The following is a 50,717-nucleotide window of genomic DNA, read 5'->3' on the forward strand; positions in this document are numbered from 1 at the left end:
GGGGGGGGTGTGGACTAGCCTGGACTGCCCTAGCTTGCTGGGAAGTCAGAGAAAAGAGAGCCTTGGGATCAGGTTCAGGGCTTGGCCTGGGAGGAGCTGTCACTGCCCACTGCCCATGGCTTCCTGGTTGCAAGCCTCTGGGGTCCTTTCGGATTTAGGACACACATGCCTGTGGGGGAAGAAGATGGGAAAGGGAGCGGCAGGGGCTGCTTCCCAGAGGGAGAGCACACCTGGGCCCTTTGTCTTGAGGCTCTATCTATTTCCCACAGGCAGGAGCCTTAGGGGAGGTCTCCAGGGAGGGTTCCAACAGAATATTCATCAGTTTTCTAGGTGTGCTCCTTCAGGATCTTGGTCAGGGTCAGGGCAGGGGGTCGATAGTCATTGCAGGTGGTCCTGGTATAGCCCACCTGTTTTTGCTGCTTTTCTGTGTCTGTAGCTGAAATTTAACTGAGGCCTAGATGTTATTTCTAAAGCGGTGACCTTCGTATCTGCTGTAATTGCTCTGTCATTTTGGTAAGCTATCTATCTCAGTTTCTCTATTTTGCTGTCCTGGCTCACTGTTCTGTCTCATTTCCATGCCTTGCTTCTTCTACCTCTGTGACTTTCTTTTATTTTTTTTAAATTTTTATTGATTTCAGAGAAAAGAAGGGAGAAGGGGAGAGAGTTAGAAACATCAATGATAAGACAGAATTACTGATCCACTGCCTCCTACATGCCCCCTACCAGGGATTGAGTAGCAACCTGTTCATGTGCCCTGACCAGGAATCAAATCGTGACCTCCTGATTCATGGGTCAATACTCTACCACTGAGCCATGCTGGCCAGGCCTACCTCTGTGACTTTCTTAATAAACTTTTGCTTGTATTTGATTCTTGGCTCTGAATTTTTTTCTGAGCGGGAGCTCAAGTACCAAGGTTTGCTACCTAGAGGTCAAATTGCCAGTAACATTCTGATACTGTTTTTGCCACCAACAGTATGAATCAAATTTCTTGCTGGTTTGTTCAATTTAAAGTTGCAGAAACCAAAATAGGAAGAATAATTTTTTCTTCATTGGAAAGAATAAATTTCAGGTATTTATGTATTGATCTTATGTATAAGACTAACACAAGTCAAAATTTCACTGTGGCCAAACCCAAAATGTTGCATTCTAGTTCTTTTAATGAGAATGTGGCAAAATGTGTATAAATAAGTTTGAACCATTCATTCACTCAGTCAACAAGTCTTTTAAAGTATCTACTCTGAATAGAGCACAGTTAAATTTTAAGTGAAGCACAAACTAAGATACAACTTTTGCTGTACTAACCACCGGCTATTTTTACCTATACTGCATCTTTTTCTTTGAGGAATTTTCTATCTCAAAGAGCACTTGAACCTGGTATATTAACTTTCACAGACTAAAGACTCTATAAATAGCTATTAAATTAAATCATTAATATTCATTCTTATAACATAATTAAAAATGGATGACAAATGTAAAAAAAATAACAAGAGTATAAGAAAGAAACTATAACTTTAAGAAAATGAGAAAGCCATGAAAATGATTACATCATAACTGATATTTAATTATTTTCTGGCTCGTAGAGAACACACAAAGTTGTTTCTATATATGTAAGCCAATAGTGAGAGTTTGTCCAGCATTCAATAAGTACTTTTTGAATTTAAGTGGCTACCATTTGGGGGATTCTCAGACAACAGGACCTCACTTCTCTCTTCTGTCTCTCCTGAGATGTATGTGCTCTACCCTTAATAATGCCTTTGAAATATGTAGATAAAGACTTTGGTGTTTTTTTTCTTTTTGATTACATAGCATCTGCCACCACTCCATATGTCTTTTCCAGATTGCCTTTGACAGAAAATGTCACAGAGATTTTATGTGTCAATATTTTTCTCAGATGCTCCCAGTTTTATCCTTTCTATAGTCTATTTATTTAAAAATTAAACACATTTTTATAAAGAGATTATGTTGTGATTTCCAACCCTATTTTTCTTAGAAGTCTGGTCTTTCCTTCTAAAATACCAAGATTTGCATGCTGTTAAAAACAACATTCAGCCCAGTAAACTTAAAAAAATCTAATTGGCTCTATTAGAAGATTCATGAATAGTGCAGTATTTCATCTAGCCACTAGAAGGGCACTTGATGGCTTGGACAAAATGGGATGCTTTTATAGGATGAAGGGTGGGACCAGGGAGTTATTAGCAAAAGAAAAGAAAGAATTACTTTGAAGTCAAGAAATCTTTTTGGGGTGAAGAGACAAGCAAAGGTTATATCATGCAGATTGCTTCTCCTTTCTGTGGGGAATGGATAGGACCCATATGACCTAATTAGTATTGACCAGAAAATTCCAACTGGTTGATTAATGTTGCATTTCTGGAGAAGTTTGAAATTGCAATTAAGATAGGTGTTAAATCTAGGTTTTGTATCATAGGTTTCCAGCATAAGTGAGGCTATTTGCCTCCCCCCTTTTTTTTCTTAAGTAATATCCATATTCAGTTTTACTTTCTTGTTTTCATTTCCCCAAAATTTTACATATCAGCAAGACTAGTTCCCTTGAAGGGTAAAGTTGGGATCATAAGAAATAAAAGAGATCATTGAGTTAGCAATAGCCCTTTGTTGGCTATTGAAGGTTACACTGCTTTGATGAGATGTCTCAAATGAGAAAAAGGAGAACTCCATCATCAGACTTAATTCATTTCATTACAAAATTACATCTTTTTATAATTATTCATCTTATTCAAACAGGACTCATAATAAATACTTTCTATCTCCAAACTCTTATTATTGTCCTGCCATCTCTTTCCCTTTTAGCTGCCAGGCTGAAAGAAATGAGTTAAAATTGCATGTAAAGTATTACTACAGATACCAAATTTAAAATACTCTGTTGGGCAGGGGGATGGGAGCATGAGTTTGTGTGTGGGGGGGAAGTTGGGGGTTAATGGGAGGGATGAGGACACATTTGTAATACCTTAACTAATAAAAAAAAAAATACTCTGTTGGGGCTGGCTGGTGTGGCTCAGAGGTTGAGCATTGACATACAAATCAGGAGGTCACAGTTCAATTCCCAGTCGTGGCATATGACCGTATTGTGGGCTTGATCCACAATAGGGGGTGTACAGGAGGCAGCTGATGGATGATTCTCTCTCTTCATTGATGTTCTTATCACTCCCTATCCCTTCCTCTTTGAAATCAATAAAATATATATAATACTCTGTTGGGAAATAATGTGACTTGATGAATACACTGATAGTAAAAGTACAAATCAAAGAATAATAAGAGCTTTCTGTAAAATTAGATTCACAAAATGATGTCAAAAGTTGGTGCTCACATGTCAGTCTGGACATTCTTAATAACAAATGTCACCACTTAGAGATTAAATATTTTAAGTATCAAGATGGTTTATAAAATTGCTTTAAAATAAAAGATTAAATCTTATTAGGTGGAAAAAAATTCAATGAGCTATCAACGTATAGAATTAACTATGCATCTCAATGTCATATATTTTGTTTTACATGCCAATCTATAATTTATTAACTGAAAGCAAGGCTCTTTTAGTTTCCATCAAAATGATGGTGTCTAGACTTAAAAGTATAATATTGAGGGGGAAAAATGTCCATAAGTAAGATAATATCATGTGCTGAAAGATCATGAGTAGAAAAGTACAAAACACTGGATTACAATCCTAGCTCAAGAATGCCATAGCCATGTGATCTTGGGTAACTACTAAACCTCTTTCTTCTTTCAAGCAACTTCACTGAAGAGTTGTTGTAAGAGTTACAGATAAAGCAGCTAGCTGAGTACCTGGCAGCCAAGATACAAAATGATAATAATATCATATTCATCATTACTATCATAAAATTACTTTAAAAGTATGTGTTATTTCTCTAGTAGAGGCCTGGTGCACAAATTCATGCATGGGCGAGGTCCCTCGGGGTGGCCTGTGGGGAATGGGCTCCAGCTCATGCCCCCAGGCTCGCAGCACTGATTCTTGATATTTAACCCATAAATGGCACCACCCCCTCACTTGCTCCACCATCCCGCCTGTGAGGCAATTCGATTGGGGCCAGGCCCCCTTCCCGTCTCCCTCAGCACCTGGGAGCCAGGCGGCAGACCCACCCCTTGCCACCACCACTGGTTGCTGTCTGTGGGGTGATGGGTTGGGAGCAGGCCATGTCACCGATGCAAGCCAGGTTCCACACCACCCCCTGGTGGTCAGCATATATCATAGCAAGTGGTTGAACTCGGTCAAACTCCTGGTCGAACAATTTGAATATTAGGCTTTTATTATATAGGACTAGTGTCCCAGTGCACAAAATTTGTACATGGGGGGGTGTCCCTCAGCTCAGCCTGCACCCATGCAGTGGCCACACCTATTCTAGCCACTGACTTGCTCTCAGGTGTGATTGGCAGATAAGCATCTTTCCACATCACCCAGACCTTACTGGGCATGTGTCTAAATTGTCTCATCTAGTCCCTTCCCTATTGATCTGGGGGAACAGAATTGGAGAATGCTAGCTGCAGCTTCCTGGAAAAGCTGTATAAATGGCATGCCTGCATCATAGTCTCCCCTTGGTTCCTTTTCTGTTAAATAATAACCAGGTTATTTAACAGTATCAAAGGGACTGCATAAAATTATGAGTATAATGTCTTTCTGTCTAGCATAAACACCTTCATCATGTTAGATGTCCCCACTGTCTATAAAGTCCCTGAAGAGGCAGTGTACATGTAACACAGGTATTAAATATAACCTACTACTCTGGTTTTTTACCTTTAGAATTAGATATAGTCATTCGCTTAAGAAGACAATAGAAGTTGTTCCTGCTTATGTGCTAGTGAGGAAAATAAAAGATAGGGGTGTATTCTAGCCTAAGTCAAGGTTAACAAGTTTTGTCTTCTATTACTCAAAGGATTGCCAAGCCTAGCTGGGAATATGACCTGTGTCATCGCCTCACATCAGCTAAATCCTGAAAATAACCCATTCTGGGTCTAATATCTGGACAAATAGCACATTCTCATGATTTATGTTTGGCATATCTGCAAGTATTCATGAACACTGCCAGAAAAATAAGTTATTCTTATAAGAATTTTTAGAATTAAAATCATTTCCTTAGTTATGGTTCTTATATACAGATATAATGTAATGAGCCAAGAAAATTTGTGGGCAAAGTAAGTTCTTAATTGGGTTGATCACATATTTGTAAAATATTAACCATCCTAAATAACAAAACCCTAATATGCAAATTGACCAAACAGTGGAACGACCAGTCGCCAGGACATGCACTGACCACCAGGGGGCAGACGCTCAATGCAGGAGCTGCCCCCTGGTGATCAGTGCGCTTCCACAGGGGGAATGCTGCTCAGCCAGAAGCCGGGCTCATGGCTGGCGAGCACAGCAGGGTGGCAGGAGCCTCTCCCACCTATGCTGCAGGCGGGCAGTAAGGAGCTAGGGGTTCCAGACTGTGAGAGGGCCCAGGCCAGGCTGAGGGACACCCCCCCACACACACCCACACACATACAATGCACAATACTTTGTACACTGGGCCTCTAGTAATTTTATAATGTGCTCTTAAAAGTCAAAAGAGAAGGAAATACCAGAATTACAACTTTAATAAGAGGCAAGAGGAAAATTTTCTCAGGTATAACTGAGTGTTATATAGAAAGTTTATCATTAATATTATAAATCAAAAGTGACTGCTTTGGTATTCTTCATTTAGATCCTGAATTTTTTAAAGGAGATTCTGGTGGCATTTTGCTAATTATGAGTCATATTATAACTAAAACATGGTTCTTACAAAGAAAAGAAGGCAGAAAAAAACCCCTCTGATTTAATCAGTTCAGTTTTTCAGATTTTAACACCAGGAATATAAAATCTCATTACATTACATGAAAAGCTGAGTAATTTACAACTAGCTGTACAAATAAAGACATATAAATGTCAGAATTATTTCTTTAAAAATCTGTCATTTGAGTACCATTTAAAAGTGAAAATTTTATAAAACTAAAATAGATTGTATAAAGCTTAAAGAAAATTTGGTTGAATTTTCCCCCTTAATTTAAATGTTGATATAATTATGCTTATATTTGAGGTAAAATTAAGATTTATATCATGATAACCCTTTCTTGAAATCAAAACATGATTTTGTTGGTTGTAAATATTGAGTAACAATAGAGCTCACCAAATATTCCAGCTACTGCCTCATATTCTGGCCCCCCCCCCCAACATTAGTGGGCATACAAGCATCTTCAGCCATTAAACTGTGAGCAAACATAATATAAGTTATTTCTTGGCCTAAGAATATCAACAAACTAATTAGCAATACTTTGACTGTTTCTTCCAAAGCCACAGTGTTTCAACAATTCACTTGTTGCAGTTAATGTGCTTAAATATTGCCTTAGTCATTTTATGTGTAATTCATTTTGTATTCTCAGCTACCTTACTGAATAGTGTTATAAATTTGGAATTTGAGGATAAAATTTATTGTCACTGGCATGATGGACATCGTGATTAAAATAATGTCTTGAGATCAAACAGAAAGCATTCTAGTCCTGTCTTTATAATTTACTTCTTATGTGATCTTGGCCAGGTTATCTAATATCTTACAATCTCAGATTGCTTTATCTATAAAAGGAGAATGATTATAGCATCTCCCTATAGGATTGTAGTGGGAGTTAACATATTATAAACACTCAATAATAGAGAGCTATTTATCTTATATTGTTAAAAACCCGAGGGCTGTTTGAAATCTTTTAATCTTTTATATCCTGTTAGTTTGGTCAAGACACAGGGGAAATCAGTTTTAAGATGGGGCATCTTTAAGTGACAGAATATCAGGTAAAATCAAGTTTCCCAGCAAGGCACAGCTAGAAATCCTTATTTGAATTACATGAATAGCATTCTTTCTTTGGTTGTTGTTGTTGTTGTTGTTGTTGTTGTTGTTGTTCTTCTTCTTCTTCTTCTTCTTCTTCTTCTTCTTCTTCTTCTTCTTCTTCTTCTTCTTCTTCTCCTTCGTTGTCTTCTTCTTCGTCTTCTTCTCCCTCTTCTTAATGTGGGCAATACACTTTACTACTCTTGTCTATAACTAAAACATTGCAGAATTATCAATTCTGGGTCTCATACGAAATTTTTAGAAAATATTTGTTTTTATCCCTTTGTCCATTAAAAAGAAAAACATTTTGAGGAAGTAAAATAGAGGTGTGATAGGAGTTTTATTCTTAATATTCCTTTGTTAAGGTGTCAGGGAGTTTTTGAACAATATTTGTACCTAAGAATAAGAAGGTGGATAAAGGTGAGCTTTCTAAAATGACTAAGACTGCCACTTGCCTACGTAAATCTTTCATTTTTTAATTTCCTCAAGAATAAGATTCCAATATTTTTAGCAATGAGTATTTTGATCTATTCTTGAAACCTAGTAGGCCTTTCATTAAATTTAGTTTTAAATCCTAGTTCTAAAACTCATTTCCCCTTCCAATGCTCCCCCCTCCCCCCAGAGACCTAACCTTTCCCCCAGAGGATCAGCAACTCCCAAGGCAACAGAAAACAGTAGCCTGAACCTAAAAATAACATCTTGACTTAAGTTATGTTTCTGCTCCTGAGTGTTAAGGTAGAACAACCTCCTGGAGATTTTCCTGTGAGACCAAACAGAGGGATGTGGGGTCAGACCTCAGAAAAATCCTCACCTCCAAGCAATCAGCTCCCAGCATGACTCAACACCCCAGGGGGTCTTGGAATTTGTCCACTACACTCTGTAACCTACATTCCCTCAGTAAGTCAGGGCTTATCTGCCAATTCGGTATTCAACAATTTTTCTTTCTATTCTGCAAATTCCTGTTCATGCATTTCTTTGGGTCAGTGCATGAATCCACACAGACTAAAATAAATAAATAAATAAATAAATAAATAAATAAATAAATAAATAAATAATAAATATCCCAGTAACAATCTCTGTTGATTCTTCAGGCCCACTCCCCATCTTTTTTTCTAGCTAGATCCATATTTACATATCTCTCCTGTCACTACACTTGCCATTGTAGACCTGGGAATTATAGCAAATAATCCAAGTATGAATGGAGCCATTTTCAGGGATGAGTAAAGAAGTTGTTCAGAAAGTAAACCTCGATAGTCTGTAGAGAGCAGTCCAGCAGAGATAAGCAGGCAGAAACCTGGAGAAAGAGCATTTAAGCGTTTGGATCTAGCCTTAAATGAAATTCATAAGTATCCCACCGGAATTTCCATATACAGAAGACAAATAGGTCCTTTCATTTGCAACTCTACCTATTGATATAGAGTTTCATTTCTCTATTCCCCTACCCCCTTATCCCCAGTGTCCTTAAGGTGGGGACTCTACACTTAGTGTGCATCAGAATCGCTACAGAAGCCTGTTAGTTACAGATTTGGGACTTTACTCTTAGAACGTATGAGTGAACCATTTTAGGAAAAAACCCAGAAACATATACTTTTTTAGCCATTATCTCATGTGTTTCTTATACATCTGAAGGTTTCCATACCTTAAGGAAAACTAGCTGTAAGGCTTAATAAATTATGTAATTTAGTAGTACTTAAAAAAAACACATCAATAATAATGCCCGATGTGAAATATTAGTTCTCCTTTTTATTCCTGAAAGTATACACTCAGTAATATTTGCTTTACTCAATTAGATTACTGGAAATATGCAATCAATGACTGTGTTTTTAGAGAGGCATACTTCTGATCAATAACCATTGGTTGTCTTTAGCTAACACTCAACACCAGTGCACACTAACAAATGGTCACTGAAATTAATGACTTCATTTTGTACCAGGTTCAGGACAGCTGTTCCAGAATCTTCTAAGGTGAACTTAGTCTTCTCACCGCTGATGGCTGTCGTGGCCTATGCCATCACACCACCTGCTCAGCAATCACTCCCAGCAGCTGTTGTTCTTGGCACCATCTGCCTGGCGATCTCTTCATCCATCTGTACTTCTCCTTGGCACTGCTCAAGTTACAGCACATTTCACTCTCTGCTCCTAAACAGAGGAATCCCCAAGTCACTCCTCCTTTTAGATTTAGGAAAGCCCTTTGTGGAAGATCCACAGGACTATCTTTCCCTTTTGTCTCCCACTTAAAAATTTCATACTATTAATGATTTCTTAAATTTGAGGGGAACTTGGTCTTGTTGGCCACAGCAGAAATACAGACCTTCACAAATGCAATTATAATGATAGTTGGTGTTCAGATGATAATAATAATAATAACACTAATGACAATAAAATTATTTTATTTACTTATTTTTTATTTCAGTAAATGTGTAGGAAATGGTAGTGTATAAAGTGCCTTCACAAATATTGTCATTATTGAAGCATAACCCATTAGAGATTTATTTCAGGATTTGCTAATGTTCATCCTAAAGGAAAGAAACCAAATACTTAAAATGAGTCACTAACAATTTATTTCTAAGTCACTCTTTTCTGGAAGTTAAAGCCCATATTGTCATGTAGGTTCTAGATTTTAAGATATCAAAGTACCAATACTAGTGCTGCATAATCCAGATAGGAAGGTCTCTCCCTTTTCCAGAGTTGAATTCAAATTCAAAAAATTACTTTCACTTTATTCTGTGCATGACAGATGTTTGGATTCCATAGGGTCTAGAGAATTCTTAGGTGGGTGAGCCCCAGTTTCCAGGCAAGTTTAGAGGTGGATAGCCTTGCAATACAGAGAACTTTGCAGCATGAACACAATTGCACTGAGCAGTATAAAGAAACAATCAGCTTCAAATGGACTGATTTGGCAAGTTAATAGGTTGAATCTTGCCCTCAAGATGTTATAGCCATGATGTATGCAACTGCTTTTATAGATGTATCGTTTTATAATTATGTTTTATATATAGATGCTGGCTTCTTCTTTTATTGTGTTTAAATATTTGTGTATTTTTTTAAGTTTTGGTAGCCAACTTCTAGTGACATAATTTTTTTAAGATTTTGTTATGGGCCATGTCAGCTCTTGGTTCTTGAGTTTGGCAAAGAAAGAATGCAGAACCAAGAACTCTAGCACAAGAGAACGTTTATTTAGCTTACAAAACAAAAGTACGCTGGAAGAGAAGATTTGAGCAGGATGTTCAGAGAGCTGCCTTGGTCTCATACAAAGTCACAGAGGCAGATAAAGTAAGCCAGCTGGGCTGGGAGGACTCAGGAAACAAATTACAGAGGCAAAATAAGGGCCCTTGGAAACAGGGTCAGGGGGTGAGCCCAGGATGAGCTACCACTGATCACTGCTCCCCTGGTTGTAATTGTCATGGGGACCCTTAAAGCTTAGAAAAAAGACAGAGAGCACAGGCATGCTCTAGCAGTGGTCAGCAAACTGCGGTTTGGCAAGCCACGGCTCACAAGCCACATGCAGCTCTTTGGCCCCTTGAGTGTGGCTCTTTCACAAAATACTGGTTCGTCCACAAAATACCGACTTCTGCGCATGGGCCACAAAGTTTCAATCGCACTGTACGTGCGTGCCCGCACATGGTATTTTATGGAAGAGCCACCCTCAAGGGGCCAAAGAGCTGCATGTGGCTCGCGAGCCGCGGTTTGCCGACCACGGCTCTAGAGAGAGAGCAGGCACTTGGTCCTTTGTCTTAAGGCTTATGATCTGTTTTCTAAAGGCAGGGATTTTAGAGGATGCCTCAGGTGAGGATTTCAATAGAATACTCATAGGCTTTCCAGGGGTGTCCTTTAATATGCTGATCCATCAACATGAGCTATAGGGTCTGAGTCCTGGTCTCTACCGATTGGTTGGTGCAAAGTAAGGGGTTATTGGTCATTGTATCTGGCCCAGATGCCAGCCGTGGCATCGCTCCACCTGGTTTTGCTGCTTCTCTGGGCCTGGAGCTGAAACACAACTGATGCCTAGATGTTATCTCTATAGTTTCCTCGAAACTCTGTCTCTGTGGTCAGCAGGCCGGAGACTTTGTTCCTAAGATTATTTGAGGCTGATGAGAGCCTCATTGTCCTGAGGGCTTAGTGCTGACAGGAGTGCTGTGCAAGGGCGAAGGAGGCAGGCGAGTCAGGGTGCTGGATGGGGCCAGTTTGAATCAGCTATTGTCTCAGTTTCCCTGTCCCACTTGCCAAGGAGTTTTCCTGGCTTCTTACTATCTTGCTTCAGTTTTTTTGTTTTTGTTTTTTTACAGGCATCTATTTTAACAAACATGATATGCTTATGAGCACATTATTCTTCAGCCATCATCCAAGGGTTTTCTGGGATAGTTCCAATCAATTCTATCATGTTGTTATATCATATGTTAAACCAATGTGTCTTGGTTTTTGGTTTTAGAAAAAAAGCCATTGCAGATTATTTCTTACTATGCTAAGAAGCTTAAACATAAAAAGAACAATGTATGAAAATAAGAGAGGTGAGCCGAAGCAGCCAACTGGCACCCATGCTTGAGGCTCACATGCCAATCAAGTGATTCTTTGCTTTCCAACACTTCCCAATTTTTAAAAAAATATGTATTTGAGGCTGGATGGCAACTCTATAAGAAGACATCGATGACATAAATACAGACAGCATTGTGTTGGGTAGAGCAATGCCAGGAATTGACAGGACCAACAGTTAAACCAAAGCAATTAGGTTTCCACAAACACTTGACTTGGTGTTGAATCAACACTCTTCTTGATAAACAGCAGTGTGGCAAGCATAACTGACAAATCATACATTTCCAATATATAAACCGCGCTGGTTTGACAAAGTAATGCAACTCTTCTCCAGCTTTCTTTTTACAGTAGGGGAGAAAGTAAGTTGCTCAGTAATTTGTGAGTTTTCCTTCAGTGATCATACAAAGTTCTCTTTCTGAAAAAATGCTTAATGATTTCTGGATGAGCTTGGCACGCTTCCAGCTCAATACCATCTTCCTCCAACAATGTGCTTACGGCTATTGGTGATTGATTTTTAAATGACATTTAGTACAGCGATGCCACAGACCGTTTTCCAGGCACTCATTAAGAGCACTTTGGCGAGGCCAGAAAACTCCCTCTCAAGAGCCTGCAACCTTTCTCTTGTTTTTTTTATTTTACACCCTCCACCTCAACACACAACACAGAATAACTCGTGAGTACACACTCTTTACCTTATTTTGTTTTGTTCTCTTGTTGATATTCAATTGGCCTTTCTCAGGAAAGATCTGAGGAAAATTTTTATTAAATAATAACAGCGTCTTTCTTCCAACGAACAAAGGCCTTATTCAAAATGGAAAAAAAAGATACAAGCAAGCCATGTAGACAGAGACATCACTATAAATGGCAATGCACTCGTAGACACAGACATTTGCCAAGTTTTCAGAATAATAAACTAAGTAAAAAAAAAACCCAAAAAACTTAATATACCTGGTTTTGAAGTGAGTTTCTACTCTCACATATGGTTTCTGTCTGGGTAATAATATCCTTTGCTTTAAAAGTCATTTATTTATCATTGTGTAGTACAAATGACATCTAGAGTATTTAGTATTTTACTATTTGGTATGATATCCTTTTAGTATTTTCGGACTCTTCAAGGCAGTTAGGTGCTTCCACATCACTTCTGGACCAATTTATATTAGAATGTTCCCATCTTGCAGGTAGATTTCCTACGGAGCAAGAAGTTCCATAGGAAAATGGACTCTTTACCTTTTAATCCCCAGATTCTCTGGTATTTATGGTACAGTTTCCATAAATGCACTGTATGCATTATGTGCCAGGTACTAGATTACAAACTGCATGAGATTGTGGCTTATATGTTCGGTTATTCTATGGATCTGCAGTAACTAGAAGAGAGCTTGGTTCATATTAATACTGCAATAAATGTTTATGGAATGAATGCATGCCTGCATGTAATAGAACTGATAAGCTGCTTCTCTCCTCTGGGCCATGGGGTCACTATCCCTTTCAGAACTTTTGCTATCTGATCATGGCTCCACTGAACCATGTAGCTAATCTTTGCAGCTTGTCCCAAATATGGGCATTTAAAAGCAATGAGGTCCTTTAAAGACATTGCCTTGATTATAAACTGTAAATGCAATGACAATCATAATTCATAATCTTCAAAAGCCCTAAAGTTGCTCTGATTATTATGCTGCTTGGGTGACCAGGCCGGCAGAGGGGGGGCAGCTGGGGGTAACCAGGTAGGCAGGGGGGCAGTAAGGGTTTTCCAGGCCAACGGGGGGGGGGGGCAGTTAGGGGCAAACAGGCCAGTGGCGGGAGGAGTGGGGGAAGTTAGGGCTGACCAGGCAGACATGCAGATTAGGAGCCAGCAGTCCAGGATTTTGAGAGGGATGTCCTATTGCCTGTTTAGGCCCGATCCTCAGGATATCCTCCAAGGGGTCCTGGATTAGACAGAGTTCAGGCTGGGTTGAGAGGACCCCCCACCCCCACCCCTGCATGAATTTCATGCACCTGGCCTCTAGTTAACCATAAAGAAAGATTAAACTGGGCACATTTAAATTAAGATCTTCGGTTTGACAAAAGATATAATTAAGAGAGTTCAAAAAGTAAACCACAGACTAAGAAAATATATTTGCAGTATATACATTGACAAATACTTCATATCAAGAACATATAGAGAATTTCTACAAATCAATAAGATCCAATCAAATTAATTACAAAAATGGGCAAAAGATTTGACAGCTATTTCACCAAAGATGGTAACCAAGTGGCTGGTAAACATATAGAAATGTATTCAATATCAGTAGTCATCATTAGACAAATACAAATTAAATATTGTGATATATACCATTACACAAACATAATGGATAAACTCTAAAATAAAATTTAAAAAAGACTGAAAATACTAAATATGGGTGAGGCTATGAAGATGGGAGAAAAAATATACAATTTTTTATAAATCATTTGGAAAAAGATTTGATGGTATCTACTGAAGGAAAACATGTATACCATATGACCCAATGATTCTACTCTTGAATATATACTCAAAAAAAGTGAATAATAATATGTACAAAGACATATGCATAACATGTCATAGAAGTTTTATTCACTAATGTTCACTAATAGAATGGGTAAGTAAATTATATTGTTAATGTACAGTAGAATACTACATAGCTATTAACAAAAATAAACTTCAGATTCAACATGGATTCAAGCAAAAGAGAGTATTTATTAAAAATATATTTTTTATTTATATGAAGTTTCAAAACTGATAAAACTAACCCATTGTTATAGAAATCAAAATGGTTTTTACTCTAGAGAGTTACTGACTGAAAGGGGAAACCAGCGATTTTCTTGGCTGCTGAAACTGTTACATATATTGTTTTGGGTGGTAGTTACATGGGAATGTACATATTTACAAAGTTATCAATCTCTACACTTAATACTTATGTACTTTATTAAATGTAAGTTCTACCTTAGTAATTTTTTAAAAAAATATATTTTATTGATTTTTACAGAGAGGAAAGGAGAGGGATAGAGAGCTAGAAACATCGATGAGAGAGAAACATCAATCAGGTGCCTCCTGCACACCCCCCACTGGGGATGTGCCTGCAACCAAGGTACATGCCCTTGAGTGGAATCGAACCTGTGACCCTTCAGTCCACAGGCCGACACTCTATCCACTGAGCCAAACCGGTCAGGGCTACCTTAGTAATTTTTTAATTGACAAACTCAATGAGGCAAAGAAGATAAAAAGATTGGCACTATATTCCTTATAAAGTCTATTCTTATGAAGTCTTTGGCTAAGACAAGGCTGGGACTGTTCTTCCTGTAGGTACTTTCTGAAACAGTCGTGGTCTAACCCTTTAATCTGTCAGAATGCATACCCAAGGGCATGCCAGAGGGCAGTACTCAATTTTCCTGTTTTTTTTTTGTTTCCTCATTTTTGATCTTTCCTTCAACTAATTATAGCTTGCAAATATCCAAGTTCTGTTTATATATTAATGAAAATACATCCTGAAACAGCCATGTAAGGAAATAAATATAAATACTGTGTCAAATTTCTAGTATTCTTATCTGAAAATATTTTTAAGAGTTTGGGCTTAAAATTGCCTATTGGGTGTAAAATAAGTGTAAGTGGGGATTGATGCTAAAGCCAGTGAGGTGGTGATACCTCTGCTGCTTCTGAAATACTCTGTTCAGAAAAGCTGCCTTTGGCCCTGGGCAGTAGCTCAGTTGATTAGAGCATCATCCTGATATGTCAAGGTTATGGGTTCCATCTCCAGTCAGGGCACATGCCAAGGTCAGCCTACAAATGCATAGAAAGTAAAACAGTAGGTTGACATCTCTCTCTCTCTGTCTCTCTCTCTCTGTCTCTCTCTCTCTCTCCCTCCCCCTCTCCCTCTCTCAAATCAATAAATAAAATTAAAAAGAAGAAAAGCTGCCTTTATCTCAGTACAAATACCTATAATGTCTAGGTTAAAATGACCTACTTAGGTCCTAGATTTGCAGACCTCCAGGTAATGGAGAACCATTTGGACTTTTCTGGAGGCCTGGCCCAAACCCTGCCCTTATTCTCCAGGGAATAAGCCGCTGTCTGGGTCCCTGGAATCTCAACCTTGGACCCACTTGTCTTTCCACCCCCACAACATCTCTATGTCTGCCTCTTCATTTCTTCTGCAGGATTGCTGTTGGCCTCAATCTCTGCCTGTTCCCTACCATTTTTTCATCCCTCAGGCCCCACCTTTTGACTCTGTGTCTGAGAACTGTCTGAGTGAGAGTCCAAAACCTGCACTTTCATAACAGTTTTGAGCCAATGATGACAGCTTCAGAATGACCTGGACTCAATCCTCATTCTAAAATGCTTAACGTACTCCTGATGCCCAAGCATTAACCTTTATCTTCATGGTTTGACTCAGTTGCTCAAGATAGATATTGGAACTTCACATAAACAATGTATTCATAGCATTACTTACAGAGAAAAATATTAACAGCCTAAAATCAAACTTTAGCCAATATTTTATTAAGTACAGTATAAGTCATTCACATAGTCAAAATAATGCTCATGATAAATTATGATAGAAATTCTGGGGGAAAGTAGTAAATAATATTTTGTAAAAATTATGTATTTATATGTAAATCTAAGCAGTAAATTTGTCCATAAGGGGGAAAAAAAAGACTTAAAAGACAAAATTTTTAAATTGTCAATACCAGTGGTTTAATTGATGTGAAATAAATAATATTTGTGGTACATCTTAAACCACTTATAACAGGCTTTTTGAGGTATAATTAAGATCCACTTTAGTGTATACCATAAAACATCATAACAAAATAATGAGCATACACACCACCCCAAAACACTTCCCTCAGAAAATGCAACAAGAGAAATTACAGACAGCCTCATCATGGAGTCTAACTTAAACTAGAGGCCTGGTGGAAAAAAATTTGTGCACTTAGGGGTAGGGGGTCCCTCAGCCCAGCCTGTGCCCTCTCGCAGTTTTGGACCCCTTCGCGGATGACCACCTGCTGGCTTAGGCCTGCTCCCTGGGGGGATTGGGCCTAAGATGGCAATCAGACATCCCTCTGGCAGCTTGGCAGCCCTCGGGGGATGCCCACTTGCCAGCAGGGAGCAGACCTAAGCTGTAGTCAGACATCCTTAGCGCTGCTGAGGAGGCAGGAGAGGCTCCCACCACCACTGCTGTACTGGCAGCCATCAGCCTGGCTTGTGGCTGAGCAGAGCTCCCCTCGTGAGAGCGCACTGAACACCAAAGGGCAACTCCTGCATTGAGCGTCTGCCCCCTGGTGGTCAATGTGTGTCATAGTTTCCAGTCATTTCCAGTCTTTCTGCTGTTATGGTCAGTTTGCATATTACCCTTTTACTATATAGGATAGAGGCTTGGTGCACGGGTGGGGGCCAGATGGTTTGCCCTGAAGGATGATCCGATTCAGGGTGGGGGTCCCGCTTGGGTGTCTGGCCAGCCTGGATGAGGGGATGATGGCTGTTTGCAGCTGGTCACACCCCCTTCAGGGTGGGGGTCCCCACTGGGGTGCCTGGTCAGTGTGGGTGAGGGGCTGAGGTCCTTTTTCAGGCTGGAAGGTGACTGAAGCTCCCAGCCTCTTTTTTTTCTTATTCTGGGATTTATTTTCCTTCTATAGCTGTCACTGGAGCTGAGAGCCAGCTCCAGCTCTGAGGCTGTGGCTGGCTGAAAGCAGGTATCTGGGTTTGTTTAGCTTCTATAATTGAAACTCTGTTGCCATCACTGGCGCTCTAAGCTCTGAGCCCGTTGGCAGCTGAAAGCAGGTTTCTGGGTTTGTTTAGCTTCTATAATTGCAACATTGTTGCATCTGGAGCTCAGAGCTGGGCTGTGGCAGGCGGGGAACCTTGGCTTCCTCTGTCATTGGAGCAAGCAAGCCTCATGTTTGCTTCAGCTGCGTGGCTGCTGGCCGCCACCTTTGTTGGCAGTTAATTTGCATATCCTGCTGATTAGCCAATGGGAAGCGTAGTGGAGGTATGGTTAATTACCATGTTTGTCTATTATTAGATAGGATAATAATACCTTATAAATATATAAATGTGTATATAAATAAGTACACATATATATGTTGCTATAAATGAATATATATATATATATATATATATATATATATATATATATATATAAAATCCACCTACTATATTTAAGTAGCTCTTTTTTACTTTTTCTTCAATTAACTTAGGGGGGAAATTATGTTTTTTACTACATTTTTTTGAGAGTTAAGTAATAGAATAGAATGCCTATTTCATCATCTCTTTCACAATATTACTATAAATCTTGGGGTTTGAGGATATGTGACATTTTGGAGGGATAAAGAGATGAAAGGAAAGAAAAAGAGGACTAAAGAACAATAAAGGCAAGATTGTTTTCATGTGCACGTTCCCTGATGTAATTTACAAAAGTCCCATGATATTGAACATGTTTGACTGTGCACAGGGGAAACTTAATCTGTTTTTTTGGAAGTTTTTCTCAAAATGAGAATAAAATTACTTGCCTTTTTTCCCCCCCTTATCACTTAGCAGGATGGAGTCAAAAATAAACTTGGCAAATTGTTAAAAAAAAAAAAAAAAAAAAAAGGTGCCAACCAAATTTAATAACCTATACTTATTCATATCCTAAAGCAACCTCTATTGAATATAAATAAAGAAGAGGAAATACTAATTCTGATTTTCCTGACTCGCAATGACAATAATCAGATGTTACAGAATATCTCTAAATCATGTACATAATTTACTGGTAACCAGTAAGGCAACAGAGAATTCAAATCTAATCTTTTTGTGTTTTCATATTAATTTCCTGTTGCTACTTTAACAAATTGCTAGAAACTTAGTGTCATAAAATAACACTAATTTCTTATCATACAGTTCTGGAGGCCAGAGTTCCAAATGGGCCTGGCTGAGCTAAAATCGGGATTCAGCAGGGAGGGTCCAGGCAGGATCCATGTCCATTCCTTTTCCTACCGCCAGAGGGAGCCCTTATTCTTTGGTGATGGTCCCTTCCTCCATCTTTGAAGTCAGCAGTGACTGGTCAAGTCTTTCTCATGATTTATTGTTGACACTGCCTCCCTCTTCCACATTTAAGTATCTTCCTGATCACATTGAACTCACATGGATAATCCAGGATACTCTCCCTGTTTTAAAATCAGCGGAGTAGCAATTTGAATTCCATCTGCTTAATTCTCTCATGTCACATAATGTAACATATTCAACAGTTCCAGGAATTAAGACATTAAATCTATTATTCTTTCAACCACATTTCTGTCTTTACCTCTTGATCCCAATGACTAACATATTAAACCTTTCAATAGTCCTGCTGGTTTCTTTTTTCAGGAAATGCAAATATATGTAAAAGTGGTTTAAAAAAAAGTCTTATTATGAAACTTTATCTCAAGGAGTTGACAGTAATCTAAAATTATGTTACTTTTCTTTCCAGGATAAAAATGAAACACTTCTTATTTTTGGCTGCTGCTGCTGGATTTCTGCCTGGTTTGATCATAAGAATATGTGGGGTTTGTATATTTCATAATTATTTTCCAGAAGAAATAGATCTAGCCCTGTAGTACACGCACTTTGTTACAGACACTATGTGAGGATGTTATGTCTGCTATTCACCTAGTTCTCACCAGCGCCCTATTAGGCAAGTACTATTCTTTTATTTTGTTTTGTTAATCCTCACCAAGGATATTTTTTTCCCCATTGCTTTTTAGACAGAGTGGAAGGGAGGAGGGAGAGAGACAAAGAGAAACATCGATGTGAGAGAGACATATTGACTGGTTGCCTTCTGCCGGTGCCTTGACCAGGGCCTGGGATTAAATCTGCAACCCAGGTATGTACCCTTAACAGGGAATTGAACCCGAGACTCTTCAGTGCACAGGCCCAGGCTCCAACCACTGACCCATACTGGCCAGAGCAGCAAGTACTATTCTTAATCCCTCATTACAGAGAGAGGTTAAGTCATGCAGCCAAGGTCAGATAACTAGGACATGCAGAGCTTGTAAGTTCCCCTAAGTAGTCTGATTCCACGGGCCCATGCCTGTGTTATTATAGTCCCTCTGGGCAATTCAAAAAAGCTGAGAATGTAGGGCAAGAATTACTTATTTATCCATGTATTTTCCATGACTAAATAGGGAAAAAATACTGTTCTGTTGACCCAGAAAAGGTAACTATTCCATTAATATCCAAACTGAGCTATCTGGTTTGTAACTATAACAAGATTGTAACACGTTAAAAGAAACTATGAAATTAATGATGCCAAGAGCAAAGTGAGCAGAGTCAGGAGCAATTAGCAATGGAGTGAACATATAAGGCCTGAGTCTCACTACTTATTGTAAACAAGAACTGCAACAATCAAAGACAGAAACAAAATGCTCAATGGTATAATTAGGAAGAAGTCCCATATATGTTGTGCTCACCCACTAATGTGTACCTCTAAATACCTCAATGATATGAAGAAAACATGACTTTTTAATGTTCCCCAAATTAGTTTTATTATAAGCTGAAGTCAAGAGCTTCAGTATAGAAAATGGTTTTTATATTTTTATATGCTAGATAGGATAAATCAGATGTGTAATATAAATAAGCTGCTCTTTATTGCAATGAATGATAACCTAAAAATATTAAGGATATTTATTTTTCTTCTTGGTGAGTTGCAGATAAAAGGTAAACAATTTTTTAAAAGTCACAAATTGTGGATTATGGCTGATCTGAATCTTATATTAAATATATTTTTATTGATTTCAGAGAGGAAGGGAAAGAGATAGAAACATCAATGAGAGAGAATCATTGCTCAGATGCCTCCTGCACGCCCCCTAGTGGGGATCAAGCCCACAACCTGGGTATATAACCTGACCAGGAATGGAATCATGACCTCCTGGATCGCAGATTGCCACTCAACAACTTAGCCACAGCAGCCCTGCCGGGAGCCGGTCCATGCTTGCTGTTTCAAGGGACCCGGCATATATGGCATACTGTTCTTAATATGTTTGCTCACCTTCTTGGCACTATGTGTTTTAACCAAGGTCTCTGAGAAAGGTTGTTTCCCCAGGTAGGGATTTTCCCCTGAAGTTAGGGAGGGAATAAAACCCCTCAACTAAGAATCCTACTTTAAACTTACAGATGCAAATATTAATGTTTTATCATATGAATAAAACAAACATGTAAGTGGTTTTTATCTGGGAAGCAAAGAGAACACGTGGAGGTGTGGTGGGGAATGAGCAAAGTCAGTCAGTAAAAGGTTTGCTACCAAGATTATTGTGGTTCATATGCCCAATAGCAAGTGCTTCAATGTGGTCCAAAGTACCAATTATAAAGTTCAAAAATCCCCGCCACAGGCTATTGCACTATTCTATAGGCTTGTATAATATCATACTGACATTCAGAAATCCTCAAAACTAGAACTGAAGATATGGAAAGTAACACATAGAGATAACAAATTGTAAAATGCTGCTTATCATTATTTATTCAATATAAACTATGAATTAAAATTGTGTATAGGTCTGCACATAACACTCTGTACTTGAAAAATTGCACTTTGAAGAAGTAAGACTAATTAATCATTTTCTGGTAACAGGTAAATGCAGGTAAAGTTTCATATGATTCAGTCCTTACTGACTCACTAGCTGTCCAAAAAGAAATTATTGATTTACATAACACCATCAGGAGAGCAGTGGTTCCACCAGCCAGCAACATGCTGAAAATGGTAAGATTAATTAAAAAGTAATAGCAATGATGAAAATAATAGCAATGGTGCTTCCTGAGTTTTTATTATGTTCTATTCACTTTCAATATGCTGCAAGTCAGGTCTTCACAAGCAAACCTATGGCCTAGCAGAAGAGAGGCTCAGAGAAGGTAAGCAATTTCCCCAAATCCTACAGTTAGTAAATGACAGAGCAACAATTCCAACTCAGACAGCCTGGCTTCATTCATACTGTGCCCTGGGACAGTTCTCTCAAACTCGAGTGTGCCTAAGGATCGCCTGAAGAACTCAGTACAGCACCGGTCTCTGAGCCCCGCTCTCTGAGACCTTGATTTAGGAGGTCTGGGGTGGATCCCAGGCCAAGTTCCCAGCTGATGCTGACCCTGCCAGTCAGTGTTGTCAGTATAACAATCTTTGCCTACAAGTTATTGAGGTCTTTCATAGCTGTCATCAATGGTAGGACACTCTTCTGAGAATAAAGATGTCCAGATTCTAAGCCAGGTGATGCTATCAGGTAAACAAAATACTGACAAATCTATTTTCCAGTTCCCTTGCATCTCATGAAAAGAGAGAGAGAGAAATTGTCTTTCCACTAGAAACCAAAAGCTATCTCAGGCATTGTTATACTGTGAGTGCTACCACTGACACGCCTATTGTGCTAACCACTGACAGGCACTCTTCTAGAACCTATTATGTTAATTCATTGAATTCAATAATTCTGTGGTTAGATACTATCATTTCCATTTTACAAATGGTTAATTTGAATCTCAGAGAAATGAGGTCGCTTCTGCAGTCATCAGTACTGCATCAGTACAGAGTCGACTGCAAAGGGCCAGCTCCAGGCACCCGCTCTTACTTAGATACTTCCCTTAGGATGAACATGATCCAAACTCCTTGGTTTCCAGATGAGCAAATAAGTGTAGCAAGGAGGTTATAGAGTAAATAGAAAATATGGCCACTACTATATTTTATTATTGTGGATTAAGGTTTATATAATGGAAACAGGCTATAAGAATGGCTGTATTCTCGTGCTAACTGCAAAGGTGTGAGAGAGCAACAAGATGACAAATTAGGCGCACCAGTAAAGCTGGGCAACATTTTAAAGGGAATATGGGAATCGAGCAGTTCCATAAACAATTCACAGGATCTGGATAGAAAGAAACTGATAGAATTACAGACAGCATGGCTGAAGTACCCATCATGACTGCCAGCCAGGGATTAAAAAAAAAAAGAGTTTCTGTATAATGGGTAAGGACCTGATTAAACAGAACCACTTGTCGAAACCAGAATTCATGACTTTGGTGCAATAACCATGAACACTCACTTGCCATTTTATCAGGGATGCACTAGTATCACAAAAACAGAGTATCTTGCCAGCATAATGTCCTACAGAGCATCCTCAAGGAGGTCTGAACAACAGACTCTGTGTAATGAATGCTGCCGTTAATTTACACAATAAGCTAAGCTGACTCTGAGATGGAAATTATCATGCAGCATATTCATTCGGGGAACAACCTCCAGATGTACACTTACCTATGGAGGGAGAGCGAGCAGCATCATTGCGCAAACGGAGGAATGGGATTGTGACACAGTCCGAGCAGAGGCTTTAGCTAATCCCTGGGAAACTATCCAACTAGGACACAACCCTGCTGAGCTGTCCTGAGTTGGAAGGAAATGTCCTAGAAGTTACAGATGCCATGTGTGCTAGCTGTTGGATATGGGAAGGGATTATGCTCATGGATAAGGACAACTTTAGGGAGCACAGGCAATAATAGAGTTGTCTGTGGGCAGGATTCTCAGCGTAAGAGGAAATAAAAGCTTCAGTTCACAAGGGGACCTGGGTAGTGCATCACAGTGCGTATGACAAGCAATCTGTGAGTAAAAATGAGACAATATACATATAGAATTGGGTACCGATCCTGGCATGAAGTATTAGCTATAAATTTTATTATACACAATTTTATAGGAAGTATGTGACACTATACTTGCTTCTAATCACAGCCACTATTTATTGAACGTGTAACATAAGATTTATCACATCACAATTGTATTGCATCAATTATCATATTAAAATTTTTGAACAAACTATTTGGTATAAAGTATGGATTACATTTTACAGAGGAAGAAACTGAGATTCCAACAGACTAAATAATATGTAATAATGAGTGATGGGAAGGATTTCTAACCCTGGTATGTTTTCAAGAAGTATTTACTTAACCTCTTTAATGCTTCTGAGAGAGAAGCTACATCTGAAATGTGTTATCAAATTTTGATTTTGAAAGCATAAAGGGTAAAAGAATGAATTGAAGGTTTTGTCTTTCTCTTTCAACTAGACTATTTAAAGCAGTATAATTATTTAAATTATCTTCAATTATTTAAATTGAGTATATTTCTGGCCTTGGATTCTTAATAACAATAAATTGGAATCTTATTATGGAAATGTTAAGATTATGTGTTTGTATTTTACTCTGCTGCTGTAGAGTTGGAATAACGAAGCTGCAAACAATGCCAGAGAATTGGCAAAGCATTGTGACGTGGTACAGAGCAACGCACTTAAGCGAAGAATTGCAAGTAGGTGTATGTCTATGACTCACCTTTGTGTTCACAAGTCCTCAGGGATTGCTAAGACACCTGGAAAGTCATGCCATCTGTGTTTACATTTGCCCCATAAATGATGGTGAATTGTGGCCCGCTGTTTATAATAATACTATTTCATTATTATTAATTATTTAATTTGGATTTTCAATGTTCAGATTCTAATTATCATAAGGAGAGAATAAAAGCTCTCAGTGTTACAGAATAGTTGAGTGATGGACACCTTCTAGCTATCTACTCTATGCAGTTATTTCAGCTACCCACAATATCACCATACCTTAAGCTTTGGAACACTAGTACAGTTGAGAAGTTATATTCAACTCTACTGAGCTTCCCAGAAGAACAATGGTAGGTGTTCAAATATGAGTCTATCTCATGGCATTTATAATAGGTCAGTCTCTGTTAGTTTCCAGGAAAGCCAATGCTACTTCCTATGAATGCAGAGATTAATAATATTTATAAGATATTTGTTTATCACAAAATATTAAAAAATACTAGTGAAACCTCCATATTTGTCCAATATTGTTGAGCAGTGAATTAGCAATGCGAGTCTTTCCTTCCCCAGAGAGATGCAGATCACTCCTGCATGCCATATTTGATTAGAACTCACCTCACAAGTGGTATGGCTAAGTTAGTAAGTGCTTATTTCAAGGACTTTACATGATTCATGCTTTTGTGTGGCTCCTTTTAAACCATGGGCCCTGTTACAACTCATAGTCTGCTCTGACTGATTTCACCCTTCTTATCAGCTTGGAGGCGACAGACTGAAATGTTGATTGATTTGATTTCTAAGCCTCACACATCATCTTCTGCTGTCAATGTCTCACCAGACCTGAGCACCAGAAGGGTACTCATCCAAGAGGGAGAAGATTGCCAGCAGAAAAATCACTGAGCTCACCTCCTCTTATAAGATATTGCTTGGATAGCCAGCAAATCATTTACAAAGTAAAAATAAGGAAGCCATTCTTCTAAAGTACTTTCAAAATTTTAGAGTATAACCCAACCCTTTTCCCTTCTTTCAGATACTTTTTGTGGAGAAAATATGTATTTGACTCCTTATCCTATCACATGGACAGAGGTGATTGGAATCTGGCACAATGAATCTAAAAATTTTGAGTATGGTGTCTGGTCATCAGCAGAGGATGAGCAAACAGTTGATCATTACACTCAGGTAACTTGTGAACTGGCAAATATACACATTGCTTAAGTGACGATGATCATCTGTGAAAAATAGGTGACTGATAACCAAGGGCAATCATTCTACCCACTTTTTTCAAACTTATACTTGACCTACTGAATTCCTCTTATAAGTTGCCACTCAAGGAAGTGTGAGGATTTTCCCTTCTTTACATAATTTATTTTCTGGGAAGTGAAAAATAAATATTAATATACCAATGTAATTTATAAGTTATATTTTTAAAGAATGAAAATAATTGTAACAACACAGAGAATCCCCTTCTTTCCAGTTTATTTTTATTGTGGTAAAATAATCTACATATATAAAAGCCTAATACATTAAGGGTCCCACCAGTCAGTCGACTGTTCAGTCAACCGCTTGACCAGTCTCTATGATGTGCACTGACCATTAGGTGGCAGATGCTCTGACTGGTAGGTTAGCTTGCTGCTGGGGTTTGGCTGATCGGGACTGGGCGAGACAAGCTGGACACTCCCTGGAGCCCTCCTGCAGACCCTCCCTGGCTGACCAACCTCCTACAGTCCCTCCCTGGCAGGCTGTCCCTGATCGGCCCCGATGGGGACTGGGCGAGAAGGCCCCCATGGGCCATGATCGGGACTGGGCAAGATGGACCAGACACGCCCTGGAGCCAACCTCTCACAGTCCCTCCCCAGCCTCTAAAATATTTCTTCTAATTAATTTCTTTTCAATGTGTATGAATTTGTGCACCAGGCCTCTAGTATACATATATATTATTAAAATTGTCATTTTAAAATTGTGTACCATTAATGTTCACTGTCATTAACTACATTCAAATTATTTTTCAACTATCACCCCTATCCATCTCCAGAATTTTTCATCTTCCCAAACTAAAACTCAGTACCCATTATATAATAACTTACCATATCTCCCCCTCCCCTTCCTCTGGCAGCCACCAGTATATTTTCTGTCTCTTTAAATTTGACAGCTCTAGATACCTCACATAGTTAGAATCATACAATACTTGTCTTTTAATGTCTACCTTATTTCATTTATCATAACATGCTTAATCCATGTTCATTCATGTTATAGCATGTGTTTCAACCTATTAAGGCTGTACATTATATGTACATACCACCTGCTGTTTATCCATTCATCCATCAATAGATAATTAGGTTGTTTCAACCTTTTGGCTATTGAGAATAATGTTGCGAAAAATATTGGTACACAGATATCGGTTCATATCCTGTTTTCAGTTATTTTGGGGAATATAACTGGATGTAGAATTGATGGATTATATGGTAATTCTATGTTTAATTAGTTAAGGAACTGCCATACTGTCTTCCATAGCAGCTTTATATTTTTACATTCCTGACAGCAATATTTCCAGTTTTTTCACATCCATACTGTATTGGTCTGCTTGGGCTGCCATAACAAGACATTTCAGGCTGGGTGGATTAAACAACACAAAATTATTATCTCACATTTCTGGAAGCTTTAAGTCTGTGAACGTCTGGAGTTTAGGCAGTTTCTGTGAGAGCGCTCTTCCTGGCTTATATGTGGCCATCTTCTCACTATGTTGCCACATGGTCTTTCTTCTGTGCATACCTGGAGAGAGGTAGGGGTGGGCAGAAGGTGCTCTCTGGTGCCTTTTATTATAAGGACACTAATCCTATATAATAAAAGGCTAATATGGAAATTGTACCTTCGGGAGTTCGACCAACCAGGAGTTCTACCACTCGCTATGGTGTGCACTGACCACCATGGGGCGGCATGGAACAAGGGAAAGCCCTGCCTGCGAGCCGAAGGAAGGCCCCCGCTGACAGCCAAAAGGTCTCGATCGGCCCTGATTGCTGGCTAGGCCTAGGGTCCCTACCCATGCATAGATTTCATCCACCAGGCCTCTAGTTCTATTATATCATGGCCCCACCCTTCAGACCCCATTTAACCTAAATTAATTCCTTAGAGGCTTCTCCAAATAGATCCATACTTCTGGATTAAAGCTTTGGAATATGAATATTGAGGAGATTTAACATTCAATACCTAACACATACACTTTTAATCCTATATAATAAAAGGCTAGTATGCAAATTGATGGAATGGCAGAACAACCAGTTGCTATGATGCGCACTGACCACCAGAGGGCAGACGCTTGATGCAGGAGCTGACTCCTGGTGGTCAGTGCGCTCCCACAGGGGGAGCGCTGCTCAGCCAGAAGTCGGGCTCACGGCTGGCAAGCACAGCAGCTGTGGTGGGAGTCTCTCCCCCCTCCACAGTTGTGCTAAGGATGTATGGGGAGCAGGCCTAAGCCATCAGTCAGACATCCCCCGAGGGCTCCCAGACTGCACTGTGAGAGGGTGCAGGCTGGACTGAGTGACCCCCTGAATGCACAAATTTCATTCACCCGGCCTCTAGTATTTTATGTTGTTTTTTTTGTTAGTGCTGGTTTTTGTTTATTTGATATATTAAAGAAAATACAGGTCTGAAGTGGTATTTCACTGTGGCATGGTTGTGCATTTCTTTAATGATTGGTGATGTTGAGCACCTTTTCATGTGCTTGCCAGACATTTGTATATCTTCTTTGAAGGAATGTCTACTCAAATCCTTTGCTTATTTAATCAGTTTTGTTTGTTTGTTTTTTAGTTATAAGATACCTACCCTTTATCAAGTTTATAATTTGTAAATATAAATTTCTATTGTATGAGTTGCATATTTACCCTGATGATGGTATCCTATTTATGATCCAAATTTTTATAAAGTCTAATTTATCTCTTTCTTTTTCTTGCCTGTGCTTTTAGTTCCATTTCAAGAAATTATTGCCAAATTCTATTTTATGAAGTTTTTCCCTTTTGTTACTTTCTAAGACATGTATAGTTTCCACATTTATATATAGGTCATTGATCCATTCTGAGTTAATTTGTTTTATGTAGTGTAAGGTAGGGTTGAACTTTGTTTACTTCCATGTGGATATTTGTTTTCCCAACATTATTTGTGGTAAGCCTTTTCTTTACCCATTGAATAATCTTGGCACCCTGTTGGAAAACATTTAACCATTTACGTTAGGGTTTATTTGTGAGGTCTCTATTCTATTTTATAGGTGTATATGTCTATCATTATGCCAGAACCACAGTTTTATTACTGTAGCTTTTACTAATGTTTGGAATCAAAAAGTGTATGACCTCCAACTTTGTTCTGCTTTAGGATGATTTGTTTGTGTGAAAAGAAAATATATTGGCATTCTGACAGAAAATGCATTAAATCTGTAGAATGCTTAGAGTAATGTTATTATGTTAAAAATATGAAGTCCTCCAGCCCATGAACATTGGATAGCTTTCTTATCATTTCAGTCTTCTTTAATATCTACCAGCTATGTTTTCTAGTTCTCAGTATACAAATCTTTCACCAACTTAGGTTTATTTATACCAGGGTGGACAAAAGTAGGTTTATAATTGTAAGTATGCAAAACACAGTTTATTCTGATATTATTTATTCATTGTAGCATTCTTTATTATGGTTATTAACTTGCTTTTGCTGATCCCTGTAAATATTGTATTTTTTGGTGCTATTTTAAATAAAATTATTCTCTTAATTTTTTTCAGAGTGTTTACTGCAGGTTTATGAAAACACAATAGATTTTCCTGTGCTAATGTATTCTGCAGATTTTCTGAATTTGTTTATCAATTGTAATGATTTTTTTTTGTGTGTGGCATTGTCAGGGTTTCCTACATATAAAATTATGTCATCTATACAGATAATTTTACTCTTTCCTTTCCTAATTGGATTTTTTTTCTTGTCTAGTTGCTCTGGCTAGAATTTCTAGCACCTTGTTTCATAGAAGTTGCAAAAGTCAGCACTCTTTTTTTGTGGCTGATCTTGGAGAATAATTCCATCTTTCCCATTGATTATGATGTTAGCAGAGAGATTTACATATGTGGCTTTTACTATGTTATAATAGTTTTTTCTTACCAGTTTGTTGAACACTTTGTATAATGAGATGTTGAATTTTATAAAATGCTTGTTTCAATTTATGTAATCATGTGTCTTTTTCTCATCATTGTATTCATGTGTTAGTCTGCATTGATTTATTTTTATGTGTTAAACCATCCTTATTTTGGAGGAATAAATCCTACTTTGTCCCAATGTATAATTATTTTTTTTTAAATTCTATTTTAATTTTTACAACATGCAAAATAAATCTATTACAAGATTGTAGATACAAAATAATTAGCCATTTATATCCAATAAACATTAGTATTTTAAGAAAAATGATTTTAAATATAATAATGTTACTTTTAATATGATTCTGAATTTAATTTGTTGAGTTTTACATTGTTCATATGGGATATTGGATTGTAGTTTACTTTCTTCTTTAAATTGATTTTAGAGAGAGAGAAAGGGAAAGGGAGAGAGAGAGAAAAAGAGAGAGAGAGAGAGAGAGAGAGAGAGAGAGAGAGAGAGAGAGAAAGAGAGAGAGAGAGAAAGAGAGAAATGTTATGTGAAAAAGAAACATTGATCAGTTGACTCCAGTGTGTACCCTCACCGGGGAACAAACCTGCCACCTGGGCATGTGCTTTTACTGGCTGACAGAGAATCAAACCTGTGACCCTCAGTGCACAGGACGATGCTCAAACAACTGAGCCACACTGGCCAAGGCTGTAGCTTACTCTTTTTTGTAGCGTCTGTGTCAGTCTCCAGTATTAGAATAAAACTGGTTTTATAGTAATTGTTAAAAAGTATTTTTTCATCTTGAAACTTTTAGATGACTTTAAAAATTATTGATATTCATTATTCTTTCAATATTTGGTATAATTCTCCAGTGAAGTGATCAGAGGCAGATCTTTCTTTATTTTGTTAAAGCTTTTCTATTGCAATTTCTCTGTTTGAAGAATCACCTCTTAGAAACATTGATTTTTTCTATGTAATTTATTTGATCATTCTATTTTCCCTTAGTTAATCTAGCTAATTTATCAATTGTATTGATGTTTTTGAAGAAGATGAATACTTTTGGTTTTATTGATCTTTTTTATTCTTTATTTTGTTTATCTATACTTTAATCTCTGTTATTTCCTTCAGCTAGCTTTGGGTTTAACTTATTATATTTTTCTAGTGTCTTAAAATAAAACTTTACACTATTGATTTGAGATCTTATTCTTTAATGTGACCATTTATAGCTATGTGTAACTTAGCACTGTTTTTGCTGCTTTAACCCTGTTTTAGTATGTTGAATTTTTAATTTTTGTCTTAAGATATTTTCTAACTTCCCACTTAATTTCTCTTTTACCCACTTGTAAAGATTGTGTTTTTAATATACACATATTAGTAAATTTTCCAGTTTCTTTCATCTTTTGATTTTTAGTTTCATTCCTTTGTGATAAGAAGAAAATACTTTGTTATATTTAAGATTTTAGATATATTAAAATTAGTTTTGTAGTCTAACATATAGTCTATCTTGGTGATTTTTCCATGTGTATTTGACAAAATGTATATTCCATTGGTATTGGCTGGAGTGTTTTATTTCTTACATTTTGGAAACCATATTTTTTTTTCTTTTTTGTCCCTCATTTTCTCCATTACCATCTTTTTTGTTTATTTATTTAGTGGACTTTTTGTAGTGGCACCTATTGACTCCTCCCTCATTTCCTTTTGTGTATTTACTATAGATATTTTTCTATTTGGTTGCCATGGGGATTATATGTAATATTCTAAAAGTATAATAATCTGTTTTAACTAATAACCAGTTGCATACAAAAGTGCTCATTTATAGTTCCAGCACCCTGCTTATGCAACACATTATTTTTACAAGAAAGAGTTAATACTATTATACATTTATTTTTAAATCATGTAAAAATTGTAAAATAGCACTACAGAACAAAATTTCAATGATCTTGGTTTTTATATGTTACCATGTATTTACTTTACTGAAGATATTATATTTTCATATGTCTTCAAGGTACTGTTTACTTTCTTTCTATTTCACTTGAAGAATTCCCTTCAGAATTTTTTGGTGAGGCAGATCTATTGGCAATAAACTCCTACAGACTTTGTTTTGCTCAAAATATCTTAATTTCTCCTTCATTTCTGAATGACAGTTTTGTAAGATACAGTATATGATTTTTGGTCTACTATTTTTTTTTTTAGAACTTTAAATGTATCACCCACTGTCTTCTGTACTGTGAGTTTTATGCTGAGAAATTCTCTAATGATCTTATTGCAGATTCCAGTACATGATAAGTCATAGTATTTTTTTTTCTGCTTTCAAGATTCTTTCTTAATCTTTAGTTTTTGACAGTTTGAATATAATATATCTTAGTACTGTTGTATTCAACTTGGAGATCATTGATCTTCTTGGATTTGTACATCAAATTATTTTTTCAAATTTGGGAAATCCTAAACAATAATGTTTTCAAATGATCTCTCTACTCCTTTTATTCTATATCTTCCTGGTAGCACTCCCAAAATGTATATATGGGTCTACTTGATGTCCCATAACCCCCCTAGCCTCTGTCAAATACAATAATTTCAAATTACCTGTCTCATAGTTGGTCAATGCTTTCTTCTTCCTGTTCAAATCTGTTATAGATCACCTCTAGTACATTATTTGAATTTAGTTATGCTATTTTCCACTCTAGAATTTCTCTTTGGCTATTTAAAAAAGTTTTTAATCCTTGTTGACATTCTCATTTTTTAATATATTATTTCCCTGATTTATTTTAGTTATTTTCTGTGTTTTTCTTTAGCTCTTTAAGCATATTTAAGACAGTGTGTTACAGTCTATGTGTAGTAAGTCTAACGCCTATGTATATTCAGGGTTTCTGTGATTCCATGTGTCCCTTGAATGAGACATGTTTTTCTATTTCTTCATATAACTTGTGATTTTTTGTTGTCAAAAATAAGACATTTGAACAAACAAGCAACTTTTCCCAGTCTTTGCCATTTTGTAGGAATGACCTTGATTAATTAACAGGGTACATTTTGAGACTGGGGATCAAACTAGGGTGAAACTTAGAGGTCATCTCATGTTATTTTTCTAAGCAAGTATCACGCCTGAGACTATGTCTCGGACTCTTTTCCATTTCCCCAAATGCATAGCTATTTTCAAATGTCTTAATTTCCCATAATTTCTCATTCTTGTTGGCACTTTAAATGTTCTAGAATATTTTCTTATGCATAGTCCTTTGCTGCAGGTGTCAGTGGGTTTCCATTTCTCCTTCAGCTATAATGAGGTAGATCCACTATCTCCTATGTCTTTTCATGCCTGGGAACTGAATTATGGAATAGCTTACCATCTGAGTTCTAAATAATGAAAAAAAATATTGCTTGGGGAAGCACATAGCACATTAGAATCTTGCAAATAAGGTCCTTTCTAGTTGGTCCACCCCAAGTGAGGAAACAAAATCTCAACCATTTCCTACCAACCACTAGACACATGAGAATCGTTCTGTTTTTTATGATTTCATAAATAGCTATGCTGAAAGCATCCTAATAGCAAAGATGTTTATTTTAAATCATAGATAACAATATTCATATTATAATCATATAGAAAATAATCAAATTTTAACAAAATAATCTCTTTATATTTACAGATTATTTGGTCTTCCTCTTACCTCATTGGCTGTGGTGTGTCATCATGCTGCAAAAAATTGACACCTCAATTCCTCTATGTTTGTCACTATTGCCATGAGTATGTATTATACAGTCTGGGTTCACATAGCTTTTATTCTAGTTCCTCAAATAGAGAATAAAAATTAAATAAATATTACATTTTAGTTATTTAGCTATTCCTAAAACATTGCACACACACACACTTTTCTTTACATCCTATTTTTCTAAATAATTCTATGTATCACTAATAGAATATTTAAATTCAGAAATATTACAACTAGTCTTGCTATGTGTTATTGAGCTAGCATAAGTAAAAAACAGGGATATTTACTTCAACAATGCAGAGTATTTTTATAATGCAAGGAAAGAAATACAATGGAGTATCAAGAATAAACAGAAAAAGCCAAGTGTTCTTGTCTTTAGCTTTTTAGTATAACTATCAAAGTATGTCTTTTCTTTAAAACTTAAGTTTGTATATTACCAACAGTGTGAGTGCCAATTCCTAGAAGAAATAATCTGATTGCTTTAGTGAAGGGCAGGTATGCTCCTTTGTCCCATGGTATTTTGCCACTGCCTCCCATATGTGTAGCACAATAAAAAGATGTTTAATATGAACTAATGAAAATGATTTAGCTGATCATATGCTATCACCTTTACACTTTAAATGATGTCTCCAAAATCACTGTAGAGTCAATTTATATAACATCTTATACAATAAAATAATATGCTAAGTGTTCGACCAATTTGTCGACTGTTGGGTCGACTACTCGACCAATTGCTATGATGCACATGGGCCACCAGGGGACAGACTCTCCAACTGGTAGGTTAGCTTGCTGCTGGGGTCCAGACCATCAGGATTGGCGAGAGGGCCGGACACACCCTGGAGCCCTCCCACGGTCCCTCTCTGGCTGGCTGGCCAACCTGACGTGGTCCCTCCCCAGCCCCCATTGGCCCTGATCTGTACTGGGCAAGATGGTCCCAATCAGCGGCCAGGCTGTGGGACTGCACCTGTGCACGAATTCATGCCCTGGGCCTCTAATATTCATATAATAGGTCCATGTGAGTTATTTCTGGTCTTATTATATCTTTATTTTAGTAGTTAGTATTTGCTGTGATTTTTTTTTTTATCTATGTAGTTAGTGCTGAGGAAAATTAATGATCTGCTTGCATTTAAAAGCCACAAATTGTGCTAAATCTCTGAAGGGGTTGATGGTCTATGTTGAACTGCTGACAATACCAAAAGAAGTAGAAAGCATGGAGTTGTGATTGAAAAATTTTCTTAGCAAAAAGATTTCATGGTGTATCTGACAAGATCCCTTAGTGAATTAAGTAATAAAAATATTTTATATGGTAAATTTTTTAACAATGTATAGATCAAGGAGAAAAAAATATTAGATAGATTGTTCTTTCAGCAAAAACATTTGCTTTACTTTTTATGAAGTAAGAATCAACTTAATCTTTCTTAAGATATCTGCAGGCAAACCTGCCTTTTAAATGATCTCAGAACGGGAAAGTCTTACCTACTACTCTGTCCTCCAGCTCCCTAGGTTGAGTAAAAGATGGTGTAGTTTTACTTATTATAATACTTCATCTGTTTCTATAAAAGACAGTAACATGTTTCAATTTTCTTATCACATAGTGCAAGATAAATTTAGAACAACTCCACTCACTTAAAACTTTTCACATTGTTAAAAACCATGTACTTTCATGTAACTATTTATCAAGCACTTAGGGGTATAAAGAAAAATTTCCTATTGTAAATGGCTCTAAAGTCATTCTGCTTAGGGCTTGACTGTTCAAAGAGGTACAAACTCCCTCAAAATATTCTTAGGACACCAGAGTTGCCTGTTGCACATTTAAAAAGATAAATTTTCATTGTGCAACTTACAAAGTCTAGAAAATATTAAAGTCATCTAAAAGATTAACATTGTTATATACAAGTGGTTTTCAAAAATTGTCTTTAAAGTTGATAGTAAATAGAGAGTACATTTTATATGTATTTTTCAAACTTCAAATTTATGAGACCACTTTTTCTTTTTTCTTAAGGGGAAATGAACCTGAACTAAAGGGTATGCCTTATATGATAGGAGATTCATGTGAAGAATGTCCAAACGACTGTGACGACAAACTTTGTAGTAAGTTTTACATCCCAGTTTGCTTAATATTAACCATTGATTTGATTCAATTTAGTTGCAGATATAGGAAATTTTAACAATTTCACCAAAATCTGTTGGGATTGACAATTGAATTTAGTAAAGTTGCAGGATACAAGCCATTATACCAAACTTAGTTGTATTTATACTCACAAATAACAATCAGAAAAAAAAATTTTAAAAGCAGTCCTAGTTACAATTACAGAAAAAAAATAAAATACCTAAGCATAAATTTATTCAAGACAGTAAAAGATCTATATACTGAAAATTATAATACATTGATGAAAAAAAATCAAGACACAAATAAATGAAAATATATTACCCACTTATGTGTTATAAGAATTAATATTGCTAAAATGTACACATTACCCAAATCTATCTACAGACTTAATGTAATCTCTATCAAAATTCCTTTAGCATTTTTCACAGAAATGTCACTATCAACATTAAAAATTTGTATGAAACCACAAAAGACCCCAAATAGCCAAAGCAATCTTAAGGGGAAAAATAAAGCTGAAGGTATCACACTCCTGATTTCAAACTATATTACAAACTTTAGTCATCAAAGCAGTATAAAACTGACCTAAAAAACAGACACATCGATCAATGGGACAAAGGAGAGAGCCCAGAAATGTAAATTGGTGCAGTGACTTTGGCAAATAGTATGGAGAGTCTTGAAAGAATTCGAAACGGAACTATCATGTGATCCAGCAACTCTACTTCTAGGTATTTATCCAAAGAAACTGAAAGCACTAACTCACAAAGGTATCCGTTCATTGTTAGCACCAATAGCCAAGACATGGGAACAACCTGTCTTGACAGACACATTGATAAGGAAAATGTGATATACTAATCAGCCATAAAGAAAAGCAAACTCTGCCATTTGCAAAAACATGGAGGAACCTTGAAGACATTATGTTAAATGAGGTGAGTCAGACAGAGAAAAATGAATAATATGTTACCTCACTTATATGTGGAATCTAAAAAAGTCCAAACTCATAACAGAGAATAGATTGGTGGTTTTCAGAGGCTATGAGATGGGGTGCGGGAAGAATGACTTAAGGTGATTAAAAGGTATAAAATCCCAGTTAGAGAAAGAATAAATTCTGGGCATGGAATGTGCAGCATTTTGCCAGTAGTTAAAAGTGTTGTATTATATATTTGCAAGTTACTAAAGGAGTAAATCCTAACAGTTCTCATCAGAAGAAAAAAAAACTATGTAAGGTTATGAATGCTACCTAAACTAATTGTTAATCATTTCACAGTATACTGGTATACATACATCATAATATTGTGTTGTACACCTGAAATGAATACAATGTTCTATATCAATTATATCTCAATAAAACTAGGGAGAGTAAAGAATAAAAGAAAAAAAGAATAATAAAAACAATTTAGAGAAGTCAAAGAAAAACATGTTACATAAAAAGAAATACACATCTTTCACATCATATTTCTCTAAAATACTACATAGCAGAAGACAGTGGAATAATGATAGCTGATTTAAAGAAACGTTGATATAGATATGTGCTTGTTCATAATATAGAGCCCACTGCCTTGTTATATAAGAAAATCTCTGGGTAAAGAGGTTATTTGAGAAATTTTGCTATTCTATGTGTGGATTTTATACGATTTTTACATTGGCCATGTATGAATTTTTTTCACTAACAATGCTAAATGACTTACACCTTCTGATTTCAAAGCTCATTACAAAGCTATAGTAATCAGAGTGGTGCTGGCTTAACAGACAAGTGCCAATGGAATAGAATAGAGAGCCCAGAAACAGACCCTAGTATATATGGGTATATATTAATTTTAATAATCCAAAGCAATTCCTTACCTATCAAATGGTAGAGCAACATATAAGCAGAATACAGCACATCAATAAAACTCTCTTATATATAGTTTATGATGTTGATGATCTCAAAATGACTCATCTCCAATCTGCTTAGATATGTCTAACCAAAAATAAATAAATAAATAAATAAATAAATAAATAAATAGTGATTAAAACAACCTGTTTAATGTCAGAGGCGACTTTCATCTTTTTATTTTTCTTTAATGACTGACCTCATTTAACTCATTACCTGTTTTCCATTCTAATTTTATTAGTTCATGATAATCAAAATTAATAAGCTATTGTTGGTCAATTTTATGTTTATGCTTTTAGGAGCTGCCCTCTCTCCCCACTAACTGTGATTGTTTGAGATAACATTGCTTTTTCCGTTCAGCTAACCCCTGCACCTATTATGATGAATACACTGACTGCGATATACAGAAAGTGGTTCCTGGATGCCGCGCCCTGTCAGTCACACTACAATGCAAAGCCACGTGCTTGTGCACCACTGAGATCAAGTAACCTTGGTGACAGAGCTGTAATACGCTGTTAGTGAAATGCCCGCTGTATTGTATCTTTCTCCTTATTTTGCTTCAGTAGCTGTTGCTGAATTTCATTTGGTTTTAATTATACTTGAGATCCTTATTTTCATTAGTCATATATGGGCCTCAGATATTTGCACCAATGCCACCCACTCCTGTCCTGCTACACCCTGAAGGAACATCGTTTTATTTCTTACTCCTGGAGTGAAAGGTCCAGTTAACACCTGCCCCATATTTAAATCACGCGAGTTAGTGTTTGTAGGTTGACAAAATCCAGTTGATGGCATAACTGGCTTCCTCTTTCTCTGTTTAACTCCTTCCCCTGCTTTCTCACATCTCCAACAAACCTGGTGTTTGTCTTCTCTGCAAACATACATGAACTAATAATTCTTCACTTAGCAACTTTACTTCTATGTTAAATCAATCATTAAAGTAATTTACAAAGCAAACAAAGAGTCCAGGCTCATTTATTGCAAGGTAAATATTGCCTCATTGCAAGTGGTGTAAGTGTCTTATTGTTTCACTGCTTTAACTGTACACATGTGTAAAGCAGGAAAAAAACCCGTGTGCCTTAAAAAATATGGATTCAGCACTGATTATATACAAAGCGTAATTCATAAAATATAGAGGGTATTGCCTTCCTCATTTCAAATAAAGATGTAAGTATTCCTGAATCTGAACATTAAAGAAATTAGTGAAGTGTATTGTATGGCTACCCAGAGAGCCCAGTACCTGGTACAGTGGGGCTTTGACTTACGAGTTTAATTCGTTCTGAGATGAGCTCGTTAAGGAGCTCGTTAACTCAAATTACTCTATCAACTCAATGCAAAAAGTCGGTGAGAGACAGCTGGTATCTCGAAAAACTCGTTAGTCGGGACACTCGTAAGTCAAGGCCCCACTGTATTTTCTTTTCAGTTTCAGGATATTTTCCATAACTGTGCTCTTCCTTTCTGAAAGTTTATATAAAGAAGAAAAATGCCTAAAAATTTCACTTTGAGATATTTATCCAAAGAAAACAAAAGCACAACATGGAAAAGTTATAAGCACGCCCTTGTTCATTGCAAAATTATTTACAGCAGCCAAACATGGTGGAGGGAAGCCTATGTCCATTTAGTGATAAATGGTAAAGAAAAATGTGAAATATTTATGCAGTGGGTTACAACTTAGCCATAAAAGGGGATATCCTGTCGTTTGCCACACATGGAGGGCTCTGGAGGCCATTAGGCTGAGTGAATAAGGCAGATGTAGAAAGACAAAATATTATTTGGTCTCACTTTTTTGTGGAACCTAAACAAACAAACAAACAGAAATAAAACGTACAGAAAAAGATATCCCATCTGTGGTTATCAGAGGCATGGGATGGGAATTGGAAAAAGGTGGTCAAAATATGCAAAGTTGTAATTATAAGATAGAAAAGCACTGGGGTGCCATGTACAACCTCATGATTATCATGAACACTGCTACTGTATGGTGTATTTGAAACTTGCTGGGAATGTGGATCTTAAAAGTTCTCATCACCAGGGAAAAAATATGCAACTATATGAAGGGATTGATGGAAGCTAAACTTATTACAGGGATCATTTTACAATAGATGTGTTCCAAGTCATTATACAGTGGTACACTGCACCAGGGAAGAGGTAAGGCAGTTGGCCATGGGTAAGACATTTTAGAGAGATCAGACAATAGAGCTGGTCAGGACTTCCCGCTGCGGAGGGCAGGGGTGGGAAAGTGCAGAAAGGGACCTATGTAATGCATCACAGCGTACTTGGATGCAGTTATCTTTGAGAGAAAGCCAGATACATTAAAGTTCTAAGCATTTGGCAACCTGGCTGTCACAGACAAGATTTCCTTATCAATGAGCGCAGTGCTATCCCCTTTGCCAGGAGATCTTATGCCTTGTGTAGGTGTGCGCTGTCCGTTCTATTCCTTCGATTACATATAGCATTAACAGAAATATGTCTTTTGGCATGAAGTAATTAAAAGCCGCAAAACCTTGTGGGTTTTTTTGTGTTTTTTTTTTCTCTGTTCCAGGCTCAGTTACTTAATCCATCTCATGGCTTAGAGAAGTCATTCACCTGAAAGGATAATTCTAGGAGATGACCACAAGATGGCAGTATATGAACGTTAGTTAAACTTTTGAGGCCAAGGAAACGAAGCTGATTAATATCCTAAAATTATTTGAAAGAGTAGCTTTACTTTACTCAACTATAAGCTATTATGCAAATTATGTGAATGATTTGCATAATAGCTTATAGTTAAAAACAAAACAAAATAAAAAAGATCTCCACATTCCGCTGGCAATAAATAGTAGTCCTTTAAGTGGATGTACAATGAGAAGATGAGAGCGGATAGGAGTGTATGTGTCCCATGCCTGCAGAGTTCTCCCTTTCGTCTTATTTGTAGAACAGCTGTTGCTGCCATCTACCTGGTAATATAGCTACCTCAGTTTTCTCATTTTCAAATGGAGATAGTAATAGTAACTCCCTTATAGAGTTTCCAGGAGGATAAAGGAAGTGATGACATATAGAATTTGTAACATCCTCGCATTTTGTGTTCACTCTTAATTTTTATTATTCGCCATTTTCAATTGAAATGCCTGACACTATACTTGCTTTTAATCAAAACTGTCATTTATTAATTGTGCACATACTATAAGATTTAGCCTTCACAATTGTGTATTGCATGGAGATTTCATTAAAACCTTGGAACACAGTTTGCATGTGAATAATGGGTCACACTTAGAAATGCAGAAACTGAGGTACAAGGAGATTAAATAACATGCTCCAAGTAAAACTGCGAATACATGGCTGGAATAGATTTCTAACTCGAGTCTAATTCCTGAAAGCATTTCCTTAAACTCTTTACTACATTTGAAAGAGCAGCTGTGTGGGAAAGTGAATACCAAATTTTGATTTTGTGAATTCAGTGGCTGATACATTACCTTCAATAATTTTCTTCCAATTAGAATATTTAAGAATAATCTCATTATTTAATTTTTATTTTATACAATTAAGGATATTGCTAGCTTTAGAGTTTTAGAAAGAAGTAAACCAGAATTTTATCATAGGAATTTTAGTAAGACCATGTGCTGGGTTATTATTCTTTCCCTGTAAAATAGGAGTGAAAATGCTGCACGAAATGCTAGAATGTTGTCAGAACAGTGTGCACTCACAGAGGACAGTGCAAAGGAGTAGAAACTATAAGTACATATATGTCTATATGATGTGCTCACAAACCACTGGGGATTACTAAGTATCCTGGCAATGATGATTTAAGTCATCCAGGCCCTAATCAGAGGCAATGTTGCAAGACACACCTCAGCAACATCCATCAGGGACCTTTGAAAACACAAGGTTTATACTCACAAGTCTTGATGGGTACATGAAATGCCTGGGGCCACTTGCCTCTTTATCTAGTTGTACAGCTAGTTGGCATTGTGTTTATTCCAGATGAATGTCTCTGAAGTGGATGCCCCAGTGATCAAAGGCTTAGATAAAGGCAGCTGATATTATAATCAAAGAAGTTAATTGTCATCTCGTGGGTGTGGCTCAGTGGTTGAATATCAACCTTTGAACCAGGAGGTTATGGTTGGATTCCTCGTCATGGCACATGAACAGGTTTTGGGCTTAATCCCTAGTAGGGGGCATGCAAGAGGCAGCCAATCAATGATTCTCATCATTGATGTTTCTATCTCTCTATTCCTTCCCATTCTTATCTCTAAAATTAATAAAATGTATCCTATCTAATAAAAGAGTAATATGCTTATTAACCATCACCCTGTCACAAAGATGGCGGTGGCCACGGAGCTGGAGCAAGCAGGAGGCTTGGGTTGACCCCTGTGATGTAGGAAGCCAAGCTTCCCACCAACCCTGGCTGGCACTGGGCTCCACTCAAGGATTCAAAGTTTCAATTATAGAAAATAAATAAATCCCAGATACCTGCTGAAAAAAAAAAAAAAAAAAAAAGAATAAAAGGAGAGGCTGGGAGCTTGGGTCACTGGGGGTCATGGCCAGCCTGAAAACGACCATCAGCCCCTCATCCTGGCTGACCAGGCACTCCAGTGGGATCCCCACCATCATCTGGGACAGCCTTCAGTGCAAACAAGCCAGCGCCCACCTATGCACCAGGCCTCTATCCTATCCTTCCTTCCTCCTATATAATAAAAGGGTAATATGCAAATTGACCCTAACAGCAGAATGACTGGGAATGACTGGTCACTATGACACACACTAACCACCAGGGGGCAGATGCTCAATGCAGAAGCTGCCCCCTGGTGGTCAGTGCGCTCCCACAGTGGGAGCTCTGCTCATCCACAAGCCAGGCTGACGGCTGCCAGCACAGCGGTGGTGGCGGGAGCCTCTCCTGCCTCCTCAGCAGAGCTAAGGATGTCTGACTGCAGCTTAGGCCTGCTCCCCGCTGGCAAGTGGACATCCCCAGAGGGTTCCCGGGCTGCGAGAAGAATGTCTGGCTGCCAGCTTAGGCCCGATACCCCCAGAGCTGGCCTAAGCCAGCAGGTGGACATCCCCCGAGGGGTCCCAGACTGCATGAGGGCACAGGCCAGGCTTAGGGACTCCCCTGAGAGCACAAATTTTTGTGCACTGGGCCTCTAGTTTTAAAATAAAGTTAATTGTCAGATGACCACACTACAGTTACAAATAAAAAATTACAACAATATTTGGGGAAAAAATTTTTTTAAATACTAAGTGTATAGTTCAGTAAGTACTTTCGCATTTTGATTTACCACCATACACCTCCAGAATGTTCAACTTTTAAATCTGAAACTGTACATGTTAAAAAGTAACTGCATAATTGGTCTTTCTTCACTCAGCCCCTGCAGACTGCCGTTTCACCCTGTCTCTATGAATTTGACTGCTCTAGGTACTTCAAATAAATAACAATTATTCAATTATTGCCCTATTTTTGTTTATTTATTTCACTTAACAATGTATCTTCAAGATTCAGCCATGTTGTCATATTTGTCAGAACTTCCTTCTTAAGGCTGAATAATATTCTACTGTAGGTTAAACTACATCTCTGTATTCATTCATCTCAATGGACACTTGGTTTGCTTATGCCTTTTGGTTTGTATATAATCCTGCTAATGAACATGGGTGTATACAAATATCTCTTTGAGTCCCTGCTTCAATTCTTACTTTGTTATATACTCAAAAGTATAACTGCTGGATCATAAGGTAATTCGATTTTGTATTTGTGAGGTACTGCTGTATGCACTCATTGTATGCACCATTTGACATTTTCACCAACAATTTATCCACATCTCACCAACACTTTTAATTTTCAGTTTTGTTTTGATAATTAGCCATCATTATGTGCATCTCATTGTGGTTCTAATTTGCATTTCCCTCATGATTTCATGTGGGTCTTTCACATGCTTACTGGCCATTTATGTATCTTCTTGGAGAAATGTCTTTCAGCTCTTTTCTCATTTTTAACTGGATGGTTTATTTTTATATTATTGAATAGTGTTATTAATATATAGGATATTAATGTGTAGGATATTAATCCCTTGTCACTATTATGATTGGCAAATATTTTCTCACATTGCATGGTTTTCCTTTTAAATCGATTGTGTTTTCTGATACATAATTTTTTAAAATTTGTATGTAGACCAATTTATTTATTTTTTTCTTGTATTGCCTGTGCTTTGGTTTCTTATTCAAGAACTAATTGCCAAATTCAATGTTATGAAGGCATTCCTTTATGTTTTCCTTCTAATTATGTTCCAGGTGTTAAGTTCAACAGCATCCCTTGTGGAAAATGTGCATTTGTTACCCTTGTTAGAATGAATGAGAGGAGAAACCTGCCCTGTAACATTTTTGTAGGTCCATGTAGAGCAGTTATTGTTTGTTTGTTTGTTTTTTTGTTTTGTTTTGTGTGTTTTTAAAAATATATTCTATTGGTATGTTTACAGAGAAGAAGGGAAAGGGATAGAGAGTTAGAGACATCGATGAGAGAGAAACATTGATCAGCTGCCTCCTGCACATCCCCTGACTGGGGATATGCCTGCAACCCAGGTACATGCCCTTGACCAGAATCGAACCTGGGACCCTTCAGTCCACAGGCCGACGCTCTTTCCACTGAGCCAAACCAGCCAGGGCTAGAGCAGTAGTTTTGATGAAGGCCTACGTCCCATAATAGTATATGATTAAAAACCATATTATGTTAGGAGAGCCTGACAATAAGGAAAGCCTTCCTGTATGAGGAATGGTCAGGACATTTTATCAGAAAGAGTCACTGCAAACTACTCCTGATCAAAAACAAGAAAACCAGAAAAAGAAACTTAGACAGCGTTTCTTGTAGGAGCTGTGTACAAAAACCCCATTGAGGTTTAACGAGGGAGGGTGGGGGGAGGTGGAGTCAGAGGAAGTTGGAGAAATACAGATTGTCCCCAAAACATGTATGCATCATTTAACAGCTGATAGCTCAATTTTGAGAATGAAATGTATTTTAATAAACACTGTCTTTATAATCATGCAAAGTGTATAATTATACAAAGTGTGTAATTGTGGATTCTTGTGGCATCCAACTTTTTGTCAAGTGTGTATATATTTTTAAGGGCACCCTATATATATTGAGAATATTCCCTTTTCCCATCTCTTACATATTTGTTATTTAATTCAGACTAAACACCTGTGATGTAGCGGATGGTACTATTATATCACATTTTATAGATGAGAAAATGAAATTTCAAGACATAAGTACACTGTTAAGTAAAATCCTACAAAACAAGTGCTAGAGATGGGAATTGAACCTGAGTCAATTGGCCTCAAAGGATAATTCAGTCCTCTGCACAATGTCTGTTTCCCTGACCTGTAAAGAAACTTGCATCTATGCTCTCATTTAATCGAACCAAAGTCCTTACTGTAAACTGGGATTCTTTCCCCTCAAAATCTCTGCACATCTCACTCTTTCAGTGCGAATCTGGGATCTTTTCACTTTACAACAAAGAATGATGAGCTGTCTCTGGTTGGAGGAGAAGGGAAGGCAAATTTGTCCTAGTATTGGCAAAAAAAAAAGGAGAAAGCTTTTAAAGTGACAGAACATGGTGAGGGAAAAAGAGAACAAGCCAGAGAAAGCTGAAAAAATATAGAGAATGCCAAGAGAGCTAGAGGGCCAGGCAATGTTGAGGAACAGTCAGAGAGGGTGACTTTGACCAGCTGATAAAACAGAGGTCCTGGTGATACAGAGAAACATTTGACCTAGTGACTTAGAAGTGTGGAAATTTGGGGTAATCATAATATGCAGGATGAGACCACGTGAGTGGGAGAGGTAAAGATTAGAAGAGAAGATTTGAAACAAGAGTTCAAGGGCCTGAGATATCAGAAGGTTAGGGTCATTCAAGTGGGTGTTAACAGCCCCCGAGTTGAGTACTGAACTCAGGATGGGCAAGCTGAATTTCTTTCAGGACACCTAATTTTTGTGAAAGAGAGGAGTTGGCATGAAAGCCATTGTGCGAGAGGCAGTGTTGGGTTGGGAAGCTAAACATCATGAGTTTTACTGGGGCAGGATTCTTCTGAGGAAGGAGAGTCAAAACCTGGAAATGATAAGGGGATTCTTGTAGGTCCCCCAATTTTTGTCAAGTCTAGACCAGCGCCCCCTGCAGTATGAGAGGAGAACAGCACCACATGAGTGTGCTTTGAAGAAATGATGTCCACAGGGGACAGACTCTAGGGGCGTCTTCTGGATTCCAAATGTTTGCTTTCTTCTCATCCCTGACACTGTTTATGTAAAATAATTGACCATAACTATTTCTACATTTGAGCAAGTATGATGTTGAATATTGTCCATTCAGAAACTGCTGAAAATCCTATGGAAGTTGGGGAAGAAATAAAATACCACTAAAATCATAACACACACACACACACACACACACACACACACACACACACACACATACACATACACACACAGCTCTTTAGAAAAATGAATGCTGTCCTAAAATATTTAGGTCTTTATATTTCTTTTTAGTAACTGGCAGGATGTAAGGTGAACAAGTTCAAAGAGCAGGACAAATTCTAGATTGCAGTCTGAATTTGGATTCTCTTTATTTTACATTGGTATTTGTTTTATTTGAGTGAAACAAAGGTATAGACTCCGAATCAAAGACACTTGAGACTTTTATTCATAATTAAGCTCTTACAATGGAGGTTGGCACACACACACACCTTTAGCTAAGAACTGAAGTACAAATTTATTTGAAAAATGAAGGAAATACTTGTAGGGGACAGGAAATGAGCCAAGGAAGGGAAGTCGATCAGTCAAAAGTGCAATATTAAACCATCTCTCACTAAAGCTTACATTGCCCTATAAAAATGCTTCAAAGTATACATTTTTCCACACACAAAGTGTCCATTTGAAAACATGAATCACAGAATACCCACTGCACTCCTCTGAGGGCTTGTGTAGTGTCAGACTGAGGTTTAGGAATCCTCAAAACTAGTGCAGGAGATGTGGGAGTTAACATCCTGAGGAACCATAAATTCAAAAATGCTATATTTAACTGTTTTCACTCTAAACTAAAGTATTATCATCTACAGATCTATAAATGCTATATTTAATTACTATTTAAAGAAAGCAAGATTAACAATTTTTCTGGCAATAGGCAAAATTAGCCAGAGTCCCATAAAATACATTCGTCACCAAATCACCAGCTGTCCAAAAAGAAACTGCTACCTTACATAATATTGTCAGGAAAGAAATAACTCCATCAGCCAGCAACGTGCTGAAGGTAGTAAGATTAATTAAACAGCAACGACAATGATGATAATAATAGCAATGGTGTTTACTGAATGTTTATTAAGTTCTATTCACTTTAAATATACTAAATATTGGGTCTTCATGATACAGGAATTTTGGACTGGAAAAGTGCATGGTGTTCCCCTGGGCAGGATGGTCTCCTGGGCTCCTGTCTAGTAGAGTTGAAGAATGAAATCAGACAAAAGGTGATATAGTAAAGGTGGGAATTTATTGAAGAACAAGTAGAGAATCCCACGTGGAGAGGGGGAAAGAATCTCACAGCACAGACTCCCACGTGGGGAGATGGAAAGAGCCCCACCGAGTTCCTTTTTCCAGGATTTAGAAAGGCTGCAGTTTTTTTGTGTCTTGAAATCCCCTCTGATTGGTCACTATTACCCTTTGATTTGGTCACTATAGTAACTCCTGAGCTCAAATGTCAAAACCTCACAGGGGACATGTGAGGCCCTCATCCCTCATTGTTCTCCTATTTCAGTGATGGCCAACCTATGACACGCGTGTCAGAGGTGACACACGAACTCATTTTGGGGGACACGCATCGACAGAGACAAAAAATTGCATAATTCAAATATTTGTCTCTCGCAACGGCCAGAGTTGGGCATCACTCTAGTAATATTATTACTCACGTTACTCATGATCAATAATGCAATTCTAAAACCGGATGTAAACATGTACATCGGTGTTGCGTAGCAAAGATACATAGTGAAAACATCCAAGATACATTGTTCCAATATTGACATTAATATAAAAAGGTTAAGAATTGCACTATAAAGAGATTAATCTTTACTCATGACATTTTACTCTTACTCGAGTGACAAAATGCCCAATTCTGGACACGGCCTCGTAATTGTCAACATGTGCCTCGGGTAAGCTTCCCGTGCGTTCGGGTGCATTCGGCAAATGGACGCACTTGATCGCCATGTTCGTTAGGAGACAGGAGTGGGAGGGTTAGAAGAAAAAGGTATAGAGTGCAACGGTGCTCGATGAGACATTCTGCGTGTCGGATAATTGATTACAGCACCATATATTTGTTGGTTATACATACTATCTTTGAATTGTTTTGCACCAGGAGTCAGTGCAACAACACTGCAAAAAGTTAATAGGTAAGAAACCTATCAACCTTTTATAAAAAAACGCCGTGATTTATATTTATTTATTTTTGCAGCCTTGTGATGGAGAATCAAAAAAATAAAAAAGCAAGATTGAATGATAAAGGAAGTGGAAGTAGCAGTAGCCGACCCATATGGACCGAGATGTACGTGATTGTCGACAGAAACAACAGATCATTGTGCATACTGTGTAATGAAATGGTAGTAAGCAGAACATGGAATATAAAGAGACATTTTGAAGCTAATCATTGTCAGCTCTTGAAAAAAAGTATCGATGAAAGGAAGGAATACATTTCTAGGCAGCTACACCTCTATAAAAGTCAATCAAATTCCATCATTAAATTTTTAAGATGCTCTACAAATTTAACATCAGAAAGTTACTGCATTGCTCACTCCATAGCTCAGCATGGAAAAGCCCTCAGTGACGGAGAATTTGTTAAGGAAACATTTCTAAGATGTGCACCAGCTCTATTTCACGATATGAAAAATAAAGATGATATTATTAAAAGAATTTCTGAGTTACCACTCAGTAGAAATACTATCAAAGACACAATAATAGATCTTAACAAAAATGTACAACATCAATTAAAAAAAGACTTAAATAGTTGTAAATATTTTTCGATTTCTCTTGATGAAACTACTGATGTCACATCAAATGCTCGGCTGGCCATTATTGCTAGATATCCTGATGGTCTCACAATGAGAGAAGAGTTGATAAAGTTAGAATCAGTGCCAATAAGTACATCAGGAAACGAAATATGTAAGGTTGTTATAAAAATATTCAATGACCTAAACATTGATATCTCTAAAACTGTGTCAGTCACGACAGATGGGGCACCAAATATGGTGGGAAAAAATGTGGGATTCCTGAAATTGTTTATGGAAGCTATTAGACACCCACTTGTACCTTTTCATTGCATTATCCATCAGGAGGTGTTGTGTGCCAAATCGGGATTCTCAGAATTGAATGATTTAATGTCAGTTGTAACAAAAATTTGAATTTTATAGCTTCTCGACCCCTTCACAAGTGAGAATTTTCTGCACTTTTACAGGCAGTTGATTCAACCTATAGTGGACTACTGATGTTCAATAATGTGAGATGGCTGAGTCGAGGTAAAGTACTTGAGTGATTTGTGGAGTGCCTTTTTTTTTTTAATATATTTTATTGATTTTTTACAGAGAGGAAGGGAGAGAGATAGAGAGTTAAAAACATCGATGGGAGAGAAACATTGACCAGCCGCCTCCTGCACATCTCCCACTGGGGATGTGCCCGCAGCCCAGGTACATGCCCTTGACCGGAATCGAACCTGGGACCCCTCAGTCCGCAGGCCGACGCTCTATCCACTGAGCCAAACCGGTTTCGGCTATTTTTTTTTTTTTTTTTAAATATTGTGGAGCGCTTTGAAGAAATTACGGTATTTATTGAGAATAAGGATCTGGAAAACTTTCCTCAGATCAATGATCACAAGTGGGTCAGCAATTTGATGTTTTTTACAGATCTCTTTGTTCATATGAATGAACTGAACTTAAAATTACAAGGTTTTGGCAGAAGCATTGACGTTATGTTTGGATATATCAAATCTTTTGAAAGTAAACTTTAAATTTTCAAGAGAGATATTGAAACTAAAACTTATAAGTATTTTCCTCGTATAAAAAAGTATTTCGAGAAGGTCACTACAACGAGTGTAATGGAGTCCATACTTATGTACCAGAATATAGTAAACTCATTATTTGAACAGTTCAGTGAAAGATTTGACCAATTTAGTAGCCTAGAACAGACCATTAAAATAATTAAGTATCTGGATGTAGTTGTTTACAGTTCTTTGGAATTAAAGGATTTCCAATGGATGCAAATTGACGATTTAGAGATGCAACTTGCAGATTTTCAAGGTAGCATTTGGACTCATGTGTTTGTTGACTTAAGGTCAAAACTTGAAAATCTAGAATGAAATCATTTGAATAATGAAGAAGAGTGCAACTACAAACAAGAAATTTTGAGTGCTTGGAACAGAGTACCTGATACTTTTAGCGACATAAAAAATCTAGCAATGGCTTTGTTAACAATTTTTTCATCAACATATTTTTGTGAGACTTTGTTCTCAGCATTAAATAATATCAAAACAAACAAAAGAAACCGGCTAACAGATGAAGTTAGTGGCATTTGCTTGGCCTTGAAGTGCACCAAGTATGAACCTGCAGTCGAAGAATTAGCAGACAAACTTCGGCACCAAAAAAGTCACTAATTTCTAGTTTTTGTACCATTTGATTATCATTGTTTTTATTATTATTTTTTTCCTGAATGTACATTTTTTTTCTGTTTTTGTTCATTTTATACATACTTTTTGGTTGATTTTTCTTTATTAAATGGCATTTAAATATATAAAATAAATATCAAAAATATAAATTTTTTTTTACTATGGTTGCAAATATCAAAAAAAATTATGAATATTTCTATATGTGACATGGCACCAGAGTTAAGTTAGGGTTTTTCAAAATTTTGACACACCGGGCTCAAAAGGTTCGCCATCACTGTCCTATTCCCTCTAGGCCAGTGGTTCTCAACCTTCCTAATGCGGTGACCCTTTAATACAGTTCCTTATGTTGTGGTGACTCCCAATTTCATTGTTACAAATTGGACATAATTAAAGTATAGTGATTAATCACAAAAACAATATGTAATGATATATGTGTTTTCCAATGGTCTTAGGCCACCCCTGTGAAAGGGTCATTCGACCCCAAAAGGGGTCGCGACCCACAGGTTGAAAACCGCTGCTCTAGGCTTTCTTCCTCCTTCCCTTTATTCTGTAAATGTGTGCCTTTTGCTACTCCCAGTTGCCTTGTCTTATGGAAATGTAACTGCTGCCTTCCCCAAATTCCTGTCTTATGGAAATGTAACCTTTTGCAGCTTTGCAGCCTGTGCTTTTTCCACGGACGCCCTTAATTTAAAAAATTCCCTAAATCTGCCTGTTTCACCCCTAAAAATTCCTATTTCATTCACAAGCAAACCTATATCCTAGCGGAAGAAGAAACAGAAGCCCAGAGGGGGTAGGCAAGTTTCCCCAAATCCTGCAGTTAGTAAATGACAGAGCAACAATTCCAACTCAGACAGCCTGGCTTCATTCATACTGTGCCCTGGGACAGTACTTCTCAAACTCGAGTATGCCTAAGGATTCCTGAAGAACTCAGTACAGCACAGGGCCCTGGGCCCCGCTCTCAGACCTTGATTTAGGAGGTCTGGGGTGGAGACTAGGCCAAGTTCCCAGCTGATGCTGACGCTGCCAGTCAGTGCTGTTGGTGTAGCAAACTTTGCCTACAAGTTATTCAGGCCTTTCATAGCTGTCGTCATTTGGCAGCAGCCCAGAGCCTAAGGCACTCACCGGAGAATCAGGATATACAGATTCTAAGCCAGGTACACAAATAACGACAAATCTATTTTCCAGTTCCCTTGCATCTCATAAAAGGAGAGAAAAATTGTCTTTCGACTATAAACCTGGAGCGTGAGCAGACTAGGTACTGTAAAAGAAAGCGCTAACTTGTAAAGGTATGAGAAACAAGATGATAGAATAAATATACCGGTAAGACTAAGTAACATTTCAGGGGAATATGGAAGCTGACATGTGTCACAAGCAACTGATAGAATGAACAGCAACACATTTAAGGAACAAGAATAGGACTGAGGAGATCATCACAATTGCCAGGCAAATAATTCCCCCCCAAAGAAGAAAAGAGTAATGTCAGTGTGTAGGACCTGATTCAATGGAATGATCTGTTCAAGCCAGAATTCATAGGTTCGATGCAAAACCCATGAACACTCATTTGTGATTTTTATCAGGGAGGCACCACAAAAACAGT

General features: G+C 37.4%; 1 protein-coding gene across 1 annotated transcript; it reads left to right on the top strand.

The window, feature by feature from the left end:
* The first annotated feature begins 8,848 nt into the window (after window positions 1–8,848).
* On the top strand, window positions 8,849–36,970 carry CRISP1 (cysteine rich secretory protein 1). Its single transcript, XM_036318427.1, has 8 exons — window positions 8,849–8,961; window positions 18,838–18,908; window positions 20,984–21,102; window positions 23,580–23,670; window positions 24,717–24,865; window positions 32,431–32,528; window positions 34,496–34,584; window positions 36,834–36,970. The coding sequence occupies exons 1-8, from the start codon at window positions 8,849–8,851 to the stop codon at window positions 36,959–36,961; spliced, it is 858 nt and encodes a 285-aa protein (XP_036174320.1). The 3' UTR covers window positions 36,962–36,970.
* Window positions 36,971–50,717: the final 13,747 nt, after the last annotated feature.

Source organism: Myotis myotis, unplaced genomic scaffold (genome assembly GCF_014108235.1).
Source record: "Myotis myotis isolate mMyoMyo1 unplaced genomic scaffold, mMyoMyo1.p scaffold_m19_p_7, whole genome shotgun sequence".
Taxonomy (NCBI): domain Eukaryota; kingdom Metazoa; phylum Chordata; class Mammalia; order Chiroptera; family Vespertilionidae; genus Myotis; species Myotis myotis.

Excerpts from the sequence above, each read along its gene's own strand:
- CRISP1 (XM_036318427.1), top strand. The coding sequence starts at position 8,849 with ATGGCTGTCGTGGCCTATGCCATCACACCACCTGCTCAGCAATCACTC. Across the intron at positions 8,962-18,837 it reads TCCATCTGTACTTCTCCTTG|GATAAAAATGAAACACTTCT; the intron begins GCACTGCTCAAG and ends TTTTCTTTCCAG. Across the intron at positions 32,529-34,495 it reads GTTTGTCACTATTGCCATGA|GGGAAATGAACCTGAACTAA; the intron begins GTATGTATTATA and ends TTTTTTCTTAAG.